Source organism: Helianthus annuus, chromosome 9 (assembly GCF_002127325.2).
Source record: "Helianthus annuus cultivar XRQ/B chromosome 9, HanXRQr2.0-SUNRISE, whole genome shotgun sequence".
NCBI lineage: Eukaryota > Viridiplantae > Streptophyta > Magnoliopsida > Asterales > Asteraceae > Helianthus > Helianthus annuus.
Window position 1 is genome coordinate 7216342 of NC_035441.2, and position 72089 is coordinate 7288430.

Consider the following 72089-nt stretch of genomic DNA (forward strand, 5'->3'; position numbering starts at 1 on the left):
GAATAGTTTACGCATAACCAAGCACGTACACAAGGGCAAACGATGCATGTAAATTATCAACATGGGACCATCGATACCAACGACTTCGAGTTGACTGTCCGAGACAGTTCGCAATACATGATTACCACTGTAATGCATGCAAGTAATTGTCCTTAGCAACCCCCGTGTGAACGGGTGCTGAGTCCAAACTATAGTACTACGTTGCTAAAGCAGGTAGATAGCACTCCACGTGTAAACATAATAAACAGCAATCATTTAGTCAAGTAATACATGCAAATAGGTTAGCGTTCAAATAGTTTGTGTTGTTTGTGAATTTGATAGATTACGTATGTAACACCCAAAAGTGCTGAAAGCAAAAAGGGATCGAGTATACTCACAGTGGTTGGTTGTGGATTGAAGGGAGCACTGAGAATAGGTTAGCCTGAATAGTTCGATAACACAACGATGAGTAACGCGGAAAAAGTAAACAATGTACTTGGATCGAGTAGGCCATTCGATCGGACAGCAGTTCGATCGAGTGGGCTGTTCGGTTGGTTTGAAAGTCCGTTCGAACATCCATTCGATCGGCTGGCTGGCTCGATCGGCTGGTTCCTTCAAGTGGATTGTTTCTTCCTTTGATGTGAAGGATGTGTTTGTGTATGATGGTTTGTACTACCTTTCAAGTTGGCCGATCGAACAGCTGTTCGATCGGTTAGCCCAACCGATCGGTTAGCATTGCAGACTTGGCAAGATGTCACTCGATCGGTTAGCATGCTCGATCGGGTGACATTCCATTGTTTCAAAAAGTCTAAGTGTTTTAAAGTATAGTATCTCATGATCCGAGCAGTAGTGATCACAATCGAGTGGCGTAGTCGATCGAACAGTACCTCGTCAATACTACACTTTTGTGAGTTGGTGGGTCTAAGTGCTAGTCGATCGGTTAGCCTAACCGATCGGCTGGCATAGTCGTTCGGTTGGGCTGTTCGATCGAACAGCCTAGCCGTTCGGCCAGCTTCTCGATTCGGTTAACCTTTCACTTAACACTTGGTTATTCCCGTTAATTGTTGATGTTTTAGAGATATTTTGACTACGAGTTGAACCACAAAACTGAAGTCCCCATTTAGCCTACTGACTCGAGCAGGAATCACCCAAACTCGGTCAGAGACGGTTTGGAACCCAAGTTTAACGTTTAACCCGAAATCGGTACATCTCTCGGTAGAACCCGAATCTTGAACCATGTGTTTGTTTAGGATGGTTTATAAATCGGTTCAAGCTTCGTTTTCACCGGTTTGAGTGTAAAAGAGTTGGAAGATAGATGAAAACCCATCTTCCAATCTTTTTCCACCGTGAAATGTTAAGATCTTTGGAAGATTTTAGGTTATTTATGTGGAAATCGGTTAGATCTAGCTTATTCATGGTTGAATGAAGTCAAGAACATGAAGTTCTTGATGAACACCAAGAACACCATGATGACATCACTCAAGAACACCTAGATCTTGGTGATTTCATGGATGAAATTCAGATTTTGAAAGATAGAAAGGTGGAGAATCGATTAATGAACAAAAACGTACAAGGATTAGAGTGAAATACTTACCGGTTTGAGAGAAATCTGAGATTTAGTGAGAAGAAGAGGCTGGTCGGTCAGAGCTTTTCCAAAAGTGGAAAGTTTGACAAGGACAGCCCTATTTATAGGCTTCCAAAAGAGGAAAGGGTCAGCTGATCGAACAGCATCCCTGATCGAGCAGCTGTCCGATCGAACAGCCTGTTCGATCGGCTAGCCTGTTCGATCAGGTTGCCCTGTTCGATCGGCTAGCCTGTTCGATCAGGTTGCCCTGTTCGAACGGCCTGCCTAGTTTTGAGTGTTTTGCGACGATTTTTGATATTTCGAGTTCGATGAACGATGATTTGAGGATGATAGAATTCCTAATCAAATTACTTTTAGTCTCAACTACTATATCTAACATACAAGCATCCTTACAACACGATTTGGATTCGGTTTCCATTGAGTTTGATTCACCTTTGAGTCTTGATTGATTTGATTGATTCACCACACACTTTAACATAAAGTAAACATGCACAAGTAACACGTAAGGCACACACACACGTATAAAAGCATTAAAATTATCCACACTTGAGTTCGATGATTGATTTGATTAGCTTGATTATTGATTGACTAGCTTTATTGCATTGTTACTTCCTATCATTCACAGTCGGTCGTTGATTCACAGTTCGATTATCGTCCGATTAGTTTGATTATACAACACTTACTCCAAATAATACGAAAATCAAAACGAAACTAAAATGAAATTAATCTTTATTAATCTTTAATTCCAATAACAGTCAACACTTGACTTTGACTTTGATTTTTGGAAAACACGGGGTGTTACAGTCTCCCCTCCTTTAGGGAATTTCGTCCCGAAATTAGGTCGAGAACCGTACATCGCCGTGTGATGTTACCAATTTGATGCTTCAGATCTATCTGAACAATTGCGGGTACTTGGCCTTCATGTCATTTTCGAGTTCCCAAGTGAACTCCGCGCCTCGTTTGCCTTCCCATCGTACCTTTACAATAGGGATGCGAGAGCGTCTGAGTTGCTTGGTCTGTCGGTCCATGATTTCGACAGGCTTTTCCACGAAGTGCAGCGTCTCATTGACCTGAAGATCGTCAAGTGGTACTATTGCGTCGTGGTCGGCTACGCATTTTCGAAGGTTTGAAATATGGAAAGTCGGGTGGACATTGCTGAGTTCCTCCGGTAATTCGAGTTTGTAGGCAACTTTACCGATCCTTTCCAGAATCTTAAAAGGTCCAACAAATCGAGGCGCAAGTTTCCCTCTTTTGCCGAATCGGACTACTCCCTTCCAAGGTGATACCTTTAGGAGCACGTAGTCGCCAACTGCAAATTCGCGGGGCCTGCGTCGTTTATCGGCGTACATCTTTTGTCTGTCCCGGGCCTTTACCAAATTTTCCCTTATCTGGTGGATCTTGTCAGTCGTTTCTTGCAGAATCTCGGGCCCAGTCAATTGTGAATGACCGACCTCGTGCCATACAATAGGCGAGCGACATCTCCTACCATACAAGGCTTCGAAAGGTGCCATTTCGATGCTGGAGTGATAGCTATTATTGTACGAAAATTCGACCAATGGTAGGTGTTTGCTCCAACTACCACCAAAATCGATAACACACGCACGGAGCATGTCTTCAATAGTACGAATCGTTCTTTCAGTCTGCCCGTCGGTTTGCGGGTGGAATGCGGTACTCAAATTCAGCGTCGTACCAAGAGCTGCTTGAAAAGTTTCCCACAATCTCGATGTAAACCGAGCATCGCGATCAGAAATGATGTCTCGAGGCGTACCATGATTCTTAATGATCTCGTCGGTGTAGATTTGGGCTAGCTTGGCCACCTTATAGTCTTCTCGTATTGGCAGAAAGTGGGCTGATTTGGTTAGACGGTCGACTATAACCCAAATACTGTCGTGACCTGATGGCGTGGTCGGAAGCTTAGTTATGAAATCCATAGCTATGCTTTCCCACTTCCATACGGGTATCGGCGGTTGTTCGAGTAAGCCTGAAGGTCTTTGGTGTTCAGCCTTGACTCTTGCACGAGTTAAACAGCTACCAACATATAGAGCAATATCCCTTTTCATCCCAGGCCACCAGTACTTGTAGCGAAGATCCTGGTACATTTTGTCCGCACCGGGATGAATGGAATATCTGGATTTGTGGGCTTCGTTCATGATAATCTTTCGCAAATCTGTCCTCCTCGGAACCCAGATTCGGTCCAGATAATAGAATATCCCGTTGGCTTTGCTTACGAGCTGAGTTCCATCGTGATAGATTCGTTCTTTCTTCAACGTACGCTCGTTAAAGCAAGCGTGTTGTGCTTCACGGATGAGAGCTTCGAGGTTATACTGAGCCTGGATGTTTCGAACACTTATCACGTAATTCTTTCTGCTGAGGGCGTCTGCAACTACATTCGCCTTGCCTGGGTGATAACGGATCTCACAGTCGTAATCGTTGAGAAGTTCTACCCATCGGCGTTGACGCATATTGAGTTCTCTCTGGTTAAAGATATGTTGTAGGCTCTTGTGATCAGTGAAGATCGTACACTTTGTACCATACAGGTAGTGTCGCCAAATCTTTAAGGCAAAGACAACTGCGCCTAGCTCGAGGTCATGGGTTGTATAGTTCTTCTCGTGGATTTTGAGCTGTCGAGATGCGTAAGCTATAACCTTGTCTCGTTGCATGAGAACACAGCCAAGTCCAAGGTTTGAAGCATCACAATAGACAACGAAGTCATCGCTTCCGTCCGGCAGTGTAAGAACTGGTGCATGGCACAGCATGTGTTTGAGGGTTTGGAAAGCAGTCTCCTGCGCGGTTCCCCACACAAAAGGCTTGTCTTTATGAGTAAGGGAGGTAAGCGGTACAGCAATCTTTGAGAATCCTTCGATGAATCGCCGGTAGTAACCTGCTAATCCGAGAAAAGAGCGAACTTCTGACGGATTCCTTGGCGTAACCCATCCCTTGACTGCCTCGATCTTTGCAGGATCAACGTGTATACCTCGACTATTCACAATGTGACCCAGAAATTGAACCTCCTCCAACCAGAACTCACACTTGGAGAATTTGGCGTAGAGTTGGTTTCCCTGAAGCAACTCGAGAACCAATCGCAAATGCTGCGCATGTTCGGCCCTCGATCTGGAATAGATCAGGACATCGTCGATAAATACAATGACGAAACGGTCTAAGAACGGTTTACACACGCGATTCATCAGATCCATAAAGACCGCGGGTGCGTTGGTCAGACCAAAAGGCATGACAACAAATTCGTAGTGGCCGTATCGGGTTCGAAAAGCGGTTTTGGGTATGTCTTCCTCTTGAATCCGCAACTGATGGTAGCCTGAACGTAGATCAATCTTGGAGAAACACTGAGCACCTTGTAGTTGGTCAAACAGATCATCGATTCTTGGTAAGGGGTATCGGTTCTTGATGGTTAGCTTATTCAATTCCCGATAGTCGATGCACATCCGGAACGACCCGTCCTTCTTTTTGACGAAAAGGACTGGTGCGCCCCATGGAGAAGTGCTTGGGCGAATGAAGCCTTTTTCAAGTAACTCTTGGAGTTGGTTTGAGAGTTCTCGCATCTCAGATGGAGCGAGTCGATACGGAGCTTTGGCCACTGGGTTGGCTCCTGGAATAAGGTCGATTCGAAAGTCGATATCACGACTAGGAGGTAATCCAGGAAGATCATCAGGGAACACCTGAGGAAATTCTCGGACAACGGGGACATCCTTGACTTCAACTTTCTTTTTCTTGTCCGTCTCTGCTACAACAATGTTGGCCAAGAAGGCTCGATATTCCTTGCGGAGATATTTGCGAGCTTGAAGACAGGACATGAGCTTGAGATCTTTTGCAGTAGTTTCACCATAAACACATAGAATATCACCACTAGCTAGCACAAAACGAATCATCTTATCGGAACACACAACTTCAGCACGGTTTTCACGAAGAAAGTCCATGCCTACTATGACATCGAAACTTCCGAGTTGCATTGGAATGAGATTAATCGGAAATATATGATTGTTGAGCTTGAGAGTACAATCACGGAGCACAGAATTGACAGCAATGGTTCTTCCGGTAGCGACTTCTACTTCGAAGGGTGACGAAAGATAAGAGCGCTTACGTCTAAGAAGCTTCTCAAATTCAAATGACACAAAGCAGTTATCGGCTCCAGTATCAAACAAACATGATGCATATATACCATTCACAAGGAACGTACCATTGACCACGTTGTTATCAGCTTGAGCCTGGCGTGCATTGATGTTGAAGGTTCTGGCGTGAGCTGCTTGCTGTTGAGGCTGTTGTTGTTGAGCTTCTTGCTTGACTACCCTGTTCGGGCACCGGTTTGCAAAGTGGTTAGGGTCACCACATGCAAAGCAGGTCCGAACATTGTTTGCCGGGGCCTGTGCAGCTTGATGAGCTTGAGGAGCTTGAGGAGCAGGTAGCAGGGCTTGGTTAACAGCAGCCTGAGCTTGCGCTTGACGGGGACCATAGCGGCAATTCGCAGTGAAATGCCCGTAAACGTTGCAGTGGACACAGAAACGGCAAGCCACACCCACCGGGTGATGATAAGAACATGTAGCACAGAGTGGGTGGGGGCCGGTGTACGCACGCTTAGCCGGCGGCGCATTGATCACTGGCGCAGTGCGCTGTGGTTGTTGCTGTGGTGGCGGTACTGACTGAATGGGAGCAGCAGTGGTTGCGGCGGCGCAATTCTTGTTCTTCTTTCTTCTTCTCGAGGACTTGGAGGCTTGAGCAGTAGGGTTGTCGGTTGATGCGGTAGTAACTTGATGCAGGGGCTTGACTTGCTTATCCCAGAAACCAGCCTTCACCCGCTTGTCATTAATCTCAGCGGCGAGCAGGTAGGTTTCCTCAATCGTTGCGGGCTTTGAAGCTAGGACAAAATCCGCTACACAGTCGGGAAGAGCGCGGATGTATTTTTTGATGGTCATGTCGGGAGTCTTGACCTGGTCTGGACAGATGATGCTTAACTGCTTGAAGCGAGCAGTGAGACCGGCGTTGTCACCCTTGTCTTGTTTAATACCCCAGAATTCATCCTCCAACTTATGACGCTCATGGGAGGGACAGTATTCTTCGATCATGATTTCCTTCAGCTTCTTCCATGACAGAGCATAGGCTGCGTCGTTTCCGCGCTTGTTTCTTTCAGCAGTCCACCAGTCCAAAGCACGGGACTGGAAGACGCCAGTAGCATTGAGAGTCCGGAGATTATCTGGGCATCCACTTTGACGAAAGGTGACTTCTATCGAGTCAAACCAGTGAAACATAGCCGTTGGACCATCCTCGCCGGTGAACTCTTTTGGCCCACATGCCTTAAATTGCTTGAAGCTAAAAGCAGTCTTGCTGGATTCTTTCAGAGCATCAGCTTGTGACATCTCAGATGATTTGCTGGCGTTCTCATAAACCTCACTCACGGCCTTCGCCACGGTCTTAGAGATGATAGCAGCCAGACGTCGATCTCTTTTCTCCTGGCGGGTAAGACGCGAGCGTGATCTAGGTTGTCCAGATGACGACATGGTCTGCAATAGACATCGTCACAGGCTCAACACAACGAATTCGAGTCTCACACGTTCTTAGATCTCTAAAGCTTAGAATCACGTCGCATCTCTCGTCACGTAACACATATAATCACATAAGCACATAATCATAGAGGCACATAAGCACAGAAGCAATTAGGGCACATAAGCACAGGAGCAATTAGGGCACTTAATTTCCTAAACACGTACGCAATTTTATCACAGAGGCTATTAATGTCACGTAATTCCTCCTAATAGTACGCAGTAGCACACTTAGTTTCCTGACAGCCTCTAAGTTCTTGAATATAGCGGTCACATACAACACATCGAGTAGCATAGTATGGCGTAGCGTAGCATAGCATATTGGTTTCGTTTAGATCACATCAACAGGGATTTGAATCGAGATAGGATAGCAACAAAGGTCACGCAGATTGTTAACAAATGGAGCAATCAACGAATCTTAAAACACGTAAACAGGTAAATCATATAAAATCAACAAAGCAACACTCAAAATCGGAAAATGGATTGTCTGCGGCTACTAGACTTTGACTAACCATGGCAATTTAACTATTCACAGTTGACTTGTCGTCACTTTCGACTCTAGGGGACATGTTTCTGCCTCGACTCTTGGGCATTATGCATGCGCATTCTAGGCCATACTCGTGAGTTCAGGTCGTTGGAGTCCGTCAATTGCCTTGGCGAGATAAAATAAAGTTGGAATAACTGCCAAGGTTAGGGTTTCACCCCTAGCTTAGCAATTTCTTCCTTGTTTTAAGAAAATTTAGAGGAAAGTTTTCATCAAATTACGGGTTTCAGCCCTAATTTGGTATAATTCTCCCCCATTTGTTGATAGAAAATCGCACAAAATAATCGGCAAGGATTTGTAATTTAGGCAGGAATTTGCGGGTTTCACTCCTAATCCCGTCCAAATTACAAAATTTGGCTCGGAGTTCGGATGTAATGATAGAATAGAAGGAAACAACATAAAATAAACACATAAACTTGGTCTCTTGGTTCCTAACTATAGTCTAGGTCTCTAAGACAGCGATCCGGACTAGATCGTGTCTAACCTAATTCCCTATAGTTATGGCTCTGATACCAATCTGTCACACCCCAACCGATGGCGGAATCATCGGGGCGCGGCACTGAGCGAAACAGATTGTTCAGAAGTTTCCACAACAACTATCATACAATTCAGTTAAATAACACGTCCCATACCGTGTCCCAAATAATAACAAGTTATCATAGAAATCAACTAAACAATATGGGAACTGTTCCGACAACTCAAATTCTTAATTATTACAGACCGAAAGTAATTATTGTTTTAAGACTTCTAGACGGCTATCCGTAAATCTTACTGACTACAGGTGCCAGTACAAGATCTACAGATAATTATGGCCCTGGAGCAGATACGTGGACACTGTCCTAAGGTCACAGGCTCCTAAAGGCTTATTATTGCCTCGCTTCCCTAGCACGCTAGTAGCTTAAACACCTGTCACATACGTTAAAATAAAAGTCAATACATATAATGTAAAGGTGAGTACACAAGTTTGATATAGCATATAAAGTTCGAATAGTTTACGCATAACCAAGCACGTACACAAGGGCAAACGATGCATGTAAATTATCAACATGGGACCATCGATACCAACGACTTCGTGTTGACTGTCCGAGACAGTTCGCAATACATGATTACCACTGTAATCCATGCAAGTAATTGTCCTTAGCAACCCCCGTGTGAACGGGTGCTGAGTCCAAACTATAGTACTACGTTGCTAAAGCAGGTAGATAGCACTCCACGTGTAAACATAATAAACAGCAATCATATAGTCAAGTAATACATGCAAATAGGTTAGCGTTCAAATAGTTTGTGTTGTTTGTGAATTTGATAGATTACGTATGTAACACCCAAAAGTGCTGAAAGCAAAAAGGGATCGAGTATACTCACAGTGGTTGGTTGTGGATTGAAGGGAGCACTGAGAATAGGTTAGCCTGAATAGTTCGATAACACAACGATGAGTAACGCGGAAAAAGTAAACAATGTACTTGGATCGAGTAGGCCATTCGATCGGACAGCAGTTCGATCGAGTGGGCTGTTCGGTTGGTTTGAAAGTCCGTTCGAACATCCATTCGATCGGCTGGCTGGCTCGATCGGCTGGTTCCTTCAAGTGGATTGTTTCTTCCTTTGATGTGAAGGATGTGTTTGTGTATGATGGTTTGTACTACCTTTCAAGTTGGCCGATCGAACAGCTGTTCGATCGGTTAGCCCAACCGATCGGTTAGCATTGCAGACTTGGCAAGATGTCACTCGATCGGTTAGCATGCTCGATCGGGTGACATTCCATTGTTTCAAAAAGTCTAAGTGTTTTAAAGTATAGTATCTCATGATCCGAGCAGTAGTGATCACAATCGAGTGGCGTAGTCGATCGAACAGTACCTCGTCAATACTACACTTTTGTGAGTTGGTGGGTCTAAGTGCTAGTCGATCGGTTAGCCTAACCGATCGGCTGGCATAGTCGTTCGGTTGGGCTGTTCGATCGAACAGCCTAGCCGTTCGGCCAGCTTCTCGATTCGGTTAACCTTTCACTTAACACTTGGTTATTCCCGTTAATTGTTGATGTTTTAGAGATATTTTGACTACGAGTTGAACCACAAAACTGAAGTCCCCATTTAGCCTACTGACTCGAGCAGGAATCACCCAAACTCGGTCAGAGACGGTTTGGAACCCAAGTTTAACGTTTAACCCGAAATCGGTACATCTCTCGGTAGAACCCGAATCTTGAACCATGTGTTTGTTTAGGATGGTTTATAAATCGGTTCAAGCTTCGTTTTCACCGGTTTGAGTGTAAAAGAGTTGGAAGATAGATGAAAACCCATCTTCCAATCTTTTTCCACCGTGAAATGTTAAGATCTTTGGAAGATTTTAGGTTATTTATGTGGAAATCGGTTAGATCTAGCTTATTCATGGTTGAATGAAGTCAAGAACATGAAGTTCTTGATGAACACCAAGAACACCATGATGACATCACTCAAGAACACCTAGATCTTGGTGATTTCATGGATGAAATTCAGATTTTGAAAGATAGAAAGGTGGAGAATCGATTAATGAACAAAAACGTACAAGGATTAGAGTGAAATACTTACCGGTTTGAGAGAAATCTGAGATTTAGTGAGAAGAAGAGGCTGGTCGGTCAGAGCTTTTCCAAAAGTGGAAAGTTTGACAAGGACAGCCCTATTTATAGGCTTCCAAAAGAGGAAAGGGTCAGCTGATCGAACAGCATCCCTGATCGAGCAGCTGTCCGATCGAACAGCCTGTTCGATCGGCTAGCCTGTTCGATCAGGTTGCCCTGTTCGATCGGCTAGCCTGTTCGATCAGGTTGCCCTGTTCGAACGGCCTGCCTAGTTTTGAGTGTTTTGCGACGATTTTTGATATTTCGAGTTCGATGAACGATGATTTGAGGATGATAGAATTCCTAATCAAATTACTTTTAGTCTCAACTACTATATCTAACATACAAGCATCCTTACAACACGATTTGGATTCGGTTTCCATTGAGTTTGATTCACCTTTGAGTCTTGATTGATTTGATTGATTCACCACACACTTTAACATAAAGTAAACATGCACAAGTAACACGTAAGGCACACACACACGTATAAAAGCATTAAAATTATCCACACTTGAGTTCGATGATTGATTTGATTAGCTTGATTATTGATTGACTAGCTTTATTGCATTGTTACTTCCTATCATTCACAGTCGGTCGTTGATTCACAGTTCGATTATCGTCCGATTAGTTTGATTATACAACACTTACTCCAAATAATACGAAAATCAAAACGAAACTAAAATGAAATTAATCTTTATTAATCTTTAATTCCAATAACAGTCAACACTTGACTTTGACTTTGATTTTTGGAAAACACGGGGTGTTACAGTAGTGGTCGTCTTAACCCGTGTGTTGGGTTCTTTAATAAACTTAAACTACAAACTTTGTTTGAACTGTTTTGCCTATGCTTCCGCTACTTACCTAAACTACTATTCGAACTTGAAATTTATGAACTTTAACTATGATAACTGCTAACCTTGTGGTTGGTGAATATTACTTCTGTTATTAACTAAATTGCTCAGTATAATTGGTGGCTGGATCCTGGTCAGTCACATGCCTCGCAGTAGTACTCCGCATGTGGTTTGAGGGTGTGACAGATTGGTATCAGAGCCATTGGTTATAGTAAACTCGGTTTTAAAAAGAAAGTCTTTTTGAGAAAAACCAGACTATAACCCGTGACTCGCGACGACACTACACTCTAAGTGCAAGACTCAACGTATTAGACCTCATAGCTCGGACTTGTGTTTACTTGCTTGATTATTTTAATCTACACTCTACTATACGTATTAGAAATCTAATGCCGTCACTAAACACATTCCTTAAACTGTAGCCATTTTTTGAGTGTTTATTTTTTGGTGTCTTATCCGCATATCTCTTAAATGTCAACATATATACGTGTGATTTAGTTTATGAAGATTTTTCAATACCGAGAACCTCGATCAGAGAGTAAAAAAGGCGTAAGGTTCACAATGGTGTAAAACTAAAATGGGATATACCGGGCTAGGATCCGAGTTACAGGAATAAGAGCCAAACCAACCACCCAAGAATGAAATCGTCGAGCGAAAACACTTGACAACCTCCTGAAAGCAGCTTTTCTTACCACAAGACCTTTCTCCATCAATTAGGAATCTGATGCCGTCACTAAACACATTCCTTAAATTGTAGCTATTTTTTGAGTGTTTATTTTTTGGTAGGGATGACAAAAATACCCGAGCCCGACGGGTATACCCGAAACCCGACACAAATTGGACGGGTATACCCGATACCCGACGGGTATTGGGCCGGGCATGTGATTAGTTTTAAAATTTTTCGCGGGTATGGGTCGGGTATGGGATTAGGTGATACCCAACCCGATTACCCGAAATCACATATCCGTTTACCCGAACTATATACCCGATCATATACCCGAAGTTTTTAATTTATATTTTTATTTTCCATTAACCCTTATCTATTAGTGATTTATTTTAATGTGTTCATAATGTGAAAAAATAAATTTTCTTTTAGCATATGTATTTGATGATAGTATTTATATTTTGTATGTTGTGAAGTATATACATATAAATGTATAAATATTATGAAGCTATTATTAATTTATAATAAAACTTATGTGTATGTAATGTTTATTTTAATTTATAATAGTTGCATAAATAAAATTATATAATAATTATAATAGTAAAAAATGTATTTGGAAATCCAACGTATATGTTTTAACAAACTAATGGGTATACCCGATACCTGCGGGTATACCCGATACCTGCGGGTATACCCGGTACCCGACGGATAATTACCCGACATATGCCCGACGGGTATTGGGCCGGGTATGGGACACGATTTTACAATCAAGTATGGGTATAAGATTACCAATACCTAACATGAACCCGACCCAATACCATCCCTAAAAATGAGATAATTAAAATCTAATTTTCCTATCTAGTTATCAACATAATTAAATAGTTGTGGACAATGAATAATATAACTCTATTATTAAAGAACGTGGAGTTTCCTATCTAGCTATCTACATAATTAAATAGTTGTGGATAATGAATAATATAAGTCTCTATTGTTTTTTTGAACGGCAAATTTGGATCAGTGACGGACTACTGGAGTATTATCGTGCCACCAGCGGAACCATCCGATCATATCCATCTCCACTAGGCATAATGCCTATACACCAATTTAGGAGGAAACCAAATAAATATGGAAAAACTCCCTTGTGGAATCGAACCCAGGACCTATTAGTCCAAAGTCTTATCCCATCACCAAGATACCACTAGGCTATAAGTCTCTATTGTTGAAGAATGTAAGTGTAAGATATTGAGTTACAGCGGCGGACCTAGAGTGATAGAAGGGGTAACCACCGTTGCCCCTTGAGTTACAGTGGGGGGGGGGGGGGGACGGCACTGAGCCGAACTCCATACCCATTGGTCTTACCTTATTGCAATGTTATGGGTAATTAATTTATCTTTTTAATACTATTTGATATAATAGATAAAAGCTTTACAAAAGGTTTGTGGTGAATTTTTCTTTTTAATATGTTTTAAATGACAATTTTACTCTATTGAATATATAAATAATTGATTTTAATAATTTCAACTTAAAAAATAAACAATGTTGGTCTTACATTTTCACATATAGTAGATCAATGAAACTTTACTAACTAATAAGATAAAAGGGGGACAAAAAAAATTAAGGTTATATTAGTAAAGATCTATTGATTTACAATATGTGAAAATATGTTTCGATGTTGAAACTGTTGCTAGAAACGGCTAATAGTTGAAATTATAAAAATCTATTATTCCTTAAATATATATTAACACTCCTTTTCCATCACAAGTTTGCTACCGTAGCTTTTGTCTCAAACTAGTTTATACCTCACCCACGTTGTGGGACGGTAAACAGAATATTTCTCAGTTTAATAAAACGCACGCATGTGTTTCAGTTATTTGTACATACTACTAATAACACGATCTCAATAAAAATCACACATAAATAAAAATATGCGTGTCTAAGAATTTTTGTTTTAATAAAGTTTAGGTATTATAATGTAACTTTATTAAAGCCCAAGAGTAGTAGCGATTGTCTACCAATAGCCAACAATCACTATTCCCTCGGGTTGATTCGTTATGGTAACAAGAGGAAAAAGACTAAAAAAATGAAATACTAAAAGAAATAAAAGCAGAAGGACTAAACATGTACACCATCAAAGGTTAAAGTAGATGGACTAAACACGCATATAAACAAAGTTAACCAATAAAAAGAAAGTTTTTTTTTCTCTAAATAAAAATGGGCTAAACACGTATATTAGCAAAGTTGAAGGTTTAAAGGTAAAATATAAAAGCGACAATCAATTACTTAAAGAATAAAAGTAGAAGGACTAAACATGTACAATACCAAAGTTAAGCAGAGTGACTAAACACGCATATAAACAACGTAAACCGATATGAAGAAAACTTTTTAAAAACAGAGGGGCGAAACCCGTGTATTAGCAAAGCTGAAGGTTTTTTACTTAAATATAAAAATAATCAACCAATGAGATGGTGTCAGGTAGCTAGTTGTCTGACATTGTTCCTCCTCATGTTTTTTGCAGTTAGACCTACCGTACTGGAGCGTTTTTCCTCCCTGATACCGCCCCAAAACGCCGGATCACGCCGACACCTCCATTACATGTGGGCGTGTTTGGCTCCTTTTTGGTTCAGGCGTTTTATAAAAAACGCTGGATGGGCTATGTGATTGTCCAATCATATTTCACTTTGCATCAATTGGCCAATAAGAATTTTTTTATAATTTTATTTTATTACAAAACATAATGCCTAATAATGCCCCATCCTCACTACACCCATTTTAGAAAACGCCCAATAATGCCCCATTGCTGACTGGGCTGCCACATGACGCTAAACGCCCAAGGGTGAATAATGTCCACTACGCATGGTCTTATAGGTAATTAACTATTTAAAGTAGTTTTACTAATAAAAAAGATATATAAGCTTAAAAAATGTATTATATAGTATATAATATACTCTTTCTATTTACTCTTTCCTTTTTTTTTTTATAATTTATACCATAACATCAAACATATTTTTCTCTTTATTATGTTTATAATATTAATATATTTTCTATAAAAATGATATTTCAAAAGTGTAACACAATTGTGTTGCTGTACCATCGTGGTAGTTATATCCCAAATCAATTTACAAACACATTTTTATGGCGTTATAACAACACAATCACAATTAAATAATACAACCATGCTTTTAATGATAATAATAAAAAAAAAAAACATTTCAGACTTTGACCCATAAGTTCATAACAACATTGTGTAAAATGATGTGGTCACACAATTATTCAGGTAGCATGTTACACTTGAAAAAACTCATCCTTTCATAAAAAAATATATCAATATTTAACACATATTATAAAGAAAAAAAAACACTTTTTATATGATATAATTGGTGGAAGTAGTAAATAGACACAAATATCGTTTCTCATAAAAACTCTCACGTACGTCCATGATGAAACACTGGATAACACTAGGGTTAACCAGCTGGGTCGTCTCGTATGTGGGTTCAATCTCCTACTCGCCTAAGACTCGAATCCTGCAAAACAGCAACACCGTTAGCTCGTTAAGAGGGGACTATGAGGGTTTCCCTCTTAACCGGGCTCCGGCGTGAGAATAAGTACTGCTCTGAGGAGAAAATAGTGTGTGTTGTAGGTGAAATGTAAGGAGAGCAGAATTTTTAACCTGAATGATGAAGGATCCTATTTATAGCCGGATGGTGAAGGAGGGAGGAGAGACCTTTCCAGCTGCTACCGGACGCCAGCTGTCCTACTAAGGGGAATATCCTCTTGGTCTCCTCTGCTGTGGTCAGGATAGCGGTACACGTGGCGCACCGTTATTTGCCCATGCAGGAGAATTAGTAATGTAGCTGTCGGTCTGCCCCCAGGTTGTGTCGCAGGTCCACATGGCGTCCGATTATTGGTGACACGTGTTGTCCTTTTTGTCTGGAGGAGCATCTTTGGTGCCACCTTGACGCCTTCCAGAAGCTTCTAGAAGCTTCTGGATTCGCTTGCTAATGTAGGCGTCATGTCGGATGAGGAAGATGGTGTGATCCCTGCCATGTGTGCAAGAAATTGAGACCACACCTCTTCAGTACATGTGTCATTTCTTCATCAATTCTTATACCTTTAAAGTTATACATTCTTTTCCGAAAGAATCGACTCTTATATATATATGCGTAGGTTATAAACCCATTTATTACACGTATTGAATAAAGAAAATATTATTTAGTTAATAATGATGATTTGGAAAATATTGCGTTTTATTACTATTATATATTCTCTAATTTGCAACATCTTTGTGCTTGAGGTTGTTGTACCTCTTGCTTTGGGGATGTTCCCTGCTTTTATTAGTTGCACCTTATGTTGTTAGGTTTGTAACCTTTGAGTGTCTCATAGTCATCATCTGCCTTCTTCCCCTTTTGTTTCTCTCTCTAAAATAGCCACTCCCACAGCTACAATCGGTCATCCATGGGAGCTCCGGAATTTACGATGAATCGGACCTCACGTTGTATTTTGTGTAATCGATAGAGAGAGACTAATGAAGATAAACGGTCTCTCTCGCTAAAACCGACGGTTTCTCTCTCTAGGAAAGGACAAAGACGACGACAAAAAAAAAGCTTCATAGATAAACGGTCATCATCTTCTGAACAGAATCATCTGTCACGGAAGCGTCAAGAGGTCCGAAAATGGTATATAATTTGCGTTTACTTGCGTTGATTTCGTCAATTTCATGTTTATTGATTCGTTTTTGGATGATTCCTGTTTTTAGGTCGAAAATGGTAGTGAATTGGAGAAATCGACGCCGGAGGAGCGGAGTGGTTTCGACGGCTGCGGAATCCAGGTGCAGATCGTATTCGCTTACAATCAGCAGATGGGTAATGCCTTTGTCTATCGCTGGATACGTACGTGATTTAGATTAGGTTTTGATTTTTCTGAATGGGGTGCTGGGCTGTTAGTATATTTTGGTTTAGTTAAGAACTTATTTTATGTTTATGGGCCAGTTGAGTTGAGTGCATCAGTGCATGTATCCCGCCGTATCAGTGCATGTATCGACCACTAACCCCTAACATGCCTTTCCTACACCCTTAACTGTTAGTATATTTTGTCTACACCCCTAACCCCCACTAGGAAAGGCATGTGCATCAGTGCATGTATCGACCACTCATTCCGACTGTTGATGTATGTGAGACTGCGAGAGATCGGAACTTATTTCGTTTGCATTGAATATCCTACCGACTCATAAATAAAAATCATGAAACTAACTATTTTTGTAAGTGTTTATTTAGGTTAGGTATTGACTTTTAACATCAGTGGTAAAGATTGAGGTGATTCGATGGGTTAAAAACGACAATTGTAGGTTATGTTTTAGTTTTGCTTCTTCTTTTGGTTTTATATAGAATATTGATTAACAAGTTTGTGATGCCTACAATTAGTTTGATTTCCAAATTGAAGCTCTATGTTACTAATTTAAAGTATAATGGTTAACTGTGCATAGTGGGCCACATAAAATTAGTGTACAGATTGGTTATTAATCAATGGTGGATGCTTCAAGTTTGGTTGAAATTTCAGGTCAAGTGTAGTCATCAAAGTCAAACCTGATACTGTTGAGTTATAGCTGGTTTGGAGTTGTGTCCAGCCCCTAATTGTGTTGCAAATCACATATGCCTTCAGTCTTATTGACATGTAAAATTAATGGCAAAACAGTACTTCCAACTCCAGATTTTGTTAGAAGTTAGATGCTCTTTTGGACCTTTTTTACTGACAGGTTACAGGCTGCTTTAGGTGTAAATTATGAGTGTCGATTTACAGGATATCTAAGACTGTTTTCAGATATTATTAAGCTACAAAAATCACTTACTAATTTTGATCATGCAGTAAGAAAGAGAGATTGTAATGAAGGTATGCGCTAATCTCATACTCAAATTCAATTATTTTGATTTTTTTTAATCTCTTGTGCTTATTTTGCTGATTGTTTTTTTTTTTTTTTTGTTTCTTAAAGGTCCTCGAGACTATAGCTGATGTTGGCCCAGATACCCAACTATCGGATAATGAGAACTCGCTTTTCGATCTCGATGATGATGCCACGAATAAACTTGACCGGATGCTTCAATTACTAGCGAGCTATTCACTTGTGCCACGTACACCCAAGGGGACTGTAAATCTAAGCCGGCTAGAGTGTATGGACATGCGTTTGTTGCGAGGCCCTTTATCCTTATCGAGGATGCAACGTCGTTTGTCCGATGATGGATTTGTTGCAAGATGAGGTGACCATCAAGAACTGGTATGTTAAATATTTTTCATTGTCATATTTAATATGGAACTGTGCAGGTTAATTTTTAACTTGATTGAGAGCTTCTATGGTTTGTTTACAACTGTTTGGGTCAACGTTGAGTTTCAATTTGAATGGATAATGCTTTTTAGAGTGAGTTTCAATTTGAATCCATCTAAACCAAATGGGCGGTGGGATGGGTAACACATTAATATGGATTCGAATCCAAAAACAGTTATTTTTCTGGTACATACGGAACTATATTGGGTCAGGTCAACATGAATCATTTTTAGCTCATAGTTTTTGGTAAACAAGTGATACAATTATAATGGTTACATGATATAATGAACTTATATATGATAAACGGGTCAAAATTACCCATTATAGATAATTTTTTTATACAAACCGACTCGATTCATAACAGAATGTGTCAAAGTCGCAATGAGTAAACTCTTGCAAGAAAACAACTGGTTACTTGAACGTGACTTGAAGTTATGAGGCGATTGTGCTGTTGTTAAATATAGTAGCCTCTAAGACTATGGGATTGCAACTTAGGGATGTGTATTTTGTTGTCTGTATTTATATGAGTTTGATCATTTTCGGGCTACGATGATCTGTTTTAAGTTTAGAGGAAGGTGATATTTTTTAGTCTATTGGGGGGGGGGGGGTATTCAGTCACTCTATCATATGATAAATTCAGAATATCCATATCAAGATTTACCCCCAATCGCCTTCTTCGTTCTGGTTCAACCCAAACTGTAGGTACCCATCTTTGATTTTGGTGAATCGCTTACAGTTTTTTTTTTCTCGAATAATATTTTCTTCTAATTTGATGTCTGAAGGAATGTTTGATTGTTTGGTGTTTTATGTTGCAGTGATTGTGGAGGAAAAAAGGGTGATAAGTGTAATCAAAGGGGTCTATGTAATAATCATGGATATGATATTTTCAAAAGGGTTATGTATATGTTTGTGATATAAACTCTTCAATACTTGTGGATTATAATGTTTTTTTTATTGTTGCAGTGAGCTTTTTTTAAAAATTTTGTATGGCAATAAAGAATATTTTCCTTTTGTTCAAGTGTTCTCTTGATTCTGTATGCACCATATATGTATTACTTCGGTGCTTGGTAGTGGGACACTATTGAGCTACCCAAAATTCCCCAACCGAAACAAACATTTCCATTATAAAATGGCAAATAAAATGTTATACTTGTAACAACCAATACTTTTGCACTTTAAACCAAGGTATTAACCAAGGAAGTGGTTCCGTTGATGGTCCTAAAGCGTCTTTTGATACGAGTCGCCATATCTTAGTGTTGCACTCGCAGGATCTTTGTGCTACTTGGCATTGTGTTATGCCCCCGCCGCATCGCGGCGGGTGTTGTAAACCTAGTTACTCTTTAATTATGAAATATAACACGAAAGGTGAAACAAGAGAAGCGGAAACAACAAATCCTATTCTAAAAAAAATATGACATACCATAAACTTTACTTTGCATTATGTATAAAATGTGTAAACTATTGAAAACTAATATAAGGCAATATAAGGCTAGACAGTAGAGTAATGCCCCATGCCTACCAATCTACCATAAACAATTACTTTGCATCATGTATAAAACTAGTTTTTGCCCTACGCGCGTTGTGGGGCAATAAGCCAGACACTTCTCTCTCATAACATGTATGTCTGTGTTTCGGTTACTTGTACATACTACTCATAAAATGATCTTAAAAAAATTACATCGAGTCAACCAACTAAAACAAAAACACTACCATACTTTTATTAAAAAAACTAAAACGATAGAAAAACTATAATTTTAAACTGGGAGTAAAATTGTAATTTTTCAGGACAAATGAGCATGTACCAGGCATGCCTGGGCGAATAAAAATTACACCTATGCCCGCTTACGTTGCAGGGCGTTAAATCAAATATTTCTTAGTTTCATAACATGTATGCATGTATTTAGGTTACTTGTACATACTACTTATAACACGATCTAAAAAAATACATCGAGACAACAAATTAAACGAAAACATTATCATAGTTTTGCTAAAAAAAATTAAAACAATAATAGGTCTGTAATTTTGACCTGGGGTAAAATACTAATTTGTCAGGACCAATGAACGAGTGTTAGACAACTGCTTGACACAATAAAAGTTACATTGAGTCAACCAATCAAAATAAAACAGTACTATAGTTTTGCAAAAAAAAAGGTAAAACGATGGCAAGATCATAATTTTTAACTGGGAGAGATATCGTAATTTTTGAAATGGGAGCGAAATCATAATTTTGAACAGAGGGCAAATCGTAAAAATATTTTGAACTGGGGGTGAAATCATAATTTTAAACTGAGGGCAAAATCATAATTTTGAGCTATGGGGGAAAACATAATTTTATTTTGAACTGTGGGCAAAAACGTAATTTAGAGTTAGGGGCAAAATCGTAATTTCGAGCTAGGGACAAAAATATTTTTTTATTTTGATGGGGGCAAAAACGTAATTTTAGACGGAGGGCGAAAACGTAAATTTAAACTGGAAGTAGAATTAGAAATGAGTTTTTGAACTGAGGGCAAAAGCGTAAATTTTGAGCCAGGGCAAAAATATTTTTTTATTTTGAATTAGGGGCAAAAACGTAATTTTAAACAAATGACAAAATCGTAATTTTAGGCTGAAAATAAAATTAAATTGAAAATGAGTTAGTCCAATAGGGAAGTGACAGACAAGCTGTCTGCCACTATTCCCTCAACTCCTTTTTGTATATGTAGGATAATTTGTCAACTATTGAAAACTAATATAAAGCTAATCGGCCCCATGCCAACTAAGTTTGATGGCGCCTCCAACACCAACCTTCCAGCGGCATTTAAGAGCACCATCACCCCTTCAGCCAACACAATGACGAGCGTTTGAGGGAAAGAGAGAGGGTCTCATGTGTCAAGAACCAATCAGATTCTTATTATTTTTTTCCTTTTTCTTTCTTTGTTAAATAGTTAAAAGAGCTTTATTTACGCCGAGTGAGAGGCTTTAAAACCCCCTGTCTACGTGACACTAACATGACACATATCTAACGTCTTAAAATTCATACCATGCTAACAGTTACGTCATCGTTTTTTTACTGGCCAACGAATCCTCTAAATGGGCTATTAACGAAATTCACCACATCGAAATACACCCGTCTTCGAACCGGGGAAAACCCTCACCTAGGGCCAAAGCCCGTGAACACTCATCCGAAGGCACGCCAGTACAGTGAGGTAAAACCCGCTCAGTTCAAGGATTGAACTAGCGATCTCCATCTATTCGCTTAGTCTCTAACTATCAGCAGATGCCGCAGAAAATAATAAGGAGGGCAGAAATCAAACCTGCATCTCTTAAAATATCAAATCTCTCTCTTACCACTCCATCACCACCTCATTGGCCAATTACGTCATTGTTATCTTAAAAAAATTGTTAAAAGCTACAACAAGAAGCACGTGCATAATAAAAACTAAAAAAAAAAAGAGGAACACATAAAAACCCTAAGCTCCGAATCCAAAAATTCCACCTTTACCAACTATTCTCCCAATTGTCAGCTACCTTCACTCCTAGGGTTTCATCCCCCAACATTTTCCGGTAACTTTATCTCCTTAATTTCTTCTTCAACAACTTTCATCTTCACAAATTGTTCCAATTTGCTCTAATTTCTCCGATTTTGATCGTATACTGATGACCTTATCCGTTACTGATTAGTTCGAGCTTAATTATCGGTTAATTTGTTTACATTTATAGATTTCTGTTTGTAATTTGCTGGAATTTAAAGGATTTTGAAGGTTTTAAGCTCAGTTATCGTTTAATTTGGTTGAATTTAGATATTTCTGTTTGTAATTTGAAGGAATTTAAAGCAATTTGAAGGTTTTAAGCTTAATTTTCGTTTAATTCGGTTGAATTTATAGATTTCTGTTTGTAATTTGAAGAAATTTGATGGAATTTGAAGGTTTTATGAACTTGTAGGTCTGGATTTTGGTGTTTTAAGTTGTTTTAGGGTTTTAATTGATTGAAGTTGTGTAGTTAATGTTGTTGAGTTGGTTGGATTTAGTGATTTAGGGTTTGTGGAGTTGGATAGTTTGATAGAATTTGATTTATAATAAGTTAAACAGAAAAGGAATAATATTTGATACTGATTACAGTAGCTTAGAACTGTTATAGTATAAAGTTAAGTCTAGATTCTTTAAGGAGGTGTTTAGGATTTTACAAAATTATAGAGAATCAATAAGTGGTTATAAAAATATAAGTATGCTATAATTGACAAGAACTTTTAGTATATTTTTTTCTATAAAAAGATCTTAAGCTTTTATGAAATATCATGCATTTACAGTTTACATGGTAAACTAAACTACCGCGCCAAATAAAATTGATTTGAACAGTTATAAATTCTAAATTTTTTTTTGGCTTACCGTTTAATATAATATAGAGTAAATTACTTTTTGAGTCCATGTGTTTTGAGTCCAAAATCAAAAAGTTTAACACCCTGAGTCCCTGACCGCTCATTTTATAACGTTTTGAGTCCAATTTTGTTCATTTTATAACGTTTTGAGTCCATTTTTGTTAAAAAAATTGGACTCTTAAAGGTTAAAAAAAATGGTCTCAAAAGAGTAAAGACTCAAAAGGTTATAAAAAATGCGTCTAGGGACTTAGGGCATTAAACATTTTGATTTTGGACTCAAATGGTTAAAACCAGTAAAACACAAAGACTCAAAAAGTAATTTACTCTATAATATATATCAAGTCATTTGTTGAAAATGATGTAAAGAAGGCTATTTTATATGTTACTGATTAGTTGAAGCTTAATTATCGTTTAATTAGGTTGAGTGTATAGATTTATTATTATTATTATTATTATTATTATTATTATTATTATTATTATTATTATTATTATTATTATTATTTATTTATTTATTTTTTTGTAACTTGAAGGAATCTATGAACTCGTAGGTTTTGTTAAGTGTTGTTAGTTGTTTTAGTGTTTAATTGATTGAAATTGTCAACTAATGGTGGTCATAATTTTTTAAAAATATTAGTTGTTTGTATGTAAATGTTTCGATTTATTGGTCGTGAAGCATTTTCGATGTCATCCATAAAAATTTTGATATATACAAGTTGGTAGTATAAAATTGAATATTCCGGATTTGTTAATAAGAAAAAAGTTTTTCTAACATGAAGTTACTAAAATATGTTTAAGATTAATATCAACACAAAAGAGGTTAAATAGATTGAATATATAAGCCATTAGAAATTAACTGTATAGAAAGTAAAAAAACTCACATTTTCTTAGTGTTATAATATAATTCAAGAGGCCTAAGTTTTAGATTCGCTTTAAGCCTACGAATCTGTTGAGACATCCATGATATGAAAACTTATCGGTTTGCGTGTTCTTTAAAAGCACTTTTGAGTCTTTAGATGAAAAGAGTGTGAGATTTCATATTTCATATTTCATATTTCAAGCTGATTATTCTTGGTGGATACACAATAACACGTGTACCCTTATTGTGAAATAAGCTGCTTTCATTTTACCGAGTATTTACTCTTGCTTATAGCCTTATAAGCATAATCACTATCATACTTCAGAAGTTAATAATCTGTAATTGTGTATTCCATCAAGAGATGAGTTTTAGTATGGTAATTTTTTTGTACACTAACTTTCTTTATTTGGAATATTGGTACTGTGTTGTAGTTTTATTCATAACGAAAGTTTGCACTTTGAATGAAATTCATGTTTTTTGGGCTATGCAGTTAATATCAGTGTCAAATATCGGTCAGAATATCAGTACCGATATTATCGGTGATATTGACCGATATTTTACCAATATTTGATTGATGTATCACCGATTTTCCCGATATCAGTACCTGTCTTCTTAGTTTTACCATTCGTCTTTCCTCTTATTGCTGCTATTAGTGTATTAACTCTTGGGGGCTGTTTGGCAACATCTGAATGGTTAAGTGCTGAACCAGTAAGAGGTCTAAACCATTAAGTGCTGAACCAGTAAGAGGTCTGAACCATTAAGAGCCTGTATAATGCTTAACCGTTCTGAGGGCGAGGCACATGTCTGACCAATTCAGATTAGAGGTCTTAACCATTCAAACTCTGTATAAATCTTAACCATTCAGAGGCAAATGTCTGAGACATCTGCTCGTGAAACAAACAGTCTGAACCATTAAGTGCTGAACCAGTAAGAGGTCTGAATCATTAAGAGCCTCATTAATTGTTAATTGTTAGTGTTAAATGTTAGTGTTTTAAGTCTTAACCAGTTCCTACTTGCTACAATTGTTAGTGTTTTGCAGTTGCAAAAGGTTAATCTGTTAATGGTAGGAGAGTATACTGAATTTTTAGTATTAAATTTCTATATAATTATATATATAAATTCTTCATGATATTAAAATTCCGATATCCAACTGCGATAACCCATATCTCAAATATCGGTCCTTGACCGATATCCGATTTTTTACCGCATTAACTGCATAGTTTCTGGGATGACATTATTAAGTTTTATGTAGGTGAACTGAATAAAGATGACGGTTTAAACTTTAAACAGTCTGTTGAGTTCCTTAAAGTTTGGTTTACAAGAAATTCACCAAATTGTGTTTATTTGCGGGCGTATATTCTTTTGAAAAAACCGAATGGAGGACGGTAACCGGCTTGATCTCACCTTATCCTTACCATGTGGCGGGCCCTCTGCCGCCACAAAGGGTAAAACCGCCACCAGTTCCGACGTCAGGGTTGAGGAAGCCGATAGGGGTAGCAAATTAATTGACGATTTCAAGAACTTTCTAGATGGTTCTAATCATAAAGAAGAGGTAGCCATGATCCCTCAGAGAGTTAATCAGTCAAAAGCGGAAGAAAATATCTTTTACGATCTTTCAAAGGGACCCGCGAATGTGGAAGGAGGTAACAAACGGAAAAACATGTTCGATGAAATTAACAATCAAAAGAGACATGAAAGAGACAGAGACGCGTATCGTTCTAGTTTGCATATTAAGCCACCGTCGCGGACCCCACATGCGTCGATAACCGCAGATGACGGTTCAACCGCTGAAAACGAGGATGTTGCGAGTTCTGAAGCTGATGACGTGTCGAAAGGATCCAAGGAAGTTCGTGTTTCTGAGTCAACTGGTGTTGACTTGAAAAGTCAAAGTCAAAGGGGGTTTACGATTTCGTCAGAAAAGGATTTTAAACTTGGGCATGTTGTGTCCCATGGTGTTCTGTATTCGGGTCAATCAGCAAATGTTGTGAATCTGCCTTATTCGTTTTCGGTCAAAGAGTCAAACTCTGTTCAGGGTGGTCAACAGCCTGTGATTCCAGCAAATTTGCCGTTGATGTTTGGTTACTCTACGGTCCAGGCAGCAACTGTATCTGCAGGTAAATCTCACGGTCTTGTTTCTAATTCATTGCAGCATTATTTTTTTTTATTTCCGATTATCTTTTTCAGCTCTTGAGAATTTTTGGCCCAGTGCCCAATGGTCAATTTGATCAATCTAAAAAGAACTTATGATTTAGTGCGTTAATTATATCAAACTAAATTTGTTTATTCAGTTTTTGGATTGCATTATGATTAAGATAAGATTAAATTAAGGGTACTTTGGTCAAAGATATCCTGAAATTTCAGGTCAAATCCATTTTTTGATAACTTATTCCAATGTTTTCAAGACCGGACCAGACGTCGAACCGGTCTCCTTACCGGTCCACTCCACTGATCAGGCCGGTCGAACTGGCCAGATCGGATGTAAGAACCGGGGACGTCGTAAATATTATAAAAATAAATTGGGTAATATTGAAAATTTTTAATCAAAATCCGGTTCGAACCCTAAAAAATCCGGCTTGACCACTTGGTTTTCCGGTTCGACCGCTGGTTCCCAGTCCAACCGGCCACTTCGACTCAAAACAGGTCTGATGGGGGTGAACCGGACCGGCCAGACCCCTGGTTCCTGATCCGGTTCGGTTTTCAACACATTGCTTTTTTCTGTGAGATGAAATTGTCTATTGTGCATAAAGTAGAGTATACATTTGAGTCGCTAAAAGATGGAATTTTTTGTCTTGTTCGGGTAGTGGTCGGGTATTTTAATAATAACCCAAAGAGAATTTAAGTTCTTATGGAAAGTCCAAGTCGTGACCCAAAGTAGTACAAAAAATCTCCATAAATGGCCCAAACAAGACATAAAGCCATAATCTATTGACTCAAATGTATAAAAAGATACAATGACTAAAACGGGACAGAAGTGAGTGAAAGTATGTATATTGGTACTTTATGTAAAAAAACCCGTTAAAGATTTGTCACTAATTCGAGTTGAAACTGTAATGGTATGTTTTAATCGACTTTTAGTATTATTATTTATTAATAAAACACAGTGGTTGCTAAAGATGGAAACTTGGAATCATATAATGCATGTATATATGCTACAACATGCAAGTAGCTTTTAATTTATAAATGTCTTACTCTACTTTAGTGGTGTCAAACGTGTAGGTTAGCCGGTTGAATAGGTGACCCTGAACATTACCCATAAAATCGTGTGTCGTGTTATGATATTTTCATATTTATCAAAAGAGTAAATTGCCGTTTTCGTCTCTATGGTTTGGCCAGTTTTGCAACTTTTGTCCAAAGGTTTTTTTTCCGCTTCTGGATCCAAAAGGTTTGAAATCTTGCCATTTTCATCTGGCTCGTTAACTCTCTCCATTTTTCTCCGTTACCAAGGGGTATCCTCGTCTTTTTTGTTAACTTAAAGAGTAATTTGGTATAACGGATTCGGTCAAGGGTATTTTAAATGCTTGTACGTAAAGTGAAAAAGACCGAATTGCCCTTTTAAGTTAAAAAAAAAAAGAAGAAAATACCCCTGGCTTAACGGAGAAAATGGGTGCAGTTAATGAGCCGGATGAAAATGGCAAGCTTTCAAACCTTTTAAATCCAGATGCGGAAAAACAAACCTTTGGACGAAATTCGCAAAACTGGCCAAACCTCAGGAACGAAATTGGCATTTTACTCTTATCAAAAAGTCAAGGGTTTATTTTAGAGAAAAATGCGCGGATAGTCCCTGTGGTTTCGCATTTTTCACCTATAGTCCCCAACTTTCTAAAACTACCTGAATAGTCCCCAACTTTTCATTTTTTGTTCCCGGATAGTCCCTGGGTCTAACTTCAGTTTGTTTTCTCTGTTAAGTGGGTGTGAAATGACAAAAATACCCTTTCCTTTAAAAGGCCAAACCACAGGGACTATCCGGGCATCTTCTACATTTTTAGAGAAAAACCCCCACCACCCCACTTTCCGGCGAACTTTTCCGGCGAAATTAATTTCCGGCGACTTTAAATCTTGAACGCAAGTTATTCCGGCACCGCCGCCTTTCCGGTATGATCCTGAAGAATGAAAAAAACCCTCTAGAATGCTCACACACCAGTATGATCCTGAAGTTGTGCAAAAATCTATGAAAAATGTCCATAGCTTGTTGAAATCCTCTGATAAAGTTCATTGTTTACCCCGAAATTGATATCTGGTTTACTCTCAATCGATGACTTCCCCATCAAAAATGGAAGATACTGATCATTCCATTTGATGTAATCTTGCTCACCTTCAACGTCATGAATTTGAATTTGAGTTTGACTTTTCATGCCATCAGTCAACCCAAATGGTTGATTCCCATTGGCAGCCTGAAAGAAACCATTATTACCACTTAACCAATTGTTTTGGGTAAGACTGTCGGTGGTGCTACGAGGTGGACCTGAGAGTATAGGGTTTGTGAAAAAAAGGTCAGCAGATTCTGTCTGTAGTTGCTGAACCGCACCCGAATCGGGTCGAACCAAACTGAAATGAGGCGGCCACCACTGCCGTCGCTGCCGTCCGCCGCCACCGGACAGTGGTGGTGGTCGGCCGTCCAGCAAATTCGAGGGAAAAAGGGGGTGTGGTTGCGGGTGGTGAGGTCGTCGGAGTAACAGGGGTGCAGGGGTGTTTCGTCGGAGAATCCACCTGCATCGTCTCCGATTCCACCAGAGAGGGGAGGGGTTTGTCGGAGAAACTCGAGGGGAGCAGGTGTGTTTGGCTGAGTTGTGGTGTGTCTGTGGATGTATGTGTGTATTTAGATTAGGGTTAGAGAACTAAGGCCATTTGAAGAAGATGCCCGGATAGTCCCTGTGGTTTGGTCTTTTAAAGGAAAGGGTAAATTGGTCATTTCACACCCACTTAACAGAGAAAACAAACTGAAGTTAGACCCAGGGACTATCCGGGAACAAAAAATGAAAAGTTGGTGACTATTCAGGTAGTTTTAGAAAGTTGGGGACTATAGGTGAAAAATGCGAAACCACAGGGGCTATCCGGGCATTTTTCTCTTTTTTGTTTTTGATTTTTTTTTTACATTTTTCTTTCACAATATTATTGTAGCTGCAGTACCTGTAAACACATCGAAGCCATTTGAGAGGGCAAAGGGAGACGGTAAAAAGGCTAAAGAAGAAGGGTCGTCTATGCATGCTGAACCCGACACCAAGGGTATGAACACAATTGACCAGTCAAAGCCCGAAGCATTTCCGCTTGAACACCCTGCTATAAGGCCCGGTATAGCAGCAGAACTCAAATTCGGAGGAAGTGGGTCCTCCCCAAATCTACCATGGGTTTCCACAACGGGCCCCGGCCCAAATGGGAAAACAATATCAGGTGTTACATACCGATACAGTGGAACCCAGATCCATATCGTTTGTGCGTGCCACGGGTCCCACATGTCACCGGAGGAGTTTGTTCAACATGCTAGTGAAGAACAACCCAATTTAAATGGCGGGCCCGCTGGTTTACCGTCGTTTTCTAATGGCAACCCTGCTGCATCTGCTCAGAATTGATAATAATAATAGTGGCATCTGATGCAATGACAACTGCTTATGATTTTGTCACTTGTGTGATAAATACGATTATCTATTTATGTTATGTATATGCATTAGATTTATATTGCTAGGAAATTGTATGTAGTGTATTGGATAATTGTTACTTAACGGGTAAATGGGTCGGTTTGGCTTATTTACTTTATCTCTAACGGGTCAAATAAGTGAATTTAAAAAGATGGTTAAAATGAAATGGGTTGAATGGGTCACAAAACTAAAGTCACCCAAATTGTATTCAAAATGGATAAAACCATCTAGACTATTTTATTTAAAAATTAGATCATTGTTGTAATTATACAGATTTTTGATAATACGTAGAACATTAGTTATTTGCAAAGACTGAAAAAAGTGTTTTGTGTCGACCCGACCATGTTTCTGTATTTTCTTCTTAGCCGAGGCCCTGTTAAATTTGGCTTTGGGCTTTATTTACATGATTGGTTTTTAATTGGGTAGAACTAATGGAACATATCGTTAGTCCATGTGGTTTATAGGAAGTAACAAGGTTATGTACTAATAGTTTAAAGTCACACTTTAGGATATATTAGTTTTCCAGTTAGGTTTCTATGAAATGATAAAAACACCCTTTATAACTTCAAGGACCGCTTATGTAGTTCTTTGATTTAATTAAATGGGTCATTTGTGTAAAATATAAATGTTCAACTTTGTAAAATAACGTTGCAAATTCAAACATGAAAGTTATCTAATTCATTATTCATTTCAATCCACAACCAATTCAAGATTCAAACATGAATGTTAGCGCGGCGCTTGAAACATTCAATATATTCAAACCAGATGACAACACTCTTCAAGATTGTAAAACCAACAGACCCACCAGTTGCTTTTGATATCACATTACATGTCAACCATAGCTAATGGAAGGGATATGTAAAAATAAACAGATTAATTTAAAGAATTGTAATAAATGATATCAACCTGAGCAAGAACTGCGAGCTTGAAGCAGCTTCTCTATTCCTATGGGGTAGAGGTAAGACTGTCTACATCTTACCCTCCTCAGACCATACCTTAGCTTAGCTATTGGTCGGATTTGCTGAGTATGATGATGATGATGATGTTGATGAACCTGAGCAAGAACTGGCTTAGGTAGATGAGATGCTTCGGCTCCCATGTTGATTTTGTTAAATGTGAATCTCCAAAACCAATGTCTAGATGTCATTACTTATCTGATAATAGAAATGAACAAAAGATCCTAAATAAAAGTAACAACACGAACTATGTATCTTCTATAAAAGAAAAAAAAAACAATTAACCAAAGATATCAATTCGAACTGCAACTTAAGCTTAAGCTTAAACTAAGCAATGTAAACCTGCAAACACTTACCACCTTAGAAAATTAAGTAATACAAACCCTAGAAACAGAAAAACAACTCACCAGATGATGCATGTAGATCTGATCAAGTTAGGTCACGTGGGACGCACTTGTGCGAAAACAGATTACACTAAGAAATGTCACAAGAATAATAGACCATCCGAGTAAAATCCGGAACTCCAGCGACTGCATAAACAACAAAAGAAAAACCAAATCTGAATCAAGAAAAACTACACAATCGTCAGATGGCGAAAAAAAAAACCGAATTTAAATAGATAAAAACTAATAAATCAAGTAAATTGTGACACCCGTCAATTAATCGCATTAATCTGTGTGCCTAATTAATCATGTTTAGCATTACATACATTTAGTCTTAATGAGGATTAAAGTAAATTGCTATAGAAGTCTAGCAAGACATATAAATGCATAGGTTTGCATTTGATAAATACTAGTTTTTTGTCATATCGCGTAGCGGTATTAATATGCGAAACGAACGTCGGTGAGGTGAATTTTAATAATTGGAATTGTTCCAATATGTCTGGAACATTAAATTATTATGGACATTATTTTTTTTCGATGTAATATGGTGTGAAAACCCATAACTTGATAAATTAACGTTTTACTGCCCGGTTTTAGAGTGTTATCGTTAATTAATTCACACCCAAATAAATATTAAACCATGTGTTGTAACTTATTTAATAATGTCTAGATTATTGATTAGAATAATTAGCTTAAAACTCTTTAAAACATCCTAATTAAGCCCTAATCACCCTAATTAACATCCTAAACACTTTCTACTATCTTCCAACATGCTAGAGGACAAGAGACAACATTATGACACTTCTACTCCCTTTAATTCAGCTAAATTATGGCAGCTCCACAACCCTTGTCATACTACCTTTACTTGTAAAACTCTTTGCATACCTTGGAAAGTGGACACTCTATCATTGTGTTGGAAGACAACACGTTAAAAACACATACAAGACCATTCTTATAACACACATTCAACCAAATTTCAACATTAAAACACCATATTCTCTTCAAGAAATTCGGATTTCCCATCTATGATCAAAAGATCATGAGTTTTCTATCATTTTGATTTGTGTTCTTCAATCTCAAATCTGCCGTTCGTATGCCTAACTTTGCAAGGCCATATCTCACTCAATTTCTCCATCTTTTTGAGTGAATCTTTTTCTAGAGTGAAGATAAGTCTAACCCAAAAACATCCCCACCAATTTCACTCAATTCTATTGTGTTTTTGACCTCCAAACTGCTTCCAAAACAAGTCAGCCCAGAAACAGAGCTGCTGTGCTATCTCTTTTTAATCATGATCTTTCAAGGGGCTACACCTTTCCGAATTCGGTGATTCTTTTTGTGTTCTCCGGGGACTTCAATTTTCTTCACTTTCATGTAAACTTCCAGAGCCATAGATCCCTAAAACCAAACTCTCCCCCTAAACCTATGGCCTCCACCTCCATACTTAACCTTTCAATTTTCTTTCGTCAAAACTTCATAAACAGGTTTGAATCCTTCATGCTTTGAGGTTTAATTGGAGTCTTGGAGCATAACATGGAGCCTACACCTCAAAACACAAGATAAAAACCTCCATAAATTCATATTCAACTTTCCTAGCCTAGTTCTAATGGTAACCTTTAATCCATTCTTTTGTTATTTCATGTTTATGTGCAAGATGAATCACCTAATGAAATGTTTTGAAATGGTTTCCTAAAGCAAATGAATTTATACATGAAATGGGTTTGAATGTCGTACATATGTATGAGTACATGGGTGTGAGTTTGTTGCTTGAAATTGTTTATATATGTATTATTTGGATGATGATGAACATGCATGTGATGAACTTGTTAAAACAGAATATAACCTGCTTTTTAATCATATTTTTGGTGCTAAAATGTTTCATAAAATTTGATGGTCATATGTGTGTTGTTTGATGTTGTATTTGATGCAAATTTGGTGCCCTAAATGTGTGTAGATATTAGGGATTCGTGCATGCAAGTAAAATTAGATTTACAAAGTGAATTAAAGAAGTTCTTTTAAGGTTTTATGAGTAATATAATCTAGGCATAAAATTTTTACAAGAGTTTTGGAGATTCATAAAGATCGGATGTTGTTTTGGTAACAGAATACTGTTAAAAAGGTGATTTTAAGCATGATTTCGGATGAATAACCTAGGTATGGAAACATGGTATTTTTTATGATGATATAAAAAGAATAAAACTTAGGTCTTACAGTGTTTAAGTGTTCATAGCACTCAGGTTCATTTATTTGTTGTTTCGGTGGGCTTAAATGCCAAAAAATGGAAGTTTTTTGGATTTGAAAATGAGTACTTGCTTAAATCTAGTCCAGAACTTAATAACGTAACATATTTTGTGGGAGATTTATAATTTAAGGTGCATGGTTGTTTAGAAAACTAATTGGGTGTTTGTAATAACTTTTGGTGCACAAACGTGTGTTTTTCAGCTAAGTTTTCGACAATTAAGGTAGTGTTCGTTTCATGGATTGTAATGAAATTGGAATGAGAATTCGCGCAGAGATTGAATGTAACACCCCACAACTTCGAAGTCAAAGTACAAGTCAAAGTCAAAGTCAAAGTCAAAGGAAGGAAAGATTGCTAATTGCGATCTGTCATTCCTTGCTTAACTACTGATTGTACACCTTGACTTGTAATCAAATTCTATTATTTGTTTGCTTTAGTTGTATTATGTGGAGTATCTATTAATAATCGAGGTTAATCGCATGTTTAATCGCTAATCTATTTATCACTAATCGCACTCGCTATCGCATCGCAACTCGAATTACGCGTTCTGAATATTGTTTTACGTGTGTGTGCTATTTGTGTGTTACTTGTGCATGTTTACTTTATGTTTGTGGTGATTAATCGAAACGCAATCGCAACTCTATCGCAACGCAATCGAATCGCAAACGCTAAACGCAAGATTATTTGTGTGAGTGTCGGTTAAGTTATTTGTGGCTTTTGTCTAATACTATCGCATCACACGCTCGCCTAAACGCATCGCAACACTCAACACGCAAAACGAAACATCAAAACCTAACTCTCCGGATCACTTTGATCGAATGACCATTCGATTGAATGGATGGTCATCCGTGTGGATGACCATCCGATCTGATGGCCATCCGATCAGTTTGTCATCCGATCCACCACTTGTGCACACCTTTCCTCTTTTGGAATCTGCTGTGCGTGAAGTGTGTTATAATTTGGATGTATATTTTAAGCCCTTTTTACACTTTTAGCCAAGTTTTAAATTTATAAAACACGATATTTACTAACACTAAACACACATATGAGCAAGTGCACCCATCGTGGACGTAGTATAGTGTTGGTAAGATACCGAGGTCGTCCAAGGACACAAGAGCTTTTAGTACCGGTTTATCCTCAACGTCTAATCAAATCAAAATGTTAGAAAAAGATTTTAAACTAAGAAAATAAAACTAACTAAAATGCTGAAAATAAAAATAAAAATAAAAACAAATAGACAAGATGAATCACTTGGATCCGGCTCGTGTGTTAGTGTAACCTTTGATTATTTTCGCACTTTTGCACTTGTTTAAGAGATTATCTTAGTTATTGTAGTAGGCCCCTCTTTTGAAGGCGACGTTACCCTCAACCCAGTAGTTTGAGTCAGCAAGGATACAATCCTAAAGGGTCGGATTATATTTGAAAGATAATTAATTAAGTTATTAATGCATAATGTGGTAGGCCCCTCTTTTGAAGGCGACGTTACCCTCAGCTAAGTAGTCTGAGTCAGCAGGGATACAGTCCTAAATAGCTGGGTTAAAGTTTTAATAGTAGTTTAACTTATGAGGGGATCAAAGAGTTTGGACCCCCGCCATCAAATACCTTTGGGCATTGAAGGAGGTCCTACTAAATTTGACCCAGGTCCCTTGCAGGATCTCTAAACGCTGAACAACGGCAAGACTCTTACCAAACCGTTCCCTTAACCCCCGACCAGGTAGCCAACATACCTCCATATAGACCGTGGAGATATGAATGGTGAAAATCTTTTATTTTATATAGATAGTAAAATAATGCCAAGACACCACGGACAAACGATAAGGAAGAATCACCTTCAACATAAGAAACTAGTAATTAAAGTCATTAATACAAAACCAATTAAAAAGTGCAAAAGATTAAAAATAAAAAGTATTAAACTAAACACTTGTGTTCACCAAGTGATGTAAGAGACTTAGGCAAACATGGCCTTTGATTGTCAAGAACTCTTACGATCAATCTTGGATTCGGAGACGACTCACACACTCTATGATGGATGATGGTGGTGGATAATGTTGTTATGGTGGTGGTGGGTGAAGTGTGAGAGAGGTGGTGTGCCAAGGGATGAGTTGAAATGGCTCCAAGCACTCCTATTTCTAGGCTGAACAGAAGCCTGGGCACGGCCCTGTGCCCGCTGGGCACGGCCCCATGTCCATCCTTGTCTCTCTTCTCATTAATTGTAATTCGCAATTACAATAAATGCGCCTGCAGGAGTCTGACCACGCCCCCGTGTCCACTGGGCATGGCCCCATGGTGGGCAATAGAAGCTTCTAAAGGTTTGTCTTTTCTACTGCTTCTTGGGCAGGGCCCCGTGCTCGCTGCGCACGGGGCGTGTTCTGTCTTCTGTGTCCTTGGTTTTGCTTGGGAAGATGCTGTTGAGGGGTCGGGCATTCCACTTTTGTTCCTTTTCTTGTATTTATGTTAGATTTTGCTGTCTTTTTGCTTCTTTTGTTAATTTGAGCTCATTTAATCCTGAAAATACAAAAGGAAGACAAAAAACATACTTTTTCCAACATTAGTACTAAAAAAGGGTTAGTTTTATGCCACATTTGATATAATTTATATGTTGCATTTTGCGCATATCAAATACCCCCACACTTGAATCTTTGCTTGTCCTCAAGCAAAACTCTTTATAATGTGGCTTTATTCACTCCCAAATGGAATGGGTAGAAGAGAAGGTTTTTAGGCTTGTCATAGAGTGTCGGGATTTCCAAGATTCTTTATTGAGGTTTTATTTTTATTTATTTACAATCCTATTCGGCATGATTTATTAAGGACATTCTTTAAGATAAATTACTTATTTGGGCATAACATACTTTTTTTAAAATCTCATATATATACAAGTTCACATACCTCACGAGAGATCACTCAACACTCGGCCGAATGTGTATTTTTTTAGTGAATCACTCGAGAGCGGCATGGAACTTACTTCTACCATAAGCTTGCCAAGCAATCAATCCTCCTCCTTTTTTACTATATACCTTTGTAAATATCAAGAGGACTTTATGGGTTTTTTGGCTTGGCTAAAGGTGGGTGGTTGGGTTAGTGGTTAGTAAAAAAGGCGAAAGGCGTAACAAACGTTGGTTTGAAAGACTTTTTTATTTTTCATATTTTTATTTTATTTCGATGGATTGTTCAAACAAAGATATTTGATAAACTTTGTTTGTTTGTTTAGCTTCATCGAAATTTATTTATTTTTTATTTTTTTTATTTTTTTTCAAGGAAGTCATAAGAGAACCGAACGTTGTTACTAAAAAAAATAAAATAAAAAAGGTTTAGGTGGGTAAAAAGGGTTGTTTTGGGTTAGGAAATGAAAAGGTTTAGGGTCAAACGGGTTAACTAGGGGGATTTTGGGTAGGTAGTAAAAAAAAAGAAAAATAATGGTGTAGAATGAAAAAGGGTTAGTCCTAATGCCTCCATCATTTACTTACTCGGGTTTAAGTTGGTAAGGGCTGGGAATGTATTGTTGTGGCATGTTCTAGATCGTATGAACCAAGCGGCTATTCACACAAGAAACGAAAAATGAGCATTTAGTGTAAAGATATATATATTTGTATGCTCGTTAAAGGCTCAAAACTCACTTTTGTGGGAAAAGGGTTTTTTTTTATGTGATCAAGTATATATAATCGTATTTTAACTAAGTTTGTCATGCCTTTTCATAATTTTCTTATGTTGGTTCTTTTTATCACGACGCTATCGGTTGTAAATTTGTAAAAATATAACCTTATTAAGACTTGAATTCCCAACTTAAACTTAGACAAGTAAAAAAAATGAAAATTTTTTGGAAAAAATTTGGGGTGATTAGCGGTTCCAATAGAGTTTTGTGTAAGGCTTGTTATTAGGACTTGCAAAATTCAAAGTTTTAGCATCCCCCCCACACTTAAATTACACATTGTCCTCAATGTGTCCCAAAAATAAGTTTTTAGGTTGATTGAATGTGTAAAATGGTGTTAAAAGCAAAATTTTATGTTACTGGCAGTCTGGACACGGCCCCGTGCTGGGTGGACATGGCCCCGTGTTCAGGTGCCAGTAACGAAAACTTACAGAAGTTGGACACGGGGGCGTGTTGGCTGGGCACGACCCCGTGTTTGGTAAAAATCTGCAGAAAACTAAACAAACAGCAGGTCTGGGAGGTGGGCACGGGGGCGTGTCGGCTGGACACGACCCCGTGTGGACAGTCTGCAAGGCTGAAAAACAGGTTTCTTTCTTCGGTTTTCCTGTCCTGGCTTTAGTAGTACTAATGTTTAGTACTCTAAGCCTCGTTTGTACCTGTTCTATCAATAAATACCACACCAAACAATACCAAACGTCCTAAATTACCAAGTCAAACATCAAACCATCAAGTTAAAAGTAAATACCAAAGCAGAAAACAAAAATAAGTTAGGGAAAGTAAATTGTTCAACACTTCGACACGCAGGCCGGAAATTGTCTGATAGAAAGGGAAATTAACCTGTGGGCTCACCAACCGTCCACTCCTACTCCTTCTTCACCCTCATAGTCCATGTCTTCATCACTGTCATCACCTCCTCCCCCATGCCCCGCCATATACTCCCGGATGCTTCCGACGTCATCTTGGATATCGGTGATGTTTCTCTCAATGGCTCCGACCCGGTGGTATGTGTTGTTGGTAAGGTTGTAGGTGTTCCTGGTGCACATAAGGTTTTCTTGCAAAAGATCATGTAAACTTTGAAAGTTAGAAAAACCACCCCCTTGTGAGGAGGATTGGCCCGGATCACCATGGGGTTGGTACTGGTACTGGGGAGGTGCAGCGTGAAGGACTAGTGCCTCTTGTGGGTTTCATGCATGGCCTTGCATTCTCTGAAAGCTTACCGACCCATCTTCCGCCTCATAGATTAGGTTCATAGCACGACAAATGTGCACATCGACCTGTCCCGACCATGGGCTTATCTGGAAGGACCTAGGGATGTTCGTGAAGTGCTTGAAGAGGCGGTACACCCATCCCCCATAGAAGATAGGGGTTGGTGCATGAGCAAGCCGGTTTAGATGAATTTTCTGGAGCAGGAGGAATGGAACATCGAGGGCTCTTCGGGTGTGAATGCAGTGTAGGACTACCAAATCTCTCAACCCAATAACGCCGCTGCTGTCATGTCTCTGACTAAGAGAGTAAGTAAGGAGCCTGTGAATGTAGCGATAGAGCGGATCCCTGAGCTTAGTGCTCTTAGTACTGCTCGGATTGTAAAACCCATCACCAATCTGAGCCCATGCAGCCTGGCGTTCATTCTCATCAATCTCACGCATTCCCCCGCTATTTTCCTCATTTCTCGCATCTTCCTCTGAATACAGCCCCACTATTGCCCCGAATTGCGCCATAGAGATCAAATACCTTGTCCCACCACATCGGAATGCAACCCCCTCATTGTCGAACGTGTCACACCTTGAAGTGAAGGTGAAGGTACTGTAGAACTCCAAAGTACACTCGTGTACCGACCGGAGTCGAGTGGTCAAAGCAACCCTGAGCGGGCCGGTAACGGGTTGTTGAAGCGGTCAAGTTGGTTCACCATGAGTAACAGGTCCGTGCATGCTTGCCTTGGGTATTCCTCGGGTCTTGTTTGAAGCGTATCATATTTAGCCCTAGCATCGAGCTCATTAGCGTTGAATCTCGTAAACTTCTTCGACATCTGAAAGAATACACCAAAAGTTAGCACGAAACAGTGGAATTTTCGGAAAAAACTGCAAACAGTGAGCTGGACACGGCCCCGTGCTCAGCGGGCACGACCCCGTGTCCCGGCGTCTGTTACTCAAAATCTTCATTTTTCGACCCGGTCCCGAAAATCTGAAAATTTTTGGCCAAGTAAGTGCGGTTTCCCCCGAAAATAAAACCCTAAGTGCCTTTTTTCCCAAATCAAACCCTTTACCCCTTCGATTTTATCCTTTTCGGTTCAAAAACAAGGGTTTGGGGTTTTCATGAGAAATTGGGCAAATCTATCAACAATATAAGTGTATTTACTTCCTATTATACTAATCTAAACTAATGCTAACAGATTAAAACAAAAATTTGAGGTTTGATCCGGATGAACTTCAAGAACCCTAGATTTTTCCCCATATTTTTGATGTTTTTACTACATGCAAGTAACTAATCTTACTAATAATGATGATAGAATCATACCTTGATGTTGTTAGAGTGAGAGGAGATGTCGAAAATCTGCGAAAAATCGTCTGGACCAGAGCGTTTTTCGGGGAAACGGGGCTTGTGGAATGAAACTGTTTGTGAAAAAGGGGGTTTTTATTCCGACAGCTGCGCGGACACGGCCCCGTGCCGAGCAAATTTTTTTTAAATGCACGTGTGAGTGCCCTGTTTTCCCAGAAACTTGGTTCGAAGACTTACCGTTTTCGATGTTTACCCGCTTGTTCGTAACTTACCAGGTATGATGTTGATGCCTTTAGTCGTCAACCGTTTGGAGCGAGATTTCTTCCTCTTCATCCTCAATGGATCCTTGATAGAGTTTTAGCCGTTGGCCATAGACTTTGAATGAGATTCCATTTCGAGATTTAATTTCTACTGCACCGTGAGGAAAAATATGGGTGATGGAAAAAGGTCCTGACCACCTAGATTTTAGTTTACCCGGAAATAATCAAAGTCGTGAATTAAACAATAGAACTTGGTCTCCTACTCGAAATTCATTAGGTTTAATGTATTTGTCGTGTAAGTTTTTCATTCTTTCCTTATAAATTTCCGAATTAGAGTATGCATAATTCCTTAGTTCGTCTAATTCATTTATTTGACTAAATCGATTTTTACCTGCAATATCTAGATCTAAGTTTACATTTTTTATTGCGCAGTAGGCTTTGTGAGCTATTTCTACCGGCAAATGACAACTTTTTCCATAGACGAGCTTATATGGGGTTGTGCCTATAGTGGTTTTATAAGCAGTACGAAATGCCCATAAAGCATCATCTAATTTATCGGCCCATTCCTTTTTATTTAATCCTACGGTTTTTCAAGTATTCGTTTTAAACCTCTATTAGTCACTTCGGCTTGTCCGTTTGTATGAGGGTGATATGCTGTTGAGACCTGATGATAGACCCCATATCTTGTTAAGATTTTTTCGAGTTGATGGTTATAAAAATGGGTACCTCTATCACTTATTAATGCTTTAGGTGTTCCAAAACGAGAGAATAATTTTTTTCAGAAATTTTACCACAACTCTTCAATCATTTGTTGGAAGGGCTTCAGCCTCGGCCCATTTAGACAAGTAATCAACTGCCACAAGTATATATTTGTTTCCTTTTGACGGTGGGAAAGGTCCCATGAAATCGAGTCCCCACACATCAAAAATTTCACAAACGAGAATGCCATTTTGTGGCATTTCATTTTTGGAAGAAATATTACCTGTTCTTTGGCAAACATCACACGTCTTGACAAGATTTTTCGCATCTTTGTAAATGGTCGGCCAATAAAATCCTGAATCAAATACCTTTCATGCTGTACTGGCAGCACCATGATGTCCTCCGTATGGACCTTCATGACAATGGCGGAGAATTCTTCGTGCTTCGCTACCATGTACGCACCTTCGGATGAGTTGGTCAGCACACATTTTGAAAAGATAAGGGTCTTCCCAAAAGTAATGCTTTACATCAGCAAAGAACTTCTTTCTTTGGTGATGTGGCCATCCCTTGGTAACTATACCGCTAGCTAAGTAGTTAGCATAGTCGGCATACCATGGTTCTTGTCTGTATTCCACCATCTCCAGGGACTCTATTGGGAATTTTTCGTTGATTTGCTCGTCCCTGGTTGCCTCTAAAGCCAGGTCTTCTAGGCGCGAAAGATGATCTGCTGCTGTGTTTTCTGCTCCTCATTTGTCTTTGATTTCAATATCAAATTCTTGGAGGAGTAGAATCCATCTGATCAAACGGGGTTTGGCATCTTGTTTCTTGAAGAGGTATCGGATAGCTGCATGATCTGTATAGACTACAGTTTTAGAAAGAACAAGGTAAGAACGGAATGTATCAAAAGCAAATACCACAGCTAGTAATTCTTTTTCAGTGGTTGTGTAATTTTCTTGTGCATCATTAAGTGTTTTACTAGCATAATAAATTGGGTGGAAATGCTTTTCTTTTCTTTGTCCCAAGAATGCTCCAACAGCAAAGTCACTTGCATCACACATGATTTCGAAAGGTAATTTCCAATCGGGCGCTAACATGATAGGTGCATTGACCAGCATTTCCTTGAGGGTTAGAAATGCTTGATTGCAATCCTTGTCAAAGATGAAAGGCGCATCTTTTTCAAGTAATTTTGTTAGAGGTCTTGAAATTTTTGAAAAGTCTTTGATAAACCTTCTATAAAATCCGGCATGCCCTAGGAAACTTCTGATTGCTCTAACGGAGGAGGGTGGAGGTAATCAAGAAATAGTGTCTACTTTTGCTCGATCAACTTCCATTCCTTCACTCGAAATCTTGTGACCGAGTACTATTCCCTCTGTTACCATGAAATGGCATTTTTCCCAGTTAAGGGCGAGGTTAGTTTCCTTACATCGGGATAGCATTCGTTTGAGGTTATCGAGGCATTGGTCGTATGAATCTCCAAAGATAGAAAAGTCGTCCATGAAGACTTCCAATGTCTTTTCTATCATGTCATGGAAAATGGCCACCATGCAACGTTGGAATGTTGCAGGTGCATTACATAGACCAAATGGCATGCGTCGATAAGCGAAAGTTCCGTAGGGGCATGTGAAAGTCGTCTTTTCTTGGTCTTCAGGTGCTATTGGAATTTGAAAGTATCCTGAAAAACCATCCAAGAAACAGTAAAATTTATGACCGGATAGTCGTTCTAACATTTGATCAATGAAGGGCAAAGGAAAGTGGTCTTTCCTCGTTGCTTCATTTAATCGTCTATAATCTATACAAACTCTCCATCCTGTGATGGTTCTTGTTGGTATTAGTTCATTCTTTTCATTAGTTATTACCGTCATACCTCCCTTTTTTGGGACTACTTGGACTGGACTTACCCATGGACTATCGGAGATAGGATAAATAAGTCAGGCGTCAAGCAGTTTGATGACCTCGTTTTTAACCACTTCTTGAACATTTGGATTTACTCTCTTTTGTGGTTGTATCACGGATTTGTAATCATCGTTCATCAGAATTTTGTGCGTGCACATGGAAGGGCTTATTCCTTTTATATCTACAAGCTTCCAAGCGATCGCATTTTTATGTTTTTTCAAAAGTTTAATTAATTTTTCTTTTTCTATATTATTTAGTTTAGATGAAATAATTACAGGAGAACCACCATCTTTGTCTAGAAAAGCATATTCCAAACCTTTTGGGAGTTCTTTGAGCTCAAGAGGTGGGTCTTTAGGAGACTCCTTATTTTGGGGCTCATCCAGATTAAGAACTTTAAAGGTTTGTTCTATGGCGACCTCTTCTTCAACAAAGTGGTCAACTTTTTCACTTGTATCGGGTGGCTCATCTTCATCTTCAATTAGAGGGTCATTATTACCAAAAGGATATTTCATTGAACGCTCAATATCTATGCTCCTTTTGAATGCCCCTAGTTGAAGAGGTAGATTATTGGACTTCCGGTTTTTCAAAGCTTCATGAGTTTTTACAAAAGGTCTTCCCAACACTAGAGGAGCGTCATCGAGGATGACGAAATCGGTTGGAATAACCAATTGATTTGTTTGAACTAAGACGTCCTTCACTACACCGATTCACTTAATTACTCTCCGATTGGATAGAAAAATGGGTATTTGAAGTGGGGCAAAATCACTAATACTTAATTTTTCGAAAAGGTAAATAGGCATTATGTTAACACAAAGATCCTTATCAATGGTGATGTTACTAATAAATGAATTTTGAAAAAAATATGGAACCGGTGTAATGTTAATTTCAAAAGGGTCTTCTTTTATTAGTGAAGTTTGATCATTAGTTAACTTAACACTTACCATTTCTTCAATTTTCGCGTTAGTGTTTAGTTCCTTTAAAAACTTAGCATGAGTTGACACAAATAATGGTTTTCAAAAGAAGGTGACAAGAGATTAATTTCTTCAAAATTAGTCTCTTCTTGGATTTTAACGTTATCGGCCTCACCTCTTTCGTTGTTTAACTCATGTGTCGGTTTTTCACTTATTTGTTCTTCCATTTTTAACTCTTCAACTATCGTTTCTTTATTTAATTCTTCTCTTGCGCGGGACTCCTCTTCCCTTGCGTGAGATTCTTTTATGTAACGTTCGATAGTTTTAAGTTTTTCTACTATCCTCTCGGCTATGTCGGTGATAGAGTAAGGATCGGGATCCTCAAAGCTTGAATCCGGTTGTTCGATCCTTGGTTCCTCATAGTACCCATATGAAGTAGATGGTTCACACCATTGTCCTTCATTGTAAGCATATGATGGATAAGGGTCGTAATTTTGTTCTTTATAGTACTCATATGAGGTAGGTTGTTCACACCATGGTTCCTCATAATAAGTATATGAAGGTGGTGGCTCATATCTTGACTCCTCAAAGTATGAGTATGAAGGTTCATACCTTGGTTCATCAAAATATGAGTATGAGGGGCTAGGTTCATACCTTTGGTCTTTATAGGATGTGTATGAAGTTGATGGCTCGTACCTGGGCTCCTCATAATAGTTGTATGAAGTGGATGGTTGAAATAAGTTACAACATTGTACCGAGTGCGGGTTACCACAATTAGTGCAATATTCTCTCATATAATCATCCTCCTCATAGGTGTAGTTGTACCCTCCTGAGTGTTGATCCATAAGAATCACTCAGCAGACCACAACTGAGTCTCGGGACCAGAAAACAGAAACAAAGACGGAAACAGAGGCTGGACACGGCCCCGTGTCTGGTGAACACGGCCCCGTGTTCAGGGTCTGTATCTGGGCGTTTTAATAAAAGTTACTGGTCTCGTTGAGCACGGGGGCGTGTTCGGTGAGCACGGCCCCGTGTTCAGACTCTGTATCTGGGTATCTAACTAAAAGTATGCAGCACGGCCCCGTGTTCAATGAACACGACCCCGTGTTCAGGCTATTGTAAATGCAAACTAAACTAAAATGCAGAAAAATGTGCGCGCGTTTTAAAAAGGTTTTGAAAAACTGATTAGGCCGTCGATTTTAAGCTTTCTTAAAATCCTTGTGTCCCCGGCAATGGCGCCAAAACTTGATGTGCGTGAAGTGTGTTATAATTTGGATGTATATTTTAAGCCTTTTTTACACTTTTAGCCAAATTTTAAATTTATAAAACACGATATTTTCTAACACTAAACACACATATGGGCAAGTGCACCCATCGTGGACGTAGTATAGTGTTGGTAAGATACCGAGGTCGTCCAAGGACACAAGAGCTTTTAGTACCAGTTTATCCTCAACGTCTATTCAAATCAAAATGTTAGAAAAAGATTTTAAACTAAGAAAATAAAACTAACTAAAATGCTGAAAATAAAAATAAAAACAGATAGACAAGATGAATCACTTGGATCCGACTCGTGTGTTAGTGTAACCTTTGATTATTTTCGCACTTGTTTAAGAGATTATCTTAGTTATTGTAGTAGGCCCCTCTTTTGAAGGCGACGTTACCCTCAACCCAGTAGTTTGAGTAAGCAAGGATACAATCCTAAAGGGTCGGATTATTGAAAGATAATTAATTAAGTTATTAATGCATAATGTGGTAGGCCCCTCTTTTGAAGGCGACGTTACCCTCAGCTAAGTAGTCTGAGTCAGCAGGGATACAATCCTAAATAGCTGGGTTAAAGTTTTAATAGTAGTTTAACTTATGAGGGGATCAAAGAGTTTGGACCCCCGCCATCCAATACCTTTGGGCATTGAAGGAGGTCCTACTAAATTTGACACAGGTCCCTTGCAGGATCTCTAAACGCTGAACAACGGCAAGACTCTTACCAAACCGTTCCCTTAACCCCCGACCAGGTAGCCAGCATACCTCCATATAGACCGTGGAGATATGAATGGTGAAAATATTTTATTTTATATAGACAGTAAAATAATGCCAAGACACCATGGACAAACGATAAGAAGTATTACACTAAAGATTAAAAATAAAAAGTATTACACTAAACACTTGTCTTCACCAAGTGATGTAAGGGACTTAGGAAAACATGGCCTTTGATTGTCAAGAACTCTTACGATCAATCTTGGATCCCGAGACGACTCACACACTCTATGATGGATGATGGATGATGGTGGTGGATAATGGTGTTATGGTGGTGGTGGGTGGTGGGTGAAGTGTGAGAGAGGTGGTGTGCCAAGGGATGAGTTGAAATGACTCCAAGCACTCCTATTTATAGGCTGAACAGAAGCCTGGGCACGGCCCCGTGTCCATCCTTGTCTCTCTCCTCATTAATTGTAATTCACAATTACAATAATGTGCCTGCAGGAGTCTGACCACGCCCCCGTGTCCACTGGGTACGGCCCCGTGGTGGGCAATAGAAGCTTCTAAAGGTTTGTCTTTTCTGCTGCTTCTTGGGCACGGCCCCGTGCTCGCTGAGCACGGGGCGTGTTCAGTCTTCTGTGTCCTTGGTTTTGCTTGGGAAGATGCTGTTGAGGGGTCGGGCATTCCACTTTTGTTCCTTTTCTTGTATTTATGTTAGATTTTGCTGTCTTTTTGCTTCTTTTGTTAATTTGAGCTTATTTAATCCTGAAAATACAAAAGGAAGACAAAAAACATACCTTTTCCAACATTAGTACTAAAAAAGGGTTAGTTTTATGCCACATTTGATATAATTTATATGTTGCATTTTGCGCATATCAGAATCCTATAAATACCTCCTGTCACATCGACAGCTCTCTCTTCGACCAACACGCTCAAGCCCTCTTTTCTCTCGATTTCTCGCGATTCTTGTAAGTTTACAACTCAAATCTTGGACTTCTAGATCTATACACACTTCTTCATCATTTTCTCCTTTGATTTTTCACATTTAACCATGAAATATGCCCGATTTGAGGTGTTCTAGGGTGATGTCATCATGGGGTTCTTATGAACTTCAAGATTTGGCCTCATTCCACCAAGAACAACTCAGATCTAATGGATTTCAACATGTTTAAACACTGATTTCGCTATAATCTAAGCGTTTTCGAGATTAAAGGGATTGAAAGATGGTTGATGACTTTCTTTCAACTCTTTTACACTCAATGCACTCAAAACCGATAGAATCGGGACTCATTCAGGCCTTCACTCATTCTCTAGTGATGTGTCGGTCCGAGATCTGATTTCTATCAACGAGATGGCCGACTCAGTGGGTTAAACATGAACAACCATCACGGACAGTCAACTGAACAGACTGGGGTGGTTCCAGCTTCGATCGAATGGCTAGGACTTGATGGGTTTCCATGTTTAACACGTTGTCATACCATCTCGATCAAACTGCAAACTTTTAAACTTAACAAATTTCAAAACGAACCAGTCACCCAAACGGACTGCCATCTGATCGGATTGCCATCCGATCGAACGACAATCCTATCGGGTGACATATGGTCTTCAACGCTTAAACTTTTTACAACTTTCAAAGATCATCAGACTCTAACGGATTGCCATCCGATCGGTAGACCATCCGATCGAATGACAATCCTGCTGTGAACTTGTTCTCTGAGAAATGTCTCGCTGGACGAATCGCCATCTGATCGAACGACCGTTCAACCGGACGACCTGAAAGGTACAGATACCTCTCTGATTTGAAAATGCTTCAACGAAAACTTCAAATCCATCATACACAAACACATCCTTCCCAAACGAATGTCAATCTGACCGAATGGCCATCCGACCGGATGACCATCCGAACAGATTGTCATTCGATCGGATGACCATCCGTTCGGATTGTCATCCGAATGAATGACCCTTCGTCACTTGTTTCACTCGCATCGTTTTTACGTGTCGTTCATCGCTTATGCTATCATTAACTGTTCAGGCTAAACTCTCTGCGCTCCCTTCAATCCAAGAGAGTGTTTATTTATTAAACACAATCTGTGAGTATACTCGATCCCTTTTTGCTTTACGCACTTTTGGGTGTTACATACGTTACTTATACTAAATCACATGGATCACACAACGCAAACACTTTTATACGCTAACCGACCCTGCATGTGTTACGTGTTACTCGATGAATGCTTGTATGTTATGTTTACACAGTGATTGTTGCCTGACACCCTAGCAACGATAGTACTATAGTTTGGACTTAGCACCTGTCATGGACGGGGGTTGTTAGGGGTATTTCTTCACGTATCACAGTGATGATTTGTGTTGCGCATTCTACAACTCGCAGTCACGTATGTGCATATTTCATTGTCGATAACCTACTAGCTTCACTTTGCTACATGTTACATGTTGGTTATGCGTAAATGTTTTCGCTATCTATTATACTATTAAACTTGTATGCTCACCTTTACACTATGTGTATTGACCTCTATTTTAACGTATGTGACAGGTGTTTGAGATGCTAGGATGCTTACTATGTGGAATCGAGTAGGAGAGTCTAGAAACAAACAAACATTTTATGAGTTGTCGGAACAATATTTTATTTGTCTTTGAGAACTACTTGTCTGTAATAACTATGCTACTTATTATGTCATGGTATGGGACGTGATGCTTAAATAATTGGTAATCGTAGTTGTTATAGAAACTCTTGGACAATCTGTTTCGCTCGGTGCCGCGCCCCGATGTTTCCGCCATCGGTTGGGGTGTGACATTTAAATTTAATTTGTAATTTAGATGTGTTTTTTTTTTTTGTAAAATGGAATGAAATTTGGATGGAATTAGAATGTAGATTCTCTTCCTTATGTTGTTCAATTCCAATTCATTTTCTTGTTGAAACCAACAAAATAAGGAGTGAAATCAACATTCCAATTCCATCAAGATTCCATTCCATTCTATGAAATGAACACTACCTAAAAGTATAATTTTTAAAACTGTTTTGAAACAGTATTATATACCATATTATCTATAAAAATATGTGGATTAAATGTATATTTGGTTTACAACTTGTATGGTTGATTAAATTAGTGTTGTATGCTTTTTTTCGTGCTTTTCGGGAAACTTGGGTGTGTAACTGAATGATTTAATGAAACTCTTTTAGATCATCAAATTTAGGTTTGTTTTATGATAAATAAACATGTCCTAAATGGTTATATGATCACATGGAACAGTAAGTATGATAATACTTTAAAATTGGCAAAGTTGATAAGTTAAAGTGTGAAATTGCATGAAATATGCTAGTTTTGGTGAGTTTACGATGTGGATATGATACATGTAACATCCGTAAAAACCAAATCCTAAAACCCGACACGTTTTTGTAAACCAGTCCGTTTTCATATTCCATGTATTTTTATTTAATGTTTAAGCAATAAAATGTCTCGGATTCTATGTTTTGATCATACATGTTATCATATCTGTGATTTATAGTCTTATACATGTTTTATACAAGTTTTTAAATTCATTTCCATGTATTTTAAAGCAGCCATCCATCTCTCGAGGTCTAAGACTTAGGTTTTCCTTAAGTTGATCAAAAACTTTGGAGACTTCGTGAACACACCTAACATTCATATCCTGACCTTCTTATTATCTAAACTTCATTATATACCTGCCTTAAGATAGGACATTGTGTTTTGGAGGGTTTAGATGTAAATGATAGCAAGTAAAAAGCTCTACATGTTGCATTCTTAGTTTTGTCATAAGATGACTTTCGGGTGACTTTCTTGCCAACTTTTCTCCATCCTTGAGCTATCATTTTGCTCCATTAAAGCCCCAAGATATATTTGGTATACTAAAGAGCAAGTAGGTTCAAATGGTGCATAAAACTGAGCCCAAGCGTAACAGGAATCACAAACACAAGTTTGAGAACGTAACCCTTGACCCGCATCAAGATCCAAGGTTTAAGCCCAATTCTTGAAACCTTTAATGTTGGATTACTTTCTTCCATATGATAGCACTCTGAAAATAATGAACGTAAGCGAAAACCATGCGCGAAACGCAGTTATAACGAAGTGGGAATCGCGAAAACAAGTTTGGTGTTTGTTGCTGATTTGCAAGATGCGAAAAACCCAATTTAAATTCGTCCCACATCACCCCAAATACCATTTTGTGCTCCCTTTCACACCTATAAATACCCTTGCTTGGTTCCTTATAGATTGCAATACCTAGTTTAAGTATAAACAAGTGGAATAACCAAATTTGATGGTTCCACAAGTGCAATACCCTTTTGGGTGTTTTGCGTAGTAGTTTTCATTTCCGCTCTCGACGAGGAGGTGTTGCCTTCAAGCTCTTCTCATTTTGTAAAGTTTTCTTTGAGGTAGTTTTCCTTTCCTTTTCGTTATTCATTTATTTATTGCTTTCTTAGTTTAATTAGTTTAGTTTAGGTTCTTAGTTAAGGAGCATTAGGCTCATTTAGGTAGCCTTGTTTAGCGCCTTTAGGCTTGGCGTAGCCTTGTAGAGGCTCATTAGGCCTAACGAGTCCAACATATCGTGTTCGTTCATTTAGCTATGCCTAGCATAACGTTTACCCTTTCCTTGTTGCATTCGTTTGTCTAGGTTTTAAATCACACTTGTCATTTGGATTTGCTCCTTCTTCTCGTGCGGTTTTTCAAGAAGGATTAATGGAACCCAACCAGTGAGTAAATCTTTCCAAATTCCCCTTTTTATCATTTAACCATTTTGGGGTGTATCATATGTTACATTTTCAGTTATTACTTTATCATAATTCCATACGTGCAATTACCAACTTGTGTAGTTTATGTGTTTTGTGATACTTTTTGGTATTATTTGGTGCATTACATTCACAAGACAGTTACATATGGATCAATTGGCTCGTTCGGTCCCCATTACCATGAGCGGAACCTGACGTTGCCAACACACGAGATCAACTCTGTTTGATTGAGTTCGAATCTTGCAATATAAACCAGCACAACATAATACCGTGCACATTTACATACAATTGAGTTGATTATTGTTTGAGATTGGACATCGTTATCCCGTGCAACATAATGAATCATTACATTTTTTGTTGATTGGTTGCTTGAGGTTTGATACATTTGCATACAGTTGAGTTGATTATTGTTTGAGATTGCACATCATTATTCAGTGCAACATACATACATTCATTTGGATTATTATATTATTTGTTGATTGGTTGCTTGAGGTTTGATACATTTACATACAACATATTCAATTACATTTGGTTATATGCACATTTTCTATATACAAAAATAAACTTATCATTTTCACAAAAACAATAAGATTCACTCACCAACCTTTGTTGACCCAAAAACTATTTTTACACATGATACATGTGAACATGAATAAAGAGGAGATCAATATAGGATTTGGGCCTTAGTAACAAGAAATGGACTTATAGTTGATTATTTACTTTGTACAGTGTCTTTTATGTATTTGTTTCATTTGGATTATTTGTTATGTGAAATTCCTTAATATTGAATTATTGAATATTCAAACATTTAAATAGCAAGTCATAAGCTTTGGATCAACCAATCATGCCCCAGTCACTTATTCCGCTGCGAGTCGGGGTGTGACAATACATGTTGAATTTGTGTCAATTAGTTATGTTATGATGTTAAAAACAAGACTTCGTTATTTCGTGTCCAAAAACATTATTTTCATACACTAAAGTTTCCAAACATATAACTGTAGTTTATTAAAAAAAATCTATCATTTTAAGAAAAATGGTATGTCCATCGAAATCTAAGTCTTTTATTTTTTATAGAAATTTATACATTTTGGACTTAGAATGTATTTTTGATATAATACATCCATTTTCAAAGTTTCATAAAACCCGAAAAGTCGAAATAAACGACTATTCGGTAAGTTTACTTGAAAACGGTAGATTTATAGACGATTGTATGAATGTGCATATTGATATGCCTAAGTTTGTAAATATACATATGCGTTTTATGTGATGGATGATATAGTTATTATACATATATTAGATCATATTGTTGTGAAAATATGCATATTTATTTTAAGAAATAAATACAATTACTGCTTGTGTAGTAATATGGACTGTTAAATAAGGTCTCAGGATGAGATTCTGGTATTATGTGAAATCATGTGTTAATATATATATATATATTGTATGTTAGAACTCTAAATAACTACAGAACTTTCAGAACTCCTAATAAACAATCATTTTATATATAAATTTTTGTATCTAGGATTTTTTTATCATCTATTATATGTATTTCTTTAATTACATACATATTAAAAGTAGTTTACATATGTTTAATTGCCAAAATTATATATATGTGTCATAACTAGTTACATATATGTACAAAAACTAGTTTACATATGTCTAATTATAAAATTACATATAAAAAATAATAAAATTGTTCTTAACATGTATGTAATCGTAAAATACACATAATAAATGATAAAATTATTCTAAACATAAAAATATATAAATAAAAAGATTGTTTATTAGGAGTTCTGCGAGTTCTGTAAATATATATGGTTCTGAAATGATCCTGGCCCTATTATATGTTAATATATATAACAGTAAACACTTGACTAATTCATCACCAATGGGTCCTAAGTTAAACGGTTTTCATAAGGATAAACATCTCATTAAGTCTAACAAGGCGGGTGATCGATTTGCCATGTAGGCATTTTATTAGATTATTAGTGTCTTATACACGTTTAGACACATGTAGGTAGAATATTCTTCTCGGGCATAGTTTTAATTGCTAGCCTTTGTACGGAATCCAGGTGAGTCACAACCCCCTTTTTACTTTACTTGTTTTATGCATATTCATGGGAGAAACATGCTTACTTTAAAAACTTTACAATTTTTCCGTGTGGTTTCACGACCCCTTTAAAATGATGTTTTCCATTTAGGAGAATTTATATGTTGTTTATTTAGCATGACGTTTAGATAATACTGTCAATTGTAACCTTGTGATGACCTTGAGTAATTAGTAATTGTAGCTTATACCCGTGGATTCAATATGCGGAGGCCCCTTTGCCTCCATAATCATTAATCGTTAGACCTCAGATTGTATTGGTAGATTTATCGTGTTTGACAACCCACTCTCGTGACCAGTTGCCCTGGTTTCCAAAACGAGGGAATATATATATTTGAATCAGTTTTAGGGGAAATCAAGTTTTAGTTTTCTTATGGGCTCTTGGTAGTGTTCTTGTCGTTGTTCTTTGCTAGTCTACAATAGTCTTATGTGTTATCTTATATTGTTATACTTTTCAAATAAAAACTTATACCGACAAATTTGTCAAGATTTTATACCAAATATTCAAAGGAATCACATGAATTCCGAGGAATCATTTATAAGTTTTACATTTTTTCCAAAGAAATGTTTAACAAAGTTGATTTCTAAAAGGAACGTCTCACATGAATTCCGAGGGAATCATTTCAAAATTTTACATTTTTTCCAAAGAAATGTTTATCAAAGTTGATTTCTGAAAGAAAAAAAAAGGTTTACAAATTTTATTATCGAAACCTGTGCACTCACCAACCTTATGTTGACGTTTTTAAGCATGTTTTTTCAAGTAATAGCTTCAGGCAACAGAAATGGTTGGAAAAGAAGGATCATTAGGGTTTGGGAAACCCTAGAAGACTATTAGAATACTATTATTAGAATGACGTTCAATATGTATAAAGCAACGTATTGTAGAATACCTTGTATTTTAAAGTACCTTGCTTTATTAAGTCTTATTTTGTATTTAATACTTGTGCTGTGCAACAAAAGATACCAATTATTTTACCCAGGATTGAGGGGGGGGGGGGGGCGTGTGACATAAATACCCTTACCAAATCATCGGTGTTCTTAATGAAGCTCTCGTAGTCGCAATTGTCGCCGTACATTTACTTGTTGTTGTTCCATTTTTTTCTAGTAAAGTTAAATGTCATTCTAAACAACATATCAGCTGAAATAAAAATGTTTTTATGTAACATGGGAACCCTTGTTTTTCTGAAAACTAATGAAAAAACACGAGAACTTGTTTAAAACAATTCAAATTTAAAATTTTCTTTTTACACTTATCATTATTATTCAAATATAATATTAGAAATTAAGTTTATACGTTTAAATTTACATGTATTTGTAAATAAAGAAAATTTACAACATGTGTAAGTTTGACATTTACACATATGTAAATTTCTGGTATATCTTGTAAAATAATAATGTTTGAAAGATAAATCATATAAATAATATGGTATATATTAATATTTAAACTAACTATGTTTCATTAAAACCTTATTAATAAGCAACTACTTTATGCATATAGTAGTTGTACCATTGGTTTTGGGAGTTTTTCAAAAAAAAATTGGATTTTTCCTTTCTAACCCTAAAGTTTCAATCTTTGACAATTTAAGTTTAAAGTTTTAATTTTTGTTTCCTTTTTCCCTCTAAAGTTTTAATCTTTGACAATTTGAGTTTAAAGTTTTAATCTTTGTAATTTAACCCCTTTGATTAATTTGATTTTTCACTTCTAATTCAAAAGTTTCCATCTTTTGCGATTTAACTACTTTTGATTTTTTTACTTATGTGTTGTAATCTTGGCTTTGAGGGTTTTCAAAGAAAAAATGGTTATACATATGGTTGTTGTGACATTCGCTTTGGGGGGTTTTACAAAAAAAATTATTTTTTTACTTTTCACCCAAAAGTATTTCATAAATTACTTTTAACCTAAAACTATTTGTTTTTTTACTTTTAACACAAAACTTTTTATATTTTGCAATATATCCTCACAACTTTTTTTACTTTCAACTTTGGTCCTTTATAGTTTTCATTTTCCGCAAATTTTTCGCTTTATGCTTCGTTCTAAATTTTGTGACTTAACACATCGTAGCGTGTGTCTTTGTTTTAATGTTTTTACGTTTCGTTCTAAATTTTACGAGTTAACACGACGCAACGTGCGTGTGTGAATGGACATTTTTACATCGTCTATTTTTTCCGAGTTGACATGTACAACATAACGTGCACATCCTATATCGACTTAGTTATAATTAAAGAATCCCCGCCGCATTGCGGCGGGTCGTAATTCTCGTTTAAAAAAAAATAGTTTCCTTTTGAGATGAACTTGAGATAAAACGTGTAATAAGATTAAAATCATTTTAACTTTTGTTGATTCACTTTTTTTATTTGAGTTCAAACTTTATTTTATATCAGTTCAAACTTTATTTATATTGTCTAACCCAACTGATTCATGATCATACATGTGAAAATATTAAATAAGCACAATCTCTCTCTCTCTCTCTAGCTCTATATTAATATATATATACACACGAATATAGTTAAAATTTTATTATGAATTCTAGTTCTAGTACTGAAATTGAATGTTACAAAAGTAATCTAAATTGATGTTATGTCAATTAATTTACTGTCAACAATTTATCAAGCTATTTAATTATATACATAAAACTAGCTTTCGTCTTCCATTAAAATCTATATTTTTTTTTTTTGTAATCTTTCCTTATACATAAAACTAGACCTTTCGTCTTCCATTAAAATCTATAATTGTTTTTTTTTTCTTTTTTCCTTGTCAACAATCCAAATCATTATTCCTTCATTTGTGTTCTAGTGATAAGAGGCTTAGGTTTTTCAATAGAGATCCAATTTCAATTTTTACTTGTGTCATATTGGGGTAGGTATAGGCAACGGAAGATTTGGACTAGGCCTTGTGTGAGGTTGTCAGATCGATTCCCGAGCCCAATCGGGTTTTCATCCCACCGTGTTTTACGCTAGAGAGTTCTCCTCTTGTGGTGACATAATGACTGTCAAGTGGTAGTCGGCGGTATGGTTTCCCGGGGGAACACTCAAAAATACCAAACTTTGAAGTTAGCGTGGGTCCAGTTAAAACAACATAGTCTGGCCAGAGTGTGCCAATACGGGGCTCTCCGATTTGGGGAGTATGATAACCTTAGGGCACACGGTGCGGTCATTGTATAACGAGTGATGGCAATTGAGCACGCGTGATATTTTATTTTTCCCACCCCCACAACAAAGTATAACGCGTTATTTTATCACGGAAAGCAATTTTCGTTATTTTTTTAACGCGTGATGGTGTTTAATTGTGAGTGTAATTGTTCGTTGGGGGAAATTGTTGGGTGTGGTGGTGAGTGGTGACCACCCCACTAAAAAAGGTTGTGAGTGATGGAAAAATAGTTGCTGACATGGCGGAACATGATTGGATATTGTGTGTGATGGAAAAATGGTCACTAGTGACCACCCCCTCCCCTTATACATGAAGTTCAACGTTAAAAAAAAAAAAACAATCCAAATCATTATTTTCTTTTTTATATTTTTGTTTTATAACTACTTTTTTATTACTTTTCATTTTTTAACATCGAACAAAGCCTTGTTACACGGGTAAATCCATTAGCAAAAGGCTACTCACGCTCGCAAGCGCATACATTGTTAGTTACCCGACTGATTGGTCATCAATTCCAGAGGTAATCAACTACGCAAAGACTCGTTGTGGCAAAACCCTAGCTCACGTATGACATTTTATCACGAATCAGACTCCAATTGTCGATCTCCACTAGAGAATGTCACCGGAGTACCGCTAGAGCACTGTCCCTCTATTTTTTTTTTCAAATTTGGTGTCAATTTATCTATACAATATTATATTATAATACATATAAGTAAGCTAAAAATGAAATTTACATAATTTTAATGTTGTAAGTAATTACAACTTTTAAAAGATAAGTTACAATCGCTTAAAACATATTGTCGAATTCAAAACTAATTACTACCATAATTTTTAATAGGCTATATCCATGATTTTTAATAGGCTATATCTTTTTTCACACGTTAGTATTTTTTAAAACATTTACAAATAAAAAAATTCATTTTATTCTGTTTAATTTGAGTGTGACATTTTTTTAGTTTTGTTTTTTTTAAATATATAGCAAGTTATATGATTACTAGTGTATGTGTTCCCAGGCGCATATGTGTTATACTAAACGGGCAGTGTTCGCAGGTTGGCGGGTCCAACATGACACAAACCCGAAAAACTGATACAAATCCGAACACTACCCAAACCTGAAATTGTGTTAGACGTATGAACCCACTTGCATCTGCCGCCACCACTACCACCCTCACTTACAACCCCCACCACTATTGCCATCTCCACATATCCTCGCTGGCGACAACACCGTTACTTACCAGCATATTGTCACTGCGACACCGACACTAACCAACATCTCCCCTTCAGCGACCCAAGCCCACCTCCAGCCAATATCCATCACAACCATTTTCGGTGACCCAACATGTAACCCCATAAGAAATACCATCGAAAAACGGGTTCTTACCTTTACAATTCATCTAGATCTAAAACCACCATCTGAAAAATGGGTTATGATCAAGTTCTTACCTAACGGTTCATGCAGATATGAAACCACCATCCGAAACAGGTTCTAATCGCGCGGGGGGGGGGGGGATCGAAGCAAGAAAAAACATGGAGTGGTGGCGGCAGCACTGAGTAGGGGTAGTGGTAGTGGTAGCGGGTGCGATGGTTGTATGGAGGTGATGCTTGGTGGTGATGGTGAGCCCTAATCTAAGTCAGGGATCATCATAGTTATAAAGATCCAACCTCCGGTACCATTGTTGTAATGTTAGAAAGATGGGGAGCAAACATACAATATCTGCAAGGTACACGGATCATCTGTGTACTTAATTCTATAATTATATGTCAAATTCCTCTTAAAGTTTTAAATTTTAGCATAAAATACCCAACCAATTTAATTTTTTGCTATAAAGCACATAGAAAACAAATTAAAATTGATTAAATGGGACAACCCACTAGGTTGACCTAAACCCGACCCGTTTAGCTAGACGGTTTCGTGGGTCTAACTCAAAACTGTCTCGAACCTTTTTAAACTAAACCTAAACACATGATTTTTATTTTAGGGCTGTGTCGTGTTTTCGTGTCATATCAGAAATTCACACCCCTACAACTAATAAGTTATAACAAGTGATTTCACATATATATTATAGAAAAACTAAATTTTACTAGTGATTTTACTTAACAATGATTATTACTACAGATCTTAAAATGATTGTTGATTTTCCCTATTAGTTTTTTTAAATGACAAATTGCCACTAATGTTAAAAGATAAAATGTGTATTTTTCACATTTTTTTCCTTTTCTACTATTTATTTTATTTTTTTACTTGTATTTTTTATCACTCTTATTTGATAACTTTATTTAATTTTTTATTAATTAGTCAACTTATTTATTTTATAGAAACATAATCTTTATAATTCATTTATTTGTTGGTGGTGTTGATGTTGATGTTGGTGGTCTTGCTGCTGCTAGCTGTTGAGGTTCCTATTGATGTTGTTGTTGGTGGTATTATTGTTATTGTTGTTGCTGTAGCTTTCTTAAGTTAAAATAAGCTGACATCAAGCATAAGAAAGCTTGCAAGGCTTGTTTATAATTATAAGAAGAGCAATTAGTTTGTTTCATATAAACTAACAATACATGCGAAAAGTAAATAACTTACTCAAACAAACGAATACAAATAATTTTTTAAAAAAAATTTGTTGGGTTATATAAGATCTGCTGATGATGAAAGCAAAAACTCAAGGGAACCATCTTCCTTCCCGGATTAAATAAGATGAAATACAATCCTTTATCCGGTAGTTTCCCATTGAAGGCTTCGCAAAATGACTACCCAAACTACTGCCACATAAGTGCTGCCTTCAAGAACAGAGAACAAAAGAACAAAATGTTGGATTGTCAAAGTATAGGTCAACAGGTCAACGGTCAAGTCAACCAAAGTCAAAGTCAAAGACTGAAGACTAATAGATCAAATGAACTAGACAAAGACAAAAGTTTGGATTCTTAAAAGTGATGGTTCTCACCAGCAGTTATAAGGAATCTAATTGTTTTCTCTATTTTACATCAGAAGAAGTAGTTCAATGTAACAATGTAACTGATGTGCATAAAATGCAACATATAAATTACGTTGGCGTAAAACTAACCCTTTTTAGTACTAATGTTGGAAAAAGTGTGTTTTTGTCTTCCTTTTGTATTTTCAGGATTAAATGAGCTCAAATGAACAAAAGAAGCAAAAGAGCAATTAAATCTAACATAAGTACAAGAAAAGGAACAAACGTGGCATGCCCGACCCCCCGACAACATCTTCCCAAGCAAAATCAAGAAGACAGAAGGCTGAACACGCCCCATGCTCAGTGAGCACGGGTGCGTGCCCAAGTGTCAGCAGAAAAGAAAAAGTTGTAGAAGTTTCCATCGCCCACCACGGGGCCGTGCTCAGCGGACACGGGGCCGTGGTCAACTATAAGATTCGTAGAATACAGGCAAATCTTGATAGTACAGATACGCTTCTGCACATGGGGTCGTGCTCAGCGGACACGGGGGCGTGGTCAACTAATGCAGACAAACTGCAATTAATGAAGAAAGAGAGAAGGATGAACACGGGGCCGTGCCCAACGGACACGGGGCCGTGCCCGAGCTTCTGTTCAGCCTATAAATAGGGGTGCTTGGATCACTTGCAACTCATCCCTTGGCACACCACCTCTCTCACACTTCACCCACCACCCACCACCATCACAACACCATCATCCACCACCATCATCCATTGTCGATCATAGAGTGTGTGAGTCGTCTCAGGATCCAAGATTGATCGTAAGAGTTCTTGACAATCAAAGGCCATGTTTGCCTAAGTCTCTTACATCACTTGGTGAAGACAAGTGTCTAGTGTAATACTTTTTATTTTTAATCTTTTCGCACTTTTTACTTGGTTATGTATTAATGACTTTAATAACTAGTTTCTTATGTTGAAGGTGATTCTTCCTTATCGTTTGTCCTTGGTGTCTTGGCATTATTTTACTGTCTATATAAAATAAAAGATTTTCACCATTCATATCTCCACGGTCTATATGGAGGTATGTTGGCTACCTGGTCGGGGGTTAAGGGAACGGTTTGGTAAGAGTCTTGCCATTATTCAGTTTATAGATCCTGCAAAGGACCTGGGTCAAATTTAGTAGGACCTCCTTCAATACCCACCGTATTGGATGGCGGGGGTCCAAACTCTTTGATCCCCTCATAAGCTAAACTACTATTAATATTTTAAGCCGACTACTTAGGACTGTATCCCTGCTGACTCAGACTACTTAGCCGAGGGTAACGTCACCTTCAAAAGAGGGGCCTACCACAATATGCATTAATAACTTAATTAATTATCTTTCAATAATCCGACCCTTTAGGATTGTATCATTGCTGACTCAAACTACTGGGTTGAGGGTAACGTCACCTTCAAAAGAGGGGCCTACTACAATAACTAAAATAATCTCGTAAAAAGTGCAAAAGTGCGGAAATAATCAAAGGTTACACTATACACGAGTCGGAGCCAAGTGATTCATCTTGTCTATATGTTTTTTACTTTTATTTTATTTTTCAGCATTTTAGTTAGTTTTATTTTTCTAGTTTAAAAACTTTTTTCTAACTTTTGATTTGATTAGATGTTGAGGATAAACCGGTACTAAAAGCTCTTGTGTCCTTGGACGACCTCGGTATCTTGCCAACACTATACTACGCTCACGATGGGTGCACTTGCCCATATGTGTGTTTCATGTTAGTAAAATATCGTGTTTTATAAATTTAAAACTTGACTAACGTGTAAAAATGGCTTAAAATATACTTAAATCCATATACACACCAACCCGCATCAAGTTTTTGGCGCCACTGCTGGAGACACAAGGATTTTAAGAAAGTTAGGAATCAACGGCCTAATCGTTTTTTCTAAATTTTTCTGTTTTTAGGATTTTCGTAATTTTTCAGCTTCTGCAGAACTCAGCACGGGCCGTGCCTGCTGAACACGCCCCGTGCCCAATCATTGGAACTGACAATCCTATTTTAAGTCAGACAGTAAGCTGAACACGGGGTCGTGCCCACTCAACACGCCCCCGTGCCCAAGATTCAGTTACTGAAAACAGAACCGTAAGATCCCGACGGTTGGTAATTTCTAACACAAACATGAGTGATAATGATACTTTCGACACTCTTATGGTACGTGGTGTCAAATATGTGGTGGCCCTCATAAAGAATTAGAATGCTATTTTTTAAATTATAAGCCCCATTATATAGACCCATTGTTTTCCTGTAGCCTTAAGAGGGGCGAAAGTAAAAATAATCCCTATCTCTCCCTCGAATGCGCTCAACCGGACCTTCTAAGAGAAATGCTTCTTGATGAACTATTTCAATTAGAAGATCTAATTCTTGATTGGTTAAAAGAACTTAGGATGGATTTTATTAATTCATCTCAAGACAATACCAAGAAGAATTGTTGAGATCGCATTCAAACAACTCCGATGTCCCCGATATTACCTCCAACTCTAGCGAGGACTTGAGCGATAGTCGTCCCTGTGCCGATTGTGCCGTGAAGGACTCCCCATCGACGTCGTTCGATGCATACATAGACCTGAGCGATTCGGCATACACCTTCTTTAACAAGAGCCCGAGAAAGGGTTGGACTTGTCCACCTACATTTAGCATATGAATCACCCTCACCAACAACCTCTTGCGTTCTCGTTTTAATCTAGAGCAATTAAGGTATCTTAGGTACTTTGGGGTTGTTCCATCCAGTAAGGAACCGCCCGATCCGGATAAGTTCCTTAAAAATAGACAAACTTCATAATCAGCCTTTCGACACGGGATCGTGCCCAGGTCAACACGCCCCCGTGTCCGCCAAAAGATTCCTTTCTGACTTTATATCAGAATACGGACAAAATGTGTCAGGATCTCGTCTGCACACGGGGCTGTGTCCAGCCAACATGGGGCCGTGTCCAGCATGCTGTCGTTTTCTATAAATGCAGCCAAGAATCCTGCACATTTGGACCATCCAGGGACAGAGATTTGAAAGGATCTTCTCACCTACCATCCTAGGTATTTTCTAAAAGAAGGTTCTAACAACCATCTTGTCCTTTCCTCTTTTATTCATTGCCTTCTTCTTCATCTTTCTTGCCTCAACACCTCCATTGAAGCTTGTTCCCAAGCTTTATTGTGATGTCTGTTAGATTTTTGCCCAAGGAATCTTGTTAAAAATAAGTTGTACAACACTGTTTTAAGTTATTTCTGTTCAAAAATGCTTCATAAGTTGGAAAAATAATTTGAAACTCCGAGATTCCTTGTCCCAAAAATCTGCAGAAAGGTGAACACGGGGCCGTGCTCTGTCACACCCCTATTTTCCACGTGTCACCGGTGGGCCCGGTGGGGAGTATCGTTACGTAGTTGATATCATCATAGTCAAACAACACAAATTTAAAATGCACAGCGGAAGAAAAAATATAGATTTATTTCAACCGAATAAATATTGTAATATTTAAGTATCACAATGTAGTTAAAACAGATCCACAGGCGGATCAAAATAAAGAGGAAACATAGCTCAACAGATTTATTTGCATCCAAGCTTGCGAGACTCTAAATGATGCTAAGGAGAGGCCAGCCTATTACGCGTAGTACCTGCACTTAATCTTTTTGGAAAAATACGTCAGTTTACACTGGTAAATACAATTTAACTGACTCATTTTGAAAATGTTTGAAAATTGATTTGAATGCACATAGCACAAAAGATTTTTATAACTTGGGATAATTATTTGAATATAAACTTGTAAAAGATTTATATGTTTCTTATGCGTCCAGTAGCCCGGGTTTACACCGGGTTAAAGATCAATAGACACACCACATGATATAATCCCGCAGCGGTTTAACCCAAACCGGCGGTTATACCTTAATATTTATGCACAACGGGTGTACGCCTACACCCGTATGCTTAGGTCGTGGCCATTTCGTAAAATGATGCCAAGGATATCCGGGACATGGTCATTAACCCCCCAAAGGCTTTAAGTAAACAAAACAATTTTAACGGGCCATTTCAATGATTTAACCTACATTTGATTAAAGATTCAATGCCCGACCAAGCGGTATTTTATATACCGTACCCCAAGCCCGTATAGGGAAAATAAGTTAAAAGAATTTAGCTGAGCAAGTATAGTCACAATAAGCAAGTGCATATAGGTTTTACTGGATCTCCTATTCTGGAACGAAGGTTTATAATAACCTATTAGAATCCTAACGGGTCTTTAATTTAGCCTAAGCTTAGACCGGTTAGTTTTAAATAAAGAATACGGTTCAATCGCATGGAAGGCGAAGACCGGTTTAGAATGTGGTTTTGACCCGACAAGCTTGCATGCTTGTTTAATATGGGTAACTTAAACACATTCTGGATTTTGAGACAATAATGATATGGTTTGACCCGTTTCGGCTAATATGTGCAAACTAGTTACATAAGTCGACCCGAACGCGGAAGTGCGTAACGAGTAACCATATGATTCATATACAAGTTCCCTGAGTTAATATGCACTAAATATGCTGTGACATCAGCAAGATATCTTCTATTATGCCCAAAATGATTTTAAACATTAACTATGCCTCAAAAGGGCATTTTGGTCATTTTAAAGGGTATAAAAGAGTTTAATTTGTAATCTGAGTTACAAGTCTGATTTACTTAGTAAATATACTTAATTTAATAAGTTATAACAGTAGGGTATCACATATATGTGAAATTTATTAATTATAACCATATTATGCACCGTAGGTGCATTTTGGTAATTTCACACAAGCCTAAAAGGTCAAAACTGGAAATCTGAGTTTAAGAGTTTTGCTTACTGTTAAAATATAAAAATTTACTGAATATATCAGTAGGCATTAACCCTTATATGTTTAAAATAGTTTCGACACATATTATGCGTTAAAACGCTTAAAAAGACGATTTGTAGCCATTTCCGGGTTTGTATAGAAAGCTGATATTTTTATAATTCCAAAAGGATCAAAATAATTTATTTACTATATTAGACCAGTAGAAAAAGGTTTGGGGTCAAAAGGATTTATAAAACTCATTTTATAGCCCAAAAGGGCAAAACCGGCAATAACCGAAATAAACTTAAAACTCTAAGTTATGCTCAGCCTAAAAATAAATAAAAATCTCCAAAAATCCCAAAATATTATTTTATACCAGTAGGTAAAAAGTTTGATATTAAAATTTGGGTTTAGATAGGCTATATGCTAATTACGCCATTTAATTACTAAGAAGGCTTCTAATTACGCTAATGGGCATAACTCTAAATCTAGACCTCAAACTAATGTCAAATTTTAGGTACAAGTTTATAAATCAGTAACTAAGGTGTCTACCCTTTTAAATTTTCAAAAATCATATTTTAAGGTGAAAAGGGCATAATAGTCAACATTTAGGCGATTAACGGAAACTTGCATAGTAATTGGACAACTAATGAACCAAGCCGTATAATCACAGAGAGTTATACTAACATGTAACTAGGTCCAAAAGAAGCTCTAAGGCAATCCTAAACTTGGCTTAAACAGGTCAGAACTGAAAGTCAAAGCATAAGTCAAACTATGCGACTTTCGGTTCCAAACCGAGTCTAAACTGAAAATTGTCGGGGTGAACATGTTTAGACATGTTCTTACATTAATAACCAACTTATATTAATGATAAAACAGGTTGTATGGATCCTACATTGCTAATTATGCATTAATTTGAAATAAAGCTTTCTGTTGACTTTTTGTAATTAGCTTTGACCCGACAATTGACATAGTTAGATTGGGAATCTGAGAATACCCTTTTAAGGGTTTATTACCCACATAATTACCTACTTATAGGTATTTTTAATTCGATATTTGTCTCGATAATTATTGCTTAATCTTGAAGTCAAACCTTAATTACGGCGGTTTGACTTTTAGCTAAATAGCTAAGCTAAACTGAATTATAAAGGATTAAGGACACTTACAAGGGTCCTAAGTATGATTAGGGACTTTTAGGAAAACTTGCTGAAGTCCAGAATAGCTCCAAAGCAATGCTTCAAGTGAGTTGAATGAGCAAGTGCCAGGTTCATAATTTGTTCTCCTTATATAGTGAACCCCATTTCATAGGATGATGCAAAATAGTCTATATGTGTTACAAGATCATCCCAGGTGTCCCTATGATGCCAAAACCAGTTGCATAAGCCTCAGAATTCGAATACCACTTAAGGAAGGTGGTGGAACTGGCTGAACAGGCAGCTGTCAATTTTCTGCTGCCAACGACAGGCTTACGGACCGTAAGCCAAATCCCTTACGGTCCGTCTGCTCCTCTTGCGGACCATATGCTTATACGGATACGGTCCGTAACCGACCCTGGTCTGATGCGCCCAGGTATGATCCTTGCGGACCGTAAGCTCAAAGCCATACGGTCCGTAACCGTTGAACATAATCCAAAATTTTTGCAACTTTCAAGTATTGACCATGCAACTTTGTAGTCTCCGAATCTTGGGTCCTTTAATCAGTATGGGGACCATGTAGTCAGCCATTGCATGTCTAGCCATGCACTTACACCTTTTGGGATCTAGTGGGAGATTTGAAATTGTCGGAAGTATCAAGAATTTACAATGAACATGAATTAATTCAAGTTCCATTCTTTTAATCAAGAATCTAAATTCCGAATGTGTAGCAACATTTTAAAGAACCCAATTTCCATATAAAAATGGAATTTATCCATTCAAGAACAACCGGCTAATATATCAGATGTTTATCATAACGATTTAAGGTCTTGGGATTTACAACTTGGGTCGCTCAGAGGTATTTTAATAACATGTCGCCCTTGGGTCGTTCAGAGGTATTTTAATAACATGACACCCTTTTCAAATCCTACCATACATCCTTATTTGATCCGGGTTCCTGACACGTTTGTCTTATATGACACGTGTCTTTATTTTATTGGGTATGATTTTACGAGGTGTTACATCCTCACCCCCTTAAAAGAAATCTCGACCTCGAGATTTACGGAAACAATTGAGGGTGTTTTTCTTTCATCGTGGACTCTAACTCCCACGTATATTCGGGACCTCTACGGGCATCCCATTTCACCTTGACAATAGGAACATGCTTCCTTCGAAGCTTCTTTACCTGTCGATCCTCAATCGACAAAGGTTTTTCCACAAATTTCAAGCTCTCATCTATGTGCACATCTGTTTGTGGTATGACTAGCGATTCATCAGCTAGACATTTCTTCAGATTGTAGATGTGGAATACATTGTGAATACCACTGAGCTCTTCAGGTAAGTTTAAATTATAAGCCACGGTTCCCACGCATTCGATGATCTCAAATGGTCCTATATATCTCGGGCTTAACTTACCTTTCTTACCAAATCGCATCACCCCTTTCCAGGGTGATACCTTAAGTAGAACTTTATCACCAACCTTAAACTTCAGAGGTTTTCGCCTTTTATCCGCATAGCTTTTTTGCCAAAACCTGGCAGCTTTCAGGCGGTCACGAATCTGGATAATCTTGTCCGTTGTTTCGAAGACTAGGTCAGGATCTGATAACTGAGCTTCTCCTACTTCTGCCCAACAAATAGGCGTTCTGCATTTTCTACCATATAATGCCTCAAAAGGCGCGGCCTGAATGCTTGTATGGTAGCTATTATTGTAGGAGAACTCGACCAACGGTAGATGCTTATCCCAGCTACCACCTAAGTCAATCACACATGCACGCAGCATGTCTTCCAGAGTTTGAATGGTATGTTCACTCTGCCCATCCGTCTGAGGGTGGTAAGCCGTACTGAAATTTAAGCACGTGCCCAAAGACTGTTGAAAACTTTTCCAAAAGTGTGACGTGTATCTGGTATCTCTGTCAGAGATAATAGCCACTGGCACTCCATGCAGAGATACAATCTTATCAACATACAATTGGGCTAACATGTCAGAACTCTAAGTTTCCTTAATGGGTAGGAAATGTGCTGACTTAGTTAGTCTGTCTACTATCACCCATATAGTATCATTTCCTTTCCCTGTCTTTGGCAGCTTGGTGATGAAATCCATCGTCACCATTTCCCATTTCCAAGTGGGAATTTCAGGCTGTTGTAGCAAACCTGACGGCTTTTGATGTTCAGCTTTGACTTGCGCGCACGTCAAACATTTAGCTACATAGGCAGCTATAGACTTCTTCAAGCCTATTCACCAATAGTTTGCCTTCAAATCCTGGTACATCTTATCAGCTCCAGGATGAACGGAATATTTGGAACTATGGGCTTCCTGAAGGATGACATCACGAAGTCCTCCATAAACAGGAACCCATATTCTTCCATTTAATCTCAGGATTCCGTCCTTGCCATAGGATAACTGCTCTTCAGTTACTCCTAGCTTTTCATCAGGATAGTTAGCTTCCAAAATAGCCTCTTTCTGCGTAGCTAACAACCTTTCATTCAAACTATTCTTGATCTCAATGCTCTTGGCATTGATTCTTATCGGCTTTACTCTTTCTTTTCTACTCAAAGCATCTGCGACTACATTTATCTTATTTCGCAGTCATAATCATTCAAAGTTTCCATCCAATGTCGCTGCCTTATATTTAAATCCTTCCGATTGAACAGATGCTGAAGGCTTTTGTGATCAGAATAGATCACACACTTAGTTCCATACAGATAATGCCTCCACAGTTTTAGTGCGAATACAACGGCACCCAGCTCCAAGTCATGGGTGGTGTAGTTCTTCTCGTGCACCTTTAACTGTCGTGAAGCATAGGCAATGACCTTGCCTTTTTGCATAAGCACACATCCCATCCCGGTGTGTGATGCATCACAATACACTACAAACTCATCAATTCCTTCAGGTAACGTCAGCACTGGAGCCTTGCTCAACTTCTGCTTCAAAATATCGAAGGATTCTTGCTCCTTAGGCCCCCAATCAAACTTGCTATTCTTGCGAGTGAGAAGAGTCAGGGGTGCTGCAATTCTTGAGAAGTTTTCGATGAATCGTCTGTAGTATCCTGCTAGTCCTAAGAAACTGCGAATCTCCGTAGGCGTCTTCGGCTCCTGCCAGTTCATGATAGCTTCAATCTTAGCGGGATCTACTTGGATACCATGCTCACTAACAACATGTCCTAGGAATTGGACTTCACGAAGCCAGAACTCACACTTAGAAATGCAACGGAGGTGCTTCTCATGGTCAGCTTGGTTCTTCGAGTAGATGAGGATGTCATCGATGAAGACGATGACAAATTTATCCAGATAAGGCTTGCAGACGCGATTCATGAGATCCATGAATGCGGCAGGTGCATTAGTGAGCCCAAAAGGCATCACTAGGAACTCGTAATGACCATAGCGAGTTCTAAATGCAGTCTTTTGCACATCTTCATCTTTGACCTTCAATTGGTGATAGCCTGACCTCAGATCAATCTTGGAAAAGTAGCTTACTCCTTGTAGCTGATCGAACAGATCGTCGATCCTGGGCAAAGGATACCTATTCTTGATAGTGACATTATTAAGCTCATGGTAATCGATACATAAACGCATCGACCCATCTTTCTTCTTGACAAACAAGATTGGTGCTCCCCATGGAGACGAGCTAGGTCTAATGAAACCTTTGGCTAGCAAATCATCTAACTGCGTCCTCAATTCCTTCATCTCCGTTGGTGCCAATCTATAAGGTGCTCTTGCAATAGGTGCTGCTCCTGGAATGATGTCGATTCTGAACTCTACTTGTCTATCTGGTGGCAAACCAGGTAGTTCTTCCGGGAAAACTTCGGGGTACTCGGAAATGACTGGGATATCTTCAATCTTGGGTTTCTGCTCATCAACAGTCACTTGTGCCATATAAATGACACAACCCTTCTTCAAGCATTTAGATGCTTTGAGCATAGACACCTGCTCGGGTAACCCGTACTGGGTATCTCCTTGGATGGTAAGTGGCTCACCAGATGGAGTCTTGATCACCACTTGCTTCTTGTTGCACACAATCTGGGCTTGGTTATGCGATAACCAATCCATGCCTATCACTATATCAAAACCGGCTAGCTTAAAGGGAAGTAGGGACAAAGGAAAAGAGTGGTTCCTAATGGATATAAAACATCCATCTAGCACAATTGATGCGATTTCTATGGTTCCATCAGCTAATTCCACTTCATATTTCACACTTAAGGCTTTAACAGGCATTTTCAACAACTCATAAAACTTATTATCTACAAAAGATTTATCTGCTCCTGAATCAAATAGTACTCTTGCGTAGACATCGTTAATAAGAAAAGTAACTGTTATGACATTATCATTCTGGATCGCCTCCTGTGCGCTCATCTGAAAGACCCTGGCATTGGTATTCTTCCCTTCATCAGCTTTCTTTGCAGCTTTTGGGCAATTTGTCTTAATATGCCCTTTTTCATTGCAATTGTAGCAAGTTGCATCCTTCAGCTTCTTACACTCTAGAGTCTTGTGCTCCGAAGATTTGCAAATCCCACATAGCCTTGGCTGGGACTGGGATTTTGAGTCATATCTGCACTTCCCAAAGTGGTGCTTCTTACAGACCTTACACTTGGGCTTATCTCCAGACTGATGCTCGTCCTTCTTGGATCCAGACCCCTTCTTATGGTCATTGTTTCTCTTGTGCTTCTTGTCTGACCGTCGTGAATTGTCATCATCACGCTTTCTTTTCTCTGCATCCGTGTTCCTCAGCGATCTCTGCCGGACCGCGTCCAAAGTGAGGGACAAGGATATATCAGCTACAGACCTGAATGTAGTTGGCCAAGAGGCCTTCACACTTGCCTTGATTTCAGGGGCTAAACCCCCAATAAAACGAGCTATTCTTTTGGCTTCCGGGTCACCAGATACGAAACCAATCTTGACATAGTATTAAAGCTCGTAAGGTAAGCTTGACAGTCAGGTTTCTTCATAACCAACGATAAGAAATCAGACTCGATCTTTTCCACCTCATGCTGAGGGCAGTAGTTTTCCTTGATAAGAGTGACAAATTGATCCCATGTCATATTGTACAGTGGAATCTTCCCGGTAGCTTGAATCAACGATCTCCACCAGGCTAGGGCCTCACCCTTGAAAGACTGGGATACAAACTTCACGATATCCCTTTCAGCACATCCACTTATATCTACCACAGTGTCCATCTCATCCAACCAAGTCATGCAATCCACTGCCCCTTTCTCCCCAGTGAAATCTCGGGGCTTGCATGAAACAAAGTATTTATATGTGCAACCTTTGGCACGTGGTGCATTATCAAACACTATCTTCTTGGAGGGAATATTGTTTTGGTTTGAGGAATGTCGATCATCATCTTTCTTTGATTCCTCTTTCTTAGGCTTAGGTTGGATAGAGGGTGGCTTGCTGTGAGCTTCAGAATGAGTCTTAGGCTTAGAATGTGGTGTAGATAGGGCCCTACTTCGAGTCCCACTAGACTCACTATTCTGGCGATCCAAAGCCCTTGTAACAACATTATCAACTAGTGCTTGGAATTCTGCACCAGTCAGCTGTATCCTAGCATTCTCGTGGTTTTCCACCTGATGACTGTTTACCTCATCCGACCCAGCCATGTAGCTTCAATTGCTACATATAAAGATAATGGGCAAGGTTTTATTTAGAAGCTTTTGCAGTATTTTATGAATTATTAACCATGGTTTTAATAGCCATTTTGGGTTAATTTGATAATTATTCATGTATTCAGGACCTTTATTATAATCCTATGTTTTAATTTAATAATAGCACAAAAAGGGCATAGTCATAGAGACAAATTTAATATTTAAACCAAGACTTTTACGGAGTCAAGGTATTAAGGCTTGAATCAAAGTTCATTACCTTTTTCTAGACAGGGAGTCGTGGGCTACTACTATCTTAAAGTCCCAAGGACATTAATTTTAGCCCGTAGGCACTTCATCCTTAAGGGATGGTTATATAATTAAGGGAATTTAAAATAACCCAATTAAAAGATGACCTATGTGATTTTATCGTATCACAGTTTGTCATGAATGTTAACATGCTTTCAGATGTTAACAAGGATTGGAATCTTTTGTGTAGGTTCTACCATCTTGGCCATGTCTGCAACGACATATAGGCTAGGTCTTACCTTTAAGATTCTTTTAATAATTAACGCAGAACAGTCCTAAATTGAGATGTTAATATGGATCTGAATCTAATTATGGAACTACCATCTTGGCCCTGTCTTATGATGACACATGGCTAGGTCTGGTCCTTTTTTGTAACACCCTTAAAATTTCTACTTAAATTTAGTAATAATCCATAAGATTTTATAAAAAAGATATCCAAATTTAAAACCTTAGTTCAAGAACCACGTTCTAGAGTAACAAACATTAGTTATCTACCAACTAATTAAAACATCCATAAGTTATTTAACAAACGGTTTACAGCTTAACATTGTTTAAACAGAGTTAATTTATGCGGAAGCTTCAAAATTTTGTGTTCGGTTCTTCAAAAGCTAGCTTGATCGTCATCCGTAGTCCTTGGTTACCTAAAAGCTGAAATGTTTACATTAAACATTAGTATTAGAATACTTAGAAATAATACATATTCGAAACTACGCTTAAAACGGATTCGAATTTGCAAAGAAACACAAAAAAATTCATTGATTTCTGAGCTCTACCGTAACTTACGGTAGATACCGTAAGTTACGGTAGCTTCTGGAATGTCCTGGTTCCACCGTAACACAGATGAAACTTACCGTAATCTTTTGGTCTCTACCGTAAATTACGGTATGTACCGTAATTTACGGTAGACACTGGAAGATTATGTTTGGTTTGATTGTTTGTTTTTGAATCAAATCAACGACTTTCGATCACACAAACCAACATGTTCAGTCCTCGTTATTCTAGTATTTCATTTATCAATAGTAATAATAGACCGAGTATCTATACTACGATGTACTACCATGCCTTACTTGGTTATTCGACCCGTTTGGCTCATCTAAGGAATCCTCCGTTTTGATGACTACCAATGAGGTCTAACCTGATTCTTGGCTTATAATTCAACATAGCGAATATTATCGCTTTAATCCAACTCGATTTTTAATACACAATACAACTACATATATGATAATTATCAAAATTTATTTAATGTAACGGGTCAAGTTACATACCTTCAAAGCACACCTTTTAGTCGTGCGTTTTCACCGGCTTATCCACTCATAGCTCCGGCTTCCTTTCCTATAGAGTTCAATCACATTGTATTTAGAACTCCATTTCGATCATATTTCGCATAATTCGTCAAATCATCACAATCATGCGTTTAAACTTTAGATTTCAATTTCGAGCCTTCTTTGAGGCATTTTTACAAACACTTAACCGGCAGAATTTTATACTATTCATATCTAAGTTCATAGCTTGCTATTTCGCTAAATTAATATCAATTAAGCTTTTATATAGCATTTAAACATCCTACTTTTCTGAAATCACTTTCTACGATCAAATTACACTAGCATAATCATTCTAAACCCTAGTGTTCATCATTATCTTGTAAAACCCATAACCCACCTTCAAGGTGTTCATGGAATTTCCTGAATTTTGGACATGATTTCACATGTAGTTGTCTAGATTTTACTTCTAGACACTATATCATCACTAAGCTAACCAAAACACAAACATGCATCATCTAATTTAAGATTTCCCAAAATCATGAGAATTTCAAGTTGAGAGATTTCTCAAAATTTTACATACCTTGTAATCCCCTTGTGATGAGGATCAGTAATCTATGTTTGGATTTCGATTTCAGCTTTGATTGAACCTTCAATTTGAGAGTTTTAATGATTTCTAGGTTTTTGAGAGTGTGGGGAGTCGCCCCTGTGTTCTCCTGTACGACCAGACATCCTCAAATGGGTGTTTGGTTTTGATTTTTTATTAAAATTAATAATATAGTTTCAATTTTTACAACTGAAGCCCTTCCACTTTGTTCAACTTATTGTTTAGTTGCTTTTAACCCTATTATAAGCTATTTCTAGACTTGTAACTAACTAGGTTAAAATTCCTAGTTAGTAAATTCTCATTTATTTATACTTTATAACTCTAATATAAAGTTTTATATTTTCGGGGTGTTACATTTTTAGATTTTGCCATTTTAATATAACGGTAGATCTTTTAATAGGAAAATTTATTTTCATTTATTTTATGTTTCATGCACATAATAAATAACAAACAAAATGAAAATTTAAATTAAACATCTCATTAATAATTCAACAAGTACATTTTTGCCCTAAACGGGACTTCTACAAAATAACATGCCCACGCAGGGGCGAAACAAACAACAAACTCACGCAGGGGTTAACAAAAGACATGCCCATGCAGGGGCAGAGTACAAAAAGACAAGCCCACGCAGGGGCTGAGTACAGAAACAAAAGTCCACGCAGGGACTTGATTACAACTAAATAAAATAAATAAACAAAAGGTCTTCAATGACCCCTTCTCTTGGACTTCCCTTTAATCAGGTCTGACAACCCCTTGAAGAAGCCTCGAGTATTACTACGCTCCGTTTGAATATCCCGTTCACATTGGTCCAATCTATCAAGGACTTCTTGTTGGCGCTCCGGCGGGATTAGCTGCGGTTGCGGTGGCTGGTGATGTAGTGGTTGAGGAGGTGGCGGGTGCTGGTACACATAAGGTGGGTACCCGGTAGTCCAAGGACCACCATAGGGCCCTTCAGGGTGACGAGCGTTGTAGTCCCACGCCTCCTGGTACGGGTCCACATTGGCATAGTTGTAGCTGTTGTGGCCCGGTAACTCGAACGGGTTATATGCCGCGGAACCGGCATATGCAGGGATTGGGTTATCAAAACCCAATGGCGGCGC

General features: G+C 38.1%; 2 protein-coding genes across 7 annotated transcripts; both read left to right on the plus strand.

The window, feature by feature from the left end:
* The first annotated feature begins 16112 nt into the window (after positions 1-16112).
* On the plus strand, positions 16113-19046 carry LOC110877116. 5 transcript variants are annotated; one of them, XM_035977268.1, is made up of 6 exons: positions 16113-16240; positions 16286-16415; positions 16507-16612; positions 17613-17636; positions 17737-18018; positions 18882-19046. In XM_035977268.1, exons 1-5 carry the CDS (start codon positions 16206-16208, stop codon positions 17754-17756), a joined length of 315 nt encoding a protein of 104 aa, XP_035833161.1. In that variant the 5' UTR covers positions 16113-16205; the 3' UTR covers positions 17757-18018; positions 18882-19046. The 5 variants fall into 5 exon arrangements, 1 of the variants encoding a protein (XP_035833161.1); XR_004866360.1 differs by having other exon boundaries at positions 16122-16426; positions 17307-17636; XR_004866361.1 differs by having other exon boundaries at positions 16123-16426; positions 17503-17636.
* A 2433-nt stretch (positions 19047-21479) lies between these two features.
* LOC110877114 (ninja-family protein mc410) lies at positions 21480-29027 on the plus strand. Of its 2 annotated transcripts, XM_022125272.2 has the most exons (4): positions 21481-21609; positions 24529-25390; positions 28044-28046; positions 28395-29027. In XM_022125272.2, the coding sequence occupies exons 2-4, from the start codon at positions 24652-24654 to the stop codon at positions 28841-28843; spliced, it is 1191 nt and encodes a 396-aa protein (XP_021980964.1). In that variant the 5' UTR covers positions 21481-21609; positions 24529-24651; the 3' UTR covers positions 28844-29027. The 2 variants fall into 2 exon arrangements, with proteins under 2 accessions (XP_021980965.1, XP_021980964.1); XM_022125273.2 differs by lacking the exon at positions 28044-28046 and having other exon boundaries at positions 21480-21609.
* Positions 29028-72089: the final 43062 nt, after the last annotated feature.

What these genes read in the sequence shown, in the direction of transcription:
- LOC110877116 (XM_035977268.1), top strand. Translation starts at nt 16,206, where the DNA reads ATGGGAGCTCCGGAATTTACGATGAATCGGACCTC. An exon ending in TTTACGATGAATCGGACCTC is followed by an intron (nt 16,241 to 16,285) that starts ACGTTGTATTTT and finishes TAATGAAGATAA; the next exon opens with ACGGTCTCTCTCGCTAAAAC. An exon ending in TGTCACGGAAGCGTCAAGAG is followed by an intron (nt 16,416 to 16,506) that starts GTCCGAAAATGG and finishes TCCTGTTTTTAG; the next exon opens with GTCGAAAATGGTAGTGAATT.
- LOC110877114 (XM_022125272.2), top strand. Translation starts at nt 24,652, where the DNA reads ATGGAGGACGGTAACCGGCTTGATCTCACCTTATCCTTACCATGTGGC.